General features: G+C 36.9%; 2 protein-coding genes across 2 annotated transcripts; both read right to left on the bottom strand.

Annotated features, from left to right (window-relative positions):
* Positions 1 to 7,506: 7,506 nt before the first annotated feature.
* On the bottom strand, positions 7,507 to 11,475 carry LOC149231125 (wax ester synthase/diacylglycerol acyltransferase 11-like). Its single transcript, XM_089376199.1, has 7 exons — positions 11,212 to 11,475; positions 10,201 to 10,788; positions 10,045 to 10,117; positions 8,714 to 8,853; positions 8,388 to 8,600; positions 8,088 to 8,225; positions 7,507 to 7,961 (listed from the first exon to the last, which is right to left on the bottom strand). Exons 1-7 carry the CDS (start codon positions 11,431 to 11,433, stop codon positions 7,806 to 7,808), a joined length of 1,530 nt encoding a protein of 509 aa, XP_089232325.1. The 5' UTR covers positions 11,434 to 11,475; the 3' UTR covers positions 7,507 to 7,805.
* A 25,054-nt stretch (positions 11,476 to 36,529) lies between these two features.
* Positions 36,530 to 39,301, bottom strand: LOC149231124 (wax ester synthase/diacylglycerol acyltransferase 11-like). Its single transcript, XM_089376198.1, has 7 exons — positions 39,003 to 39,301; positions 38,115 to 38,708; positions 37,958 to 38,030; positions 37,597 to 37,730; positions 37,272 to 37,484; positions 37,047 to 37,184; positions 36,530 to 36,910 (listed from the first exon to the last, which is right to left on the bottom strand). The coding sequence occupies exons 1-7, from the start codon at positions 39,222 to 39,224 to the stop codon at positions 36,755 to 36,757; spliced, it is 1,530 nt and encodes a 509-aa protein (XP_089232324.1). The 5' UTR covers positions 39,225 to 39,301; the 3' UTR covers positions 36,530 to 36,754.
* Between the last annotated feature and the right edge of the window lie 32,788 nt (positions 39,302 to 72,089).

Raw genomic sequence — 72,089 nt, 5'->3', positions numbered from 1 at the left:
ATATAGTTGGAATTCCAACAATAGTGAATGTCCATGATGTTTTCCATCTTTCATTAATTAAGATATATGTGCAGGATGTTGATAATGTGATTTATTGGTTTGTATTACAGAAGGAACCAGAGGGAGAGTTCCATCTAGAGCCTCAATGCATCCTACAGCAGAAACAACTCATGCTTTGGAACCGAGAAATAGAGCAAGTTAAAGTGCAGTGGAAGCACTTTGGGCCCAATAAGGATACATGGGAGATGGATGATCAAATGCGAGCTTTGTATCCTTCATTATTTTTTGGTTGAACAAATGAGTTTTGTTATATATAGCTCTAATAAGTGGTATGTTTATTTATTTTTAGCAGGATGTCATTGTAAATATTGTATTGAACTATGTTATAATTATCCATAGGCAGTATGTTCTGTTTTCAGTGTTTTTCTAGTCATAGTTGTCATAAAACACCGACTGAATTGTTCCCCTAAGGGGGAGGGGTTTGTAACATCCCCAGGTTAAAGTTTCATGTAATAAATGATAATAAAAGAAAAATAAGACCAAGGTCACGTGACACGTATTCCAAAATGAATGGTGGGAAAACATTGTAGTGGGCATCTAAGAGAGGACACATCTAAGAGGAAAAGACCTGAAAATGTTGAAAACCCTAAAGGTTGGCTTGAAAGCCAACTGAATATGAAGTAAGACTTGAAATTTTCAATTGAACTTGAGAAATTTGCGATGAAACCAATGAAAAATATATTTTCCTTGAAACTAGAGCACTGAATTTCTACGTGTCCAAACCTTGAACCAAAAGAATTGAAACCGCAAAATTCCACTCATAATCCACATGCTCAAATTGTGCATAATAATAAGGACATCACTACCAAAGGAGGCCTTTCTAGTTGAGTCCCTATACTACTAGTGTAACCCCTTATTATTATTAGTACAACCCTCTTATTTTATTGTTGTGCCCATGTACTCCTGTATTGTTATTATTGTGCCCAATAGAAACCCACTATTGTTATTATTGTTCTCTTACATTATTATTGTTATGTCAGCTCTGATTATATTATGACCCCTTAGACTCTTATATATAGAAAGGAGGTCTTGTCATTTGTATCATCCAAGAATTGTTTATTTGTGTAATGTAAAAGAGGTTGCCCCCTCGAAGAGGCTTATTTCTAAGGTGTTGATCTATCTTTTCTATCTTTTTGTGAGCTAGTTTCATAACATTTGGTACCAGAGCTTTGGATTCTAGGGTTTCGCTGCTCCAAACAGGTCATCGTGGAAGTTTCTCTATAACGTTTTTTTCTGTGACGTTTCAGAAGCTATAAAAAAAACCCATTTGAGAATAATTCTTGCTAAACCTCGGGTCCAAATTTCAGATCTTTTCTCACTATATTTTCGGAGATATGATCTGAGTAATTTAGAGTTTTTGCAAGCTCCAGAATTTCATCTAAAACAGGTCATCGTGGAATTTTCACTATAACATTTTCACTATAAAGTTTGAGAAGCTAAAAATAGAACACATTTTAGAAGAACGCAGTCTGAACCTCAGGTCCAAATTTCAAATCTTGTCTTGCTATATTTTCGGATATATAATTTGAGGAAGTTAGGGTTTTTCAAACTCCCGAATTACATCCTAAGCAGGTGACCTTGAGAAAACCATCATAACTTTCTCTCCGAGCATCAGATTGAAATTTCGTAACAAGTTACAGAAAGAGGACGGACTGTATTTTGTTTGGGTATAATTTTCAGAACCCAAGGTTGAAACAGTTACACGTGGCACATCATACAAGTTCACTCTACTGAACTAGTCTATAATTAGGTCATCACAGGAGATTGGAAATAAATCTTTCTTCGAGAATCAAATTGCGATTAGACTTGCGGAGTTAGAAAGAAGATTCATAGGGATATTACAAGCCAAATTTTCTAAACTTAAAGATCTGAAATTATAGAGTTACAGTCGTTCAGGATCGAACTCCTAAAATCAAGAAAAAGCGAGATAAGGAAGTTTGATGGCAAGGATCCGGTAAATTGGATACTACATATGGAGAAATATTTTGATCTACATGGTGTATCACTGTTACAAAAGGTACGCATTGCATCTAATTATTTAAAACCGAATCAATTTTTATGGTATAGTGGGCTTTGTTCTCGTAAACCACTTGTCACATGGTCAATTTTCACGGAGGAAATGATAACACATTATGAGGATACAAAGAGAAACACCTTCTTTAGCCAATTCATAAATCTCAAACAAAAGGATTCAATGGCAGACCACATTGAGGACTTTCAAAAATTGAATATAAGGGTAAATGATATTCTAGAGAAGCAAAGCATTGATGTCTTCATATTGACTTTAAAGGATGACATTCAACATGAAGTTCGTCTTTGGGAACCTGATTCATTAGAGAAGGCATTCAAGTTGGCAAGAAAAATTGAAAGTGAAATTATGGAAACAAGGAATCCAACCACTCACGACTATAACTATGGAAGTGTTTTTTCTCCTAGACTTCCACAACCTAAAAGGTTTATACGACAACAATTGGAAGAAGAAAGAGAAAAAGGGCTTTGTTACAATGGTGATAGCAAATACACTAAAGGTCATAAGTGTGCTGAGAAGAAATTATTTTATATAGATTATGAAGAGGAGGAAAAAAAGGATCAAGAAACATCAAAAGAATATGATATACACCAAAAACCAACCCCAGAGAAAGAAGAAATAAATCTGACCATCTCTTGTAAAGCATTGGAAAGAATTACCACTCCTCAAACTCGCAAGATAGAAGGACATATCAAGAAGAAAAAGGTTCAAGAATTGAAAGATCACATCGAGAAAGAAGAAATGAATCTGACCATATCTTGTAATGCATTGGTCGGAATTACCACTCCTCAAACTATCAAGATAGAAGGACATATCAAGAAGAAAAAATGTTCAAGAAGTGAAAAATCACATCGAGCATCAAGAAATGAATCCAACCATATCTTGTAATGCATTGGAAGAAATTACGACTCCTCAAACTCTCAAGATAGAAGGACATATCAAGAAGAAAAAGATTCAAGTAGTGAAATATCACATTGAGAATCAACAAGTTCTCCAACTTTTAAAGGATAACGCCACTTTGGTGCAGAATCGAATGAAACAACAGGCATATCAACATCGCAGTGAAAGAAGTTTTGATGTAGGCGATTAGGCATTTTTACGGCTACATCTCAAGCAATCTATTTATGAGAAGGAAATGTTGGCAATACTACATTCACTTAAGAAATGGCGACCTTACCTAATGGGAAGACACTTCAAGGTAAAAATGGATCATAATAGTCTTAAATAATTTTTAGAACAAAGATTATCTTTAGAAGAACAAAAAAAATGGATCACAAATATGTTGGGGTATGACTTTGAAATCATCTACAAAAAAGGGAAGAAAAATGTTGTTGCATATGCACTCTCAAGAAAGGATGAGGATGTGGAAGCATTGTTTTGTATTATTTCTATTATCCAACTAGATTGGATAAACGAATCAAGGGATGAATGGAAGAAGGACAAAGAAATGTGACCACTCATTCAAAAGTTGCAGAACATCCCAGTTCAAACAATATTGCCAGAACTTGACGAGGAAGGAAAAATCATATTGGAACCTTTAGCACTCACAGAAACAAGAACCCGACAGCTACGAAATCGATCAATTTCAGAGTATCTCATCAAGTAGAAGAACTTACCCACTAAAGATTCCACATGGGAGGACAAGAATTTTATACAGAAGCATCAAGAACTACTCAAGCGTTAAGAACAACACTTTTTGAAGGAGGGGCATGTTAGGTCCCTATACTACTAGTGTAATCCCTTATTGTTATTAATACAATCCCCTTATTATTTCTTTGTGCCCATGTAATCCCCATATTGTTATTATTGTGTCGCATAGAAGCCCACTATTGTTATTATTATGCCCTTACATTATTATTGTTATGTCTGCTCTGATTATATTGACCCCTTAGACTCCTATATATAGAAAGGAGATATTTTCATTTGTATCATCCAAAAATTGTTCATTTGTGTAATGTAAAGGAGGTTTCCCCCTTGAAGAGGTTTATTTCTAAGGCGTTTATCTATCTTTTTGTGAACTGGTTTCATAACATCCTAGAGCACAACGACCACCCAAACCAATTTCCAAATGTAACAACATAACAAGAAGTAAGAAGATAGAGTGAACATAACACAATATAATAAATTTTTTATAGGGAGCCTTCCATGTCATAGCTTCCACCAAACAAGAGACCAATTTAAACCAAATTTTTTCATCCATGGCATCTGATGTGATTTATTTCCATAATTCTATTGTTTTCTTGTTTATTCCAAGATAATCATGCTTGAAGTAGGTTTGAATTCCATCTCTATATATGGTCATACTTCTAGAGCATCTAACCAAAGTCAAATAATCATAAAACTAACTTCACATGACCTAACCTCTTCCACTACCCATACATGCTTCCAACTACATGTATTACTCCATTCGGGTGGCATACAATGCCCTCACTAATTTCCTTGGCTCTCATTTCTATGTCGGTGTTGATATTTTGCATCAAGACACCCTCCTTAGCAACATATTACAATATATTATACGAAATTTCACAAAAAACATATTATCTTAGTCATTTTATTGGTTATATTATACTATATCTTTATTTATTTTTTTGACAATAATTTACATGTACTGCATAATATTAAATTTTGATCGTCACTTTTGTTCATTTTGAATGCAAACATTAAAAATTTTATGATTATTTTCAAATTTAATGTAATATAGCGAATTGAGTTTATTTAGGATGGTTGGGAGGGATGATTGTTATTCTCCTCACCTATGTTACGTTTCCATAAATGATATGATGAGATAATATTGATTATATTCAAATTCTAATGACTTCAAGGCTTGTTATAAAACAACCTTGAATTGGTGAGTGCAACATGTAGAATAATTAGTGATAAAGTGTTATGTTAAGGCACTCCTTGTATGAAGATCATCAATTTGAAACCCTGTGGGTACAAAATATCCAATGATGTTAAATATTGGTGTAAACCAAGCCTAGTATGATTCCTGAGTAATTTTCACTATTTGAATACCTTTGGGTTCCAATTTCTTAGCCAAAAGTTAGTCTCGCAAGTCATGGACAAAATAGCAAACAAAAAGAAAAAAGAATATTGTAGTATCACTTAATAATATGATGGTGGTTGACATCCAATAAGACTAGATTTGGTTTATCAACCCTTAAGAAAGAAAATGAATTACTTGTTTTGCTTTTGACTTGTATATATGTGCTCTAAATGTTTTAAGAAAGCATTTCCAAATCACCATATTTTTTAGGAGTTAAAAATGTTATAAACATTGGTATTGTAACAAATAATTTGAAATTGAGATTTAATGTTGGTGTGTGCAAGGTATCATAAAATAAAGTGCTTCTTAATTTCAACTATCTTAGTGTCTCACAAGGATGAAAATTTCTATTGATTACAATATTTAAGACTTTTCCAAGGAAGCATTCAACTATTGAGCTCATGACAATTTATTTTTATTTTAATAATATGGATTTTCTTCTCTACATTAGTCAAAATAGAATATTACTTTGAATCCTCTAGGTTGGGGTTGAGCATATCCTTGAAATATGTTAATTTTGTTTTTATCTTTTAGCTCTTTATCACACCATAATTTATCCTTAAATTTAGATAAACAATTTTCATTATTATCAATATTTTTCAAATTAATGTATTGCCTTAATTTTGAGATTACAAGTTATAAAATGCTTTTTGATTTTATCTATATTTCCGAGACACTATCACCTCGGACTTCACAACCATATAAGATAACATGAGTGATACTAGCCTCAAAGCAATATTTCTTCTTACCCCATAACCAAAAGTCTATTAACTTACCATTATTTTCAAGTCCATAATAAGCTTTCCAGCTTTCATTTATCCTCTTTTGGATGCCATAGTTTCAATTAAAATTGTGTTTAAGATTGATTATGAAATATTAGTAAGAAGTCATTTCCTCTATGTTGTTGTCATACACGAAATAGTCTTAGTAATATATTGATTTTAATTATTATAACCTTTGTTTCTTTGTTGTTAATAGTCATACCCATACTAGCATAGAAATCACTAGAAATCCTAGAGGATTTTTAGTTACTTATCAAGAGCATAGGGAATCCTCTCAATAAGAACAGTGTCATCAACACAACGCAAGAGGAAGATGATTATAACAATGAGACTAGGCCCAAGACAACATACTTCTTCCAAATAACCCTTTAACTTGTTAATGTATATGCCAAACGAAGGTAGGGGTCAAGGGATAACCTCATTCAACTATTATATTACAATTGATTTCTTCTCACCAATGTTCAATGTTTGTAAACTTGGAAATTACATTCTCATACAACCATATCACCAATGTTCAATGTTTGTAGACTTGGAAATTACATGCTCATACAACCTTATCAACAACTCTCAACTTGAGAGGAACTTTTAGCTCTTCTAATCTATTTCAAAAGTTAGTCCTCGGATTGTGTCAAAATCTTTTCCAAATTCAATGAAATAATATATAAAATTGATTTTATTGTTATTGTACTTATTAGCAATGATTTTAAGCATAAAAGGATGGTTCATAGTTTAATGATAGTTCATAAATCCTGCATGGTCTTTAGCTCTCTTTCTATGACTTACTAAAGATACGTTGATCTTCTTTTACAAAAGAAATCTATACAACTTGGTTAAATGGGTCTAATCATAATGAGCTTATAATTAGATAGATTATTTTTTGTTCCCACTTTTAGAAATAGATACAATGGGGCAAACTAAAGAGTTTGTGAATGTAAAGAATGAAGATAAGCTCTCCAATTTATATAAATTTCTACTTGATAACCTTTAATGTTTTTAAAGGACTCCAAATTATATGTAATTTATTGAAAATTTAGTCCTGTATATAAATGGTTTAAATACTATCCTTATAATGATTTTTAAAATATGAATCTTAATAAAAAATATTCTTTTTTTTATTTGTTTTTTCCAATCAGAATTTACCTCCATTTTTACAAAATTAAAAAACTTACTTCCAAAATTTCTTTATAATTTTAGGTTGACAAAACTAAAATTAAAAGAATTATTTCTATATGGCCCTTATTTTTATAAAAAATAATCATGAATTATTTTTCAGTACACACTAACTTTAGCATTGGTCCAAGTCAAGTATCTAGTTAAGCATTTAGTTATGAGAAATCATTGGGGTCAATTCTCCTTAACACCCCTCTAAAGCTAAGCTGAGAGGTCTCTGATCAGTTCTCCTCAACACCCTTTAGGCTGGCTAGGTTCCTTGGTCCCTGATCAATAAGTCCAGGTCCCCAATAAATCTCCCATCAATATCAATATGATTAAATCAAATTAAATTCCCAAATGGGTTACAACCAGAAGAGACAACACAAACAATGATTCTTCAATGTGATTAAATCAAATTAAATTACCATTATATTAAACGGATAAAAATGGGTTACAACCAGAATAAACAACACAAACAATGGTTCCAAAATAATAATTCGTTACTCCGGAGGAAAAGCATGAAAAAATATATTAGTTGTGAATAGAATGAATTATTTGCTCTTGCTCAATACAAAGTGATCAGACCATTAAGAATGTGGATGATGAAAAACATGCATTCCATTCTTTTTCACAGCGATTTACGATGGGTGGAAGAAGCCTCCTTCATCTCTTCAAAGGACTTTGTGATCAGACCATTAAGAATGTGGATGATGAAAAACATGCATTCCATTCTTTTTCACAGCGATTTACGATGGTTGGAAGAAGCCTCCTTCATCTCTTCAAAGGCCTCCGTGAAGCAGTTACGCAATATGTTGACATCGATAAGATCCTTTGGAGCGATCACTTGGATCGTGATGGTGTCCACATAAGTCAAAATAGACACATAGAGACTCTGCATGAAAATATTTCATGTATCAATAAATAACTAAGCACTTGGATTTTATACAGTTTATATGGCTCTGATTTCAGGCAAATAAATGGAAATAGTGAGAGGAGTTTGAGCAGTCTCTTTACTCACTATAGGTGCGCCAGTCACAAAGAAAGAATAGCTTTTTAATGGATTTCCATCAATTGCTACCTTCTCCATGGGGCCAATCATATTTGATATAACCATCGATGTGTTAAGAATGGTGTTGCAAAAATATTTGGTAATTGCCTGCATCAAGCGTATCAATAGTGAGAATTGAGAATGGATGAAACTATTTTATCAGAATGAGTTTTTGGTAAAACTGGAAGAGAACATACAGTTGTGAGAATTGAGAATGGATGAAACTATTTTATCAGAATGAGTTTTTGGTAAAACTGGAAGAGAACATACGTTTGGTCCCCTCCATCTTCCTAGGCATCTCAGAATTGCTGCATTACAGAAGGCTGCTAAAGACATTTTATGTCTATCTATGATACGTTTTGCCTTTTTCACAAACCCCAGGGGATTCTCCACTTTTCCCATGATAGGTACAGGCACATGCAATAAAGCAAAGTGATTCCCCCAAGGCGCCTGAGATTTTGGTTTCAACATCTCTTCTATGCTCTGCACAAATATACGTTGTTATCAGACCTCTCCAAGGATCTCCTCCAAACAAAAACTTGTACAAAATGAATAAATTAATTTGAGAAGCTGCGGTTAACTGTTGTGTACACAACCTGTATTCCAGCCAAAACTCTCGTGTTCAACAAGCATAGTGCTGTGACCCTCGAATTATTCAGTAGTTTAATAACAGAGGGTTTCAGAGGCTCAAATCTCCTTTCATAAGCATCTCGTAAGCTTTTTTCTCCATTTTCATCTAAATACAAAAATGAAAAAATGAATATTATAAAAAAAATTATGAGTATCTTTAAGGTAGGATTTTATTATTGATTATTATTAATTTAAAATAATCTCTAAAATAATAACATAAAATAAATATTTGTTTTTCAATATTATTAAAAAATTAGTAATTTAAATTTATATTGCAGTTTTTATAAGACATATGGCTAATTGTTTGACATTTTTCCATTGCTATAATATATCATGACTTTTAGAAATTTGTGTAGTGATTTTCATTGTTAAAGTTTTAGATGAAAACCACCCAAAAGTACAATCTTCAAGGTTACTAGTGGTTACTACCCAAAAAAATTTATGCAAATACTTACTGGTTAATAATAAGAATTTATTTTTTCAAATTCATATATCAATTTGCATTTTTTATGAAAATATGAATTATAACTTCATTAGCACAATAAACTACTCTACAACACTGATTAATAACCAGCCTCAATCCATCTTAACTCTTGATCTACCAAGTGTTGAAAGTGATCAAATCTCTTCACTTTAAAAGAAGTTTGCCTATCAAGGTATTTGATCCCTCTACGAGTTTGGTGGATCTAGAGTTAAGATAGATTTGAGCTAATTTAATTGGGCTAAAATAATTTCCCTCTTTAAATAGATTAATACCATGGGTCAATCCATAAATCTCATACCATGGTTCAATACCAGGGAGTTATTTTTTATAATTTTGATGATGTAAAAATATTTTTAAATAATATTATTTTTATATTATTTTCACAAGTAAAAATATTTTATTACATTACCTTACACATTTCTACCATGTTATTTTTATTTTTTATGTAATATAATGAGACGATAAACCCCTCTTAACACAATAAAAAAAATTATTAATATACTACCTTAACTACTGGTTATCTATAACCATAGATAGACTAATTCCACTATTTCTAACCAATTTAATCCAGCATTTATCATCTCGACATCAACATAAGCCTATATAGCAACTAACACAATAACCATAGGTAGACTAATTCAAATATTTCTTACAAATTTAATCCAGCATTTATTATCTCAACATCAACATAAGCCTATATGGCAACTAACACACTATCCATCCGAAGGGGAGCATAGCTGATTTACCCAAAATTTCCAAGGAAAAAAGATAAGATTAATATATATATATATATATATATATGAAAATTACTACCAGCTGACAGATGAATCTGCAAATAACGTTGCATGCCGTAGAAGATTATTCCTGTGGCCGCATCATTCACCGTCTGTAGAGCATAAAACAAAGCCGTAAGTATACATATGAGTCAGCAATATGATTTAGTGTTTCAGATATATGTCAATCACATACCCCTCCTACAGAATTTTTGATCTGTTTAATGTCTTCCAAGTTCAAAGTTGTAGAAGAAAAAGCAACGGGCATGTACTGGACTCCAGGAGGTCCACGGATAGGGAGCTGGCTATCGCCAACCCATCCAGTCGTTATCAGCAAAGAGCTTATCACATCAATAAGCGTGAACCATATTGCAATCATGAAATACCATAGTCTCTGAAAAAAAATGGCTGCAATGGACTGCTTTGAGCTAGTAGTCATGGACCTAGTATAACTACGCTTAACAGTAGGAAAAGTGGGTGGAAGATCGGGATTGTCAACTCTGCGGGCCAAAGAAAACAATGTGGACATGAAAGAAATGCCATCTCCGAGGGAATGATGGAGCTTGATAAGCATGGTGGTTTCGGCCTTGCTGGTTTTATAATTCATGAAGTGGAATTCCCAGAGAGGACGTGACTGATCGAGAGGTTTGATGGCCATTTTGGAGATATAGTCATCCACGCAGGCCTCGTATTCCTGCTCAGGAGGGAACTCTGCGATAAAAATGTGGTCGTCGATGTTCACAGTTGTTTTCTGCCATTGCAAGACTCCACAGCCGTCCTCCTTCTGGCAAACATTTATACAAAAGAGAACTCTAAGATATGAGAAACAACCAACAAGAATAGAACAAAGTATCCGACAAACAACCAACCATAGAACAAAGTAACCAAAATATGTTTCAGTGGACATGAATATCAAATTTCAAATCATATTTCTGTTTTTAGTTTTTAAAGGATAAATCACAATAGATGGTTCGAAAAGTTGATTTAGAGATAAAAATGTGATTAATGATAAATACATTTTGATAACTAATAGTTCTAGAATAAAACAACAAACTAGAATGTTAAGCAACACAACCAGTTAATAAGATTTTTTCATTTAAGATCTATACACCCGCTCCATAAGATTTGATTTACAGGTATTGTACCAGTAACATAAGAAAGTGAATTTCAATCTGCAAAGTTAAGGTAAGAAGAAGAGAGCGATCACCATGATGCAAGAGAAAAGTGGGTTTCTTGGCAAGAAGGCATCGACGATGACTTGCTTGACGCGAGAGATATCTGTTCTGCGTTCTTCAAATTCGATTACAACATTTATGCACAAAGACACGGGCGAGATAGACAGAGAGTGGCTGATGGGATGTACTGGCTGCCCTTGCCCTTCCCATTCGTCAATATCTCCACACAGTCTCTTGAGCAACTTCAACCCCATGATGCAAGAAGTTTAGTCGGCCTGCAAAGAAACATGGGACAACTCATTTATAAGTGTTATCTGCAGCGTTCTGTAGTTATTATCAGAGCATAGTGTTTGGTCAGGGCAGTGTGGAATCATTTAATTATTCACCTGTATTCTGATGCTGCAGCTTCTGACTACGCCATTTGCCATCTAAAGTGGGAAATTCTCTAGAACACTCAAATATTAATGTCTCATAAATACGAATACGAGTATGTGCTGTAAAAAGTAGCGCGTTATATCACTTAACCTATAAATCCATACGTGGTGCTTGAGTCTTAATGCTGTTGGACATATGTAGGTAGGGTTTCGTAGTTAGGGTTTGGTGGGTAAATAAATGATCCTGCCAAAGAATATTAAAGTTCAAATGGGTTATTCGATTAGTGGTGCGGTGGCCATCTGGAATTCAAGTACTCTGTCGGAGAATTAATTATGAGTTGAAAGTCCACTCCCCTATATCTATGGCGTAGTCCGTATGTGAGATTTTTTTGAGGGTTTTCTGGTGTTTTTGTTTTAACTTTTTTCACAAGATTACCATTAAAAACTCTACAAAGTTTGACAAGTACGCAACTGTTTTTTTTTTTCACGAGATTCCCAAAAAACTCCAACGTACGGATTCTCACCAAAAATTCTACAAAGTTTGATAAGTAGACAACTGGTTTTTTTTTTCACTAGCTTCGGACCAAAAACTCCAGTTCGATAAGTAGACAACATTTATATCGGTTTGCTGTCCTTTATAAGTTGATATTTTTTGGGATTTTTTTTTTTTTAATTTTGTTTTATATTTTCTGGTTTAATTTGCTTGGAATATGATATGTTGAAATTATTAGTTTGAGTAATACATTTTCTATTTCTAATGTTTTAGGAGTGTTTCAAACTAATAAATCCATATATAAAATCAAAAATTTATTTTAAACGATAAAAATTAAGATTTGATAAAAAAAAATTGTTAATTCTAACTAAAAACTCTAAAATATGTAATAATTAAAAAACTCCTAACTATTTTACTCATTTTTATATTTGTTTTTTAATTATTTTTTGGCAAAAGAGTGTCATTAAGAAATTCAAAACCAGATAATATTGTTACTATCTTTCACCAAAAAGAGGAAATTCAAAACTAGCAAAAGGAGGAAATTCAAAACTATGTAGAAACTTAGTGCTTCTTTTCACAAAAGGAAGGAAATTTGACGGGCAAATTGGCCATCAAGGGGTGATTTACCCTCAAATACAGCTAAGAAAATTGCCAAATCGTCAATTTTTTTTGTTGAAACTATGAAAACTAGTAAGAATGTATCGAAATCGTCAAATTTGTTGGGTGTGTCTGTTTTGAAATTCCAACCTTGAATAAGATTAAAGTTGATATAAAATTATCCAAATTCCCAATAAAATTAACTACAAAAAATTGAGCTAACCTTTCGGGATTAATTAGTAATGTGCTATTGGTAGGATATATGTATGTGTGTTAAAAAATAAAGTTATTTGATAGGTTATATATATATATATATGATATTACATATAGATAATTAGTTGGGATATGAGTTTGAGCATGTTGCTTGTTTGGATATGTTTATATATATAGTAATTATATATATTAAAAATATTTTAATAAATATTTATTATTAAGTTGAATATATATAATTTTGAAAGTGTTTTTATAACAAATATTATGTAGAAAATTTATTATAACATATTGATGGAGAGATAATATAAATAAATTTCATTATATCATAATTTATTATAACATATTGATGGAGAGATAATATAAATAAATTTCATTATATCATAATCTGTATATAGGAGTAGCTATAAAAATATAGTACTTCCCGTAATTGAATTGAATAATTTATAAAGTGATTTGTTATTTAATTGAGTTGAGAGTGCAAGGTTCTATATAAAAGTTAGAATAAAATATATATGATCAATCTATTTATGTGATGGTCATTTTAGTGTGGTAAAGATGTTGTAATATAATGTTTAACATTTTGATTCAATCAAATTACATAAATAAAATAAAATAAAAATATTAATGTAATGTAATGTAAACCTTTTAACTCATTCAAAATAAATAAATAACAATAAAAATAAAAATGATCTATGGAATTGAGAACTCATGGTATTGACCTATGGTATTCATGTGGAGCATAGCTTATTTAAAGGGGGGAATTAAACCAACCTAGATCCATCTTAACTCCGGACAAGAGCCAAGATTGATCAAATCTCTTGAGATGCAAACCTCTTTTAGAATGAAAAAAAAGATCCAAATCCAGACAAGAGCCAAGAGGGATCAAATCTCTTGAGATGCAAACCTCTTTTAGAGTGAAAAGAGAGATCCAGAGTTAAGATGGACCTAGGTTGGTATAAAATAAATTGTATGTATTATTGGGATTAAGTCTCCACCCATTATTATTTCTGACATTGTTCAAACAAGTTAAACTAAAACATCTTACTCGGACCACTTTGTCCCTCTAAATTTTTGTGTCAATATTGTTACCTAACCCTTATGTTCAAAAATAAAATGTATGTGGGATCACATAGGTCTTCATTATAAAATTCATTGACACTAACAAAAGGGATAAGAAAGGTTTTATATAAAATAAAATTTATGTATTTTTGGGATTAGGTCTCTATAACGTACCCACCCTACCCACCTAGAGTAAGAGGGTCGTCATTAGGCAAGTCTAGCTCCCATTGTACGGTCACAGAACGGAACTATAAAGCATAGACCCCTTGCATTCCCCTTTTTCTCCTACACGTAGGGAACAATGGTGGTCTTCCTCCCCTTACCATGCGGCGGTTTGCTACAGGCTTGCCTGACAATTAGTTAAGTGAAAGGGTCAAGAGCACATAAATTTCCCTCACGCACAACTATCGTCAGACGTCCCGACCCCTGAGCTTCGACTAAGTCAGAGTTGACCTATCTCATGAGCACAAGACTCACCTCCTATATGATGACCCAACACCTGACTTCCGACCAAGTTGGGATCGGCAAGCCACTCCTTGTTGTCACACCCTTTTTTGCATGCACGCTACCCAACTTCTGACCTAGTTAGGGTCTGCATCACTCCTCCCTTACAATCACCGTAATATTGACTCTGACCTATGACCTCCAATTTTTCCTTGGGACTTATGTAATCCTCTTGGTCGGTGCACTTAGTTGCACAATCTCAGTAGTGAATCCAAGGTTGATATGTTTAGGGTTGATGTCCCAGGTTAAGATAAGGTTTAGGCATTATACTCGTTATGAGGTGGAAATGCACTTATTTGCGTCAAGGTAACTTGCTACCCTTGCCATGGCACGACTAAGGGACTCTACCCTTATCTCCTGCAATGCAGCTGAGGAGAGTTCCTCTGATACTTCCTCAAATACATCTCCCCCCGATGTTAATCATCTTGATTCGACTTTCTTAACCAAGGCTCTAGTCCAAAAGTCTCATGGACCTCCAAAACAACTGCAGAGCTTGACTCTGATAGCAAGAAGTCATTAACTATTAATACGGTGCTACCCCTACTGAGCTTGGGTAATAGATTTTGTTATAGGTTTCAGCCCCTCTTGGTTTCCTTGTTTCTAAACAGGGAATTCCAAGCATGGCGGTCGTGACACATTCTCATCCATTAACCACCATGGCCTTGGTGTGAACTCCGAAAAGGGGTTCAACTCTCCTACCACATGCTGATAGTGCCTAGATCTTCACCCAAGGCTGCAAGCGGTTCTGTGTTGCTATGTAGAACCTCCTAGTTCCCCACCAACACCATAAGGATGCTAGCGACAGATAACCAATTTGTTGAGGATGCAAGGGTTGTTAAGTCTTCCTGCGAGACCCTCGAGCCAACCTCATGCTTTAAGGGAGAAATTCCTTTTTTGGTGCTCTCACGACATACTCTAGAAAGATACACAACTTTGAGTCGAATATCAAGGGTAAAAGGGAAGTTCAACCCTTCCCACACAAGCTGGTTACATGTAATCTCTGCATGAATAAAATGGGTCTCTTAGCCCTCTAATTCCCATCAGATTTGTCCCATGGCCCTAATATTTATCCTCTCTGGCCAAAGGCTCATTATTTCTTTTGTACAACTTAAACATTTTATTGAAATATCATTCAGAAATGTACTTACTTCAATCTCGAGTTATTCATTGTTTATTAGTATATCATAGGCCTGGGATCAACTCGAGTGACCCTTTTGCACAGTATTCTGCTTCCTGCTTGGAAGCCCTGATTTACTTTGTTTATCTAACAACATTACTCATTCAATGATTAATACAAATGCATAGATAGGCCTGAGTTTCCATTATTGCTATATTTTCACTAAGATGTTATCATCCACATAAGCCATAATATCATACAATAGAAACAATTCTAGGCAACATCATACAATAATTAATTATCCATAGACAAGGTAACAAGCACAAGTCCAGAACTAAGATAACATCATGCAATATCATTTTTCAACAAGAAGTAACCTCTGAGGATAAGTACTTATCTTAGATTTGCAGGGTAACTAAGTCAGGGATAAGGACTCTCCATCCAAAGACAACTGCAGCCATAGTTATTTGTTATTGTCACCCCCGAGCCAAGTCTGGGATGGATGTTTGCTTAAGGTTGAACATCAGTTGCCAAAAATGCAGGGGCTCTAGAGGTCCTCCTACCTTAATCCCAATCGTTTTATACCATCTTTGTCAACGGAGAGGGTACATAGGTGCTCCACCTCACCGAGAGCGTGCACACAGTGATTCACTCCTTTTAGGAGTCTAGAATCCATTGTACACACAGTCTTCAATCAAGCATTTATGGTGAACCGATCCAGGATGGTCTCTTCCCAAGTTGTTACAGTTCTCCATAGTTAGTTATCTCAAGCCATAGCCTCCAGGGGCCCCAAGTTGTTATAGGGCTCCATAGATTTCATCCCAACCAACAGCCTCCATGGACCCAAGATGTTACAAGGATCCAGAGACCTTTGTCTCAACCCATAGCCTCTAGGGACCCAAGATGTTACAAGGCTCCATGGATCTTATCTCATCCCACAATCTCCATGTACCCTAAGTTGTTACAAGGCTCCAGAGACTAGCAACACAACCCACAGCCTCTAGGGAACCTGAGAACCAATCCCCTTCTCTTATTTTTTGTGCTTTATTGATCGCCTTCACAAGATGTTTGTAGACCTTCTTCCTGGTGTGATCTGCCATTTTCTCTACTCAACTTCACTCTCTCCTCCTCGAATGTATCCCTGCATTCCTAATGAATACCCCCTTTCCATGGTGTCTCTCTTCTTCTTCATGGTAGCTGTTGTCTTGGAATTTGCAGCTCCCTTTCTGCTGCCCTTCATCCTTTTTTTCCTTGTTGCCATTCCTTAAGAACATGGGTTGTGTACTTTGTGTTACAACTTATTTAATTTGGAGAGTTTTCCTCATTAAATTTCTGCACCATCAGCCTTTAATGATTTTGTTAAAACTCATTTTTTCTCTACACAAGAACCATAACTTCCCAAGCAAGCCATCCTCTTCCCCAACTATAGAATCCATGTCCTTGACTCATTTTTCCCTTTTCCTTTTCATATATTTTCATCATATTTACAATTCCTCTTTGAGAGAACCTCAGGTGGGGTTGTCACGGTCGCCTGCCCCGTGCGAGAACACCACCCTCGGCGTTCTTCCACCGATAATCCATATAAAAATTTTAAACTATAAAACATATTGTTCCATGGAGCTATATATTCACAACTCTAGAAAATATTTATAGTTCATACATGCTTGCTTTATCCAGTAAACAAGAAAAGGAAATTTTCTTTCATGGCATCAAGCATTTCCCACGTGGCCTCCTCTGGACCAAAATGATTCCACTGCACCTTGACTTGTTCTATGGATCGATTCTGGAGCTTGATACTCCTCAGGTCTAGAATGCACATTGGTTCTCGGTGTAAATATGCTTTCAGTTACACCTGTAGCACAGACTAATCAATCACATGATTAGAGTTCGACATATATCTTTTAAGTAAGGAAACATGGAAAACATCATGAAATTTAACTGACGGAGGTAAATCCAACCTATATGCTACTGGCCCAATCCTTTCAAGGACTTTGAATGGTCCACAATACTGTGGTGCCAATTTGGCACACATCCCAATTCTCAGGGAGCTCCTTCTAGGTTTGACTCTTAAGTAAACATGTTCTCCAACTTGGAACTCCTTGTGCGTTCTATGTTGATCTGCATAGCTTTTCTATTTATCTTATGCCACCTTCAAGTTTTGCTTTATGTTCTGAACCTGTTGTTCCATGTCCCTGAGCATATCAGGTCCTATACAGATTCTATTAACTGGGTCACTCCAGCTAATTTGAGTGTTACAGCTCTTGCCATACAATGCCTCAAAGGGGCTCATTTTTACGGACTCTTGGTGTCCATTATTGTATGCAAACTCCAAAAGTGGAATATATTCTTCCCATCTATTAAGTTGATGCATCACATACATCCTTAATATGCCCTTAAGGATCTGATTGACCCTCTCCGTTTTCCCATATGTTTATCGATGATAAGTTGTACTAAATGCTAGTTTTGTTCCCAATCCTGTAAATAGTTCCTTCCAAAACCTGGAAGTGTACCTAACAACTCTATCTGACATGATCTTCTTGGGGATGCCATGCAATCTCACAATATCCTTTATAAATATTTGTGTTATGTCACTAACAACATTAGTAGATTTGACTGCCACTAAATGAGCTACATTGATAAGCTTGTCCACTACTACCATTATTGTGTCATGCTACTTAGATGATTTGGGCAATCTAGTAACGAAATCCATAGAAACTACCTCCAACTTCTACTATGGAATGGGGATGGGGTGAAATAATCCAACCAGATGCCTGCACTCAACCTTTACTTATTGGCACTCTATGCACCTTGCCACAAAATCGGCCAATTCCTTTTTCAAATTTAGCCAATAATAGTACCTTTTGATGGTTGTAATGATCTTTTGATAACCTGGATGACCCAAATATGGCTTATCATGAAATCCTTCATTATTATCCCTTTTACCTCGTCATTGTTAGGCACATAAATCATGCCTTTGAACTAGATTAATCCATCCTCAGACAGGCTATACTCTTCGTCCTCATCATGTTGCAACAATTTTTCTCTCACTCGTTGATATTTCTCATCCTGAAGTCCAACACTTTTGACTTTTCTTGCCAAATTTGTTGTACTAGAACTTATTATTGCTAAATGAGTTCCCTAAATTCTTTGGCTAGGAGCATTAGCCACCTTGTTCTCCTTACCTTTTATGCACTGGATTTCAAAGTCGAATTCACTAAGCGTGGCCATCCATATTGCTTGCCAATGCCTAACATTCAACTTTGGTTGTCCAAAAAAATACTTAAGTCCACTATAGTTTGTCATGAGTGTGAATTTCCTGTCGAGGAGGTAATGCCTCCACATCTTCAGAGCATGAATGATGGCATCCAACTCTAAATCATGAGTGACGTAGATCACCTCATGCTCATTTAACTTCCTGAATTTGTAGCATACAATTTTCCCTTATTACGTCAAACTCCACCAAGTTCTTCCTTGCAGGCATTTGTACATACCAAGAAATCCTTGTCAAGATCTGCAATTCTCAGTACCAGGGCATTGGTGAGTAATTTCTTTAGATGTTTGAAGCTTTCTGCACATTGTGAATTCTGCTCAAATTGCTTTCCTTTTCTCTGAAATGTTGTAATGGGATGGCCTACCTTAGAAAAAAATTGAATAAATCTCCTATAGTACCCTGCCAAACCCATGAATGACCTAACTTCATCCACATTCCTTGGATTTGGCCACTCCCTTATAGCTTTAATCTTTTTAGGATCAACTACGATTCCCTCCTTGGAGACGATATGTCCCAAATAGTGTATCTATGACTGGAAGAAGTCACACTTATTGAGCTTCACATATAGCTTGTGTTCTCTCAACAGTTGTAATACTGCAACCAAATGTTTCTCATGTTCTTCTTCTGACTTTGAGTACACTAGTATGTTGTCGAAAAACACAATGACATACTTATCCAAATAAGGACACAACACGATATTCATTAGACACATAAATGTAGCTGGCGTGTTGATAAGTCCAAAGGATACCACTACGAACTCGTAGTTCCCATATCTCATTCTAAACACAGTCTTTTGAATATCTTCCTCCTTGATTCTCATCTAATGGTATCCCAAACTCAGGTCGTTTTTAGAGAAATTTGTTACTCCTCGTAACTGATCAAAGAGATCATCAATCCTTGGAAATGGACATTTGTTCTTAATAGTCACTTTGTTTATATTTTTGTAGTCAATGCACAGTCTAAGAGTTCCATCCTTCTTTTTCACAAATAGTATCGGTGTTCCCCACGGAGACACACTTGGCCTTATATAGCCTTTGTCGAGAATTTCCTTTAATTACAATTGCAGATCAACCCGTTATAGAGTGTTTATTTTGTATGGAACCTTAGACATCGGTGCTGCTCCAGGTACAAACTCGATAGAAAAAATTATTTCTCTCCAAGGAAGTAGTCCAAGAACTTCCGCTAGAAATACATCTGCAAACTGCTGCAAAACGGGGTGTCTTTGCAGCGATTCAACTTCTTCTCATCCTGTGCCCTAGTCGACATTCTCTTCCTTGGTGATCTATACTGCAAATAAAGTGAAACTTTTTCTACCATTGCATTTGGCCTACATAGAAGTAACCAACCTTATCAAAACGGGCTTTTCTTGCCTTGCAACACTCTTTTCCTTCCTTGCTTATACAGTAGCTAAACTGTTTTCTCATAGTAATCCACTTTGATTTGGTGTAGGTATAGCCAATCCATGCCCAAAAATATGTCATACGTTCCCAATGGAAATATATTCAAGTGGGTGGTTTTGGCCATGTTGTTAAGCTTGAATGCATATGAACTCACCCAATGGTTGATCTATTGCCTTGTTCTAGTTGCCAATTGAACTAGCCAAGGTTCTTCATGCAATTATCTGACTAGATTGCATTTCTCAATGAGTTTTAAGCTAACATAGCTATAATTAGAACCTGGATCAATTAAAATGGTGACAAATTATTCTTGCATCTTATCTTCCATCTCAATGATGGATGCTTGATGATCTGCTTCGCGGTTATTCACTGCAGCATAGATTCTAGGCATACTCTGAGCTACATCGCCCATCGTGCTTTCATCTTATGCACTATAAATCATTGGTCCCATGCCCTACTGGTGTGGAAAATCTCTTCTTCTGTGATTCTCACCACAAGTCCAACATTTGAACGACTCATGGCCTTCAAACTTGGGGGGCGTTGTTGATGGTTGATGCACTGTTTTCCTAACAACAACGTTGGCCTTCTGCTGAAACTATTTCGTCTGAGTTGGGGGTTTACCTTCCTTTGTTTCTAAGCCTCTCATGGGCCAATTTCCTTTGTTTCCAACGTTACCCTGGCCTGCCAATTATTTTTGGTGTCTGACCTACGTTGGGCTTGCTCATAGCAGTTTCCCAACTTCTTGATAGCTTCCTTCAGGGTTTGGGGTTCCAGTAACTCAATTTTGTCCTTAAATACCACCGGAAATCCATTAATGAATCTTTGGATTTTGTCTTTCTCATCCTTAATATATGGCACATATCTCAATAATTCTAAGAATTTGGTGATATATTCATCACTGATTAATTGACCCATTATGAGTTCATAAAATTCTATGGCCTTGCCGTCATAATAACATTCGGACAAGTATTGTTCTATGAAGAGCTTCTCAAACTCTTCCCATGTCAATTCTCTTTCAACAATGCCCCTTACATTTTTCAGGTCCTCCCACCATATATTGAATTTTCCTTTCAAGTTGTAGGAAACTACTCTAGCTTTCATGTTCTCAAAATAGTCATGTATCCTGAAGAATTTCTTCATTCCTAGTAGCCATGATTTTGCATCTTCTGATTTTTTCATATCCCCTTCGAATATTGTTGGCTTGGAATTCTTGAATTCCTTAGGCATGTGATCATTTTCCTTGCGCCTTGAACAATGATGATGACAATGAGAATGATGGTACCTGCGAGCAGAGGAGCTAGATGGTTTGTTGTAATGATGTACTTGTGTGCTAATTCCTCCCCTGGGGGTGCTCAAAGGCTCATCCTCGGGCATAGTGTCCTCACTGCCTTGTTGGTGTCTCTTTCTAGGCTTGCTACCATCTACCCCATTGGTATTCTCTTCTCACTCATGAAGGCTTTTCCTTTCTCTCTGACTAGCCCTCCTTTCATATTTCCTTTGCCTCTTCACATCCAAAAGACTTTGCAAGATGACTGCATTGATCTTGGCTTGCCATCCTTGATGACATATTTCTTTGCTTCCTGGGACCATAATTATGTTGAATCACTGATTGGTAAGTCTTTCCTAAAAAAAATATGGGTGAGATTACCAAATACATCTAGTGGAAAATTTGGAGAGCACTTAATAAAACCATCTTTTGGGATGAGAGACTACTCCCCAAATTTGTAGTCACAAATTCTTTATCATTATGCTATGCATTCTAGTGTAACAAACCACTACCTAAATAATATTCTCAAACAATAAATGTTATGGAAAAGGCATGGCTGCGAAAACATTTTCCTTCAGTTCATAGCTCTCATGTGCCATTTCTTCGAACACATTCTCATAAGGATTCCTGGTAGGCATGAATCCTCCAAAAGGAATTTGATCTCTAGCTTAAGGTGCAATCCACTTATATACTATTTTTTAACAGAGCCTCCAAGGTAAACCTAGGGGTGGTAGGGACCTAGTGGGGTGGTTATCGTTTTACCCTGAGGAACTATAGAAATATCATACTCTTGAGGTCTTGGATCAAGATTTAATAATCAAGCAAAAGTGTATACCCTGCTCCAAGGAACTTTATTGGTAAAGGACCATAACATCTCTTCTTTGATAGTAATTCGAGGTTCTAATCTTCTTATTCATCATTTAGTTGTTGGTTCCCTCCCTTAGAACTCCATGATGAGGAATATTATGAAGAGAATTAAACTTATGTTATCCATCCTTCATTCTTTCAAAGAGTTTCACATCCTCTAAATAAACAATCAGGCTACTAATCATGGAAAACAAAGAAGTTACTTTAAATATGGGTGAATTAAGGGTGAATGGGCATGCCTCATATTGCCCAATTCCATGAATCTATTATGAAATTACTATATTCTGAGGCCTATTGTCATCATGGGACATATGGCTCCTCGATTAATTGGAAATGTGGTAGTATATCCCCTTTTGGGGCATGCAATGACATTACTTCATCATGTAATTGGCAAGTGGATGATATGGCTCCATGGTTTATTTGAGTATGGCTTGTTATCCAAACTATGGCAAGTGGAAGTAGATAATGTGAAATTCCATTATCGTGCAACATACTTTAAACATAATGTGATGTTTTGGGTAAGGTTTGATATGTAGATGGGTCAAGAGTGAGGATAGATGATATCTTTGTAATCATTCTCTTGTTTTCTCATGTTAGAATTGTACCTACATAATGAGGAATTACACCAGCGCTCAGATTTAGTCCACTGCACTTATGATGAGTCTATCGATATAGGGTAAAGATGTGAATTTAAGGCTCTAGATGAATTATCTCCTTCATGTGGCAACCATGCTTAGGATTGAGAAGTGTAGGTTATTCAGAAATGAATAAGTTGTATTCTCACAAGTGGCTTCCTTCATGGCAGGTGTCAGGCCAGGCAGTAACTCCACAAAACAAAAACTGATTCGTATATTATTCCATAGGTAGGTCTTTGTTATATACAATAGGGAGTGACTGCTCAGTTCATCTCCCGATGACTGTTCACATTCCTAATTTAATTATTTACATAAAATTCACCCAATCACAAGGATTAGGTGTCAACATTCCCCCCCTTAATCTGAAGGGATGTTGGTGAGTCCAAGCATCATTCTGAATCGTTCAAGCTTTTCCCTTCCAAGCGCTTTGGTGAATATGTCCGCAATTTGCTCATTTGTGGAACAATGACGGAGATGGATTGTTTTGGCCTCAACATGATGTCGAATCAGATGATATTTAGTATTGATGTGCTTTGTTCGATCATGGAACTTTGGGTTCTTGGCCAACTTTATTGCAGAGGTGTTGTCAATCATGAGTGGAGTTGATTGTACTTGTTTTACCTGAAAATATTCAAGAATTTTCCTGAGCCACACAATTTCTTTTGTTGCTTCAGCTGCTGCCACGTATTCTGCTTCTGTTGTGGAATATGTTGGAACTGATTGTTTGCGTGATCTCCAGGAGACAGCTCCTGATCCAAGACTCATAGCATATCCTGAAGTAGATACCCCAGTTTCTTTGTCTCCATCAAAGTCTGAATCAAAGTATCCGATCAAGCTGAAGTCATCCACCTGTGTGTACTTGATTTACTTTAGAACTCTTTTTGCAGCAGACCAATGTCCCTCACAAGGCTTTTGCATAAACCTGGAGAGGATTCCAACAACAAACGAAATGTCCGGTCTAGTTGTAGTTAGGTAGTTGAGACTTCCTACAAGCTGTCTATACTTTGTTGCATCCTCAAATTCTTTTCCTTCAACAGATGTGAGCTTTAAGTTTTGTTCCATTGGAGTAGTGAGAGGATTGCACTCTGTCATGCCAAATCTGTTCAATAGATCTCCAATGTATTTCTTTTGAGAAATAAATATGGACTTTGGATGTTGGGTTACTTCAATTCCAAGATAGTAATGAACATAACCCAAATCAGTCATTTCAAAACTTTTCCCCAATTCCTTCTTTATGGATGCAATATAGCTTTCATTGTTCCCTTTCATTAAAAGATCATCTACATATACCACAAGATATACAATTTTTTTGCCAAATTTCTTAACAAATAAAGTTGCATCATCAAGATCAAAATGATTGAAATTGAGTTTCAGAAGATGCTCAGTTAGTTTTTCATACCAGGCTCGCGGTGCTTGTTTGAGGCCATACAAGGACTTCACAAGTTTGCATACTTTATGTTCATGTCCTTTCATAGCAAAACCTTCAGGCTGGGACATAAAAACATTCTCTTTTAGATATCCATTCAAGAAAGCAGTTTTTACATCCATTTGATGTACTTTCCAACCGTTCTGAGCTGCTAGTGCAAAGAGTGTCCAGATGGTAGCCCATTTTGTTGTGGGGGAAAAAGTCTCCTCATAATCGACCCCTTCCTTCTGTGCAAAACCTTTTGCCACAAGCCTAGCTTTGTGCTTGTCAAGTAAGCCATCAACTTTATTCTTGTTTTTGTAGACCCACTTGCAACCAATTGGTTTGGTTCCTAATGGAGGATCAACTAGCTTCCAAGTGCCGTTCTTTATGAGGGCATCATACTCCTTTTTCATTGCTTCTTTCATTCATCATGAGAAGCAACTTCTTTGAAGGAAGTTGGTTCAAAATCTGTAGACAATTTCAATTCACAATCATAAGAAACATCCATATCAATAGGTGAATTAGAGTCATCTACATCACCTCCATTTTGTCAGTTTGAATTTCTGGTCCCTGTTTTTCCAATTTCATCAAGATGAACACTTTCAAATGTCTTCGTCAGCCACTTTGGGGGACCTTTCTGAGATGGTCCAGGCTGCTCTGTTGATTGAGTTGGGACTGATTCAAGATTGAGTCTCCCAATTCTATTAATTACATCACTTAAAGCATCATATGTTGTTGGAGCTTCATGTGGGGGAGAGTGTTCTTCAAAAGAAGATTCCACATGTTGATCTAGTATAGGAATCCCCCCTTCAAGATGTGGAATCTGATTATCAAATTCTTGAAATGATTTTGTTTTTGCGAATCTATCCAAGCGATCAAGTTGCCGCTCAACAACATTGTTAGTTTTGGATGATTCAAGAAAAATTACATCTTTAGATACAACAAACTTTTTATTTACTTCATCATAGAGGCGGTATGCTTTGGAGGTGTTTGAATACCCCAGGAAGATACACTTACGACTTCTAGCACCAAGTTTGTTTCTATGTACCTTTGGTATCAAATCATAACAGGTGGAACCAAAGACCCTGAGATGTTTTACCGAAGGAACATGTCCATACCACAATTCATAAGGAGTCTTGTTTCTTATAGATTAGATGGACATCTATTCTTTATATATGCAGCACATAGAACAGCATCAACCCAAAACATTATCTTTACATTTTTTAAGAAAAACATGGATCGTACCATATTCAAGATTGTTCTATTCATTCTTTCAGCTACACCATTCTGTTGGGGATTATAAGGCACAGTTGTTTGATATTTGATCCCATGTTGGCGAAGATAGTTTTCAAATTCATTTGATGTGTATTCTTTTCCATTATCAGTGCGAATAGACCCAATATGAGATTGTGCATCATTTTCAATCCATTTATGAAAATTCTTGAATGTTTGAAAGGCATCAGATTTGTTCTTCAATAAATAAACCCAACACATTATGGTGTAGTCATCAATAAATGTCATGATATATTTATTTCCATTTGCAGAAGGAACAGGCATTGGACCACATAAATCTGAATGAATAAGTTCAAGTTTCCTATGTGCTCTTGAATGTGAATCATGAAAAGACTATTTGCTATGCTTTCCTAGAATGCAAGCATCACATTGCTTAAGTTTCATAGGAATTGTAGGCAAACCAGCAACACCATTTTTCTTCAACAAGCGGAGACTGTCATAGTTCAAATGTCCAAATCTAGCATGCCATAATAAACTTGATGGAAGTGTACCTTCTTCATGATGAGAAATGTATGAGAAATGTTGTGCATGAGCAGAGGTTCCTTGCAGTTTGAGAAGCCTTTCTTCTTCTATTCCCCTCATGACAAGTGAGTGGTCAGATGCTTTTCTTACCTCAAGCTTGCCATCAAACATATGAATGGAGTGACCTTGCTGGCGGATGTGGACCAAGGACAACAAGTTTCTCTTGAGCTGTGGGAGATATAGAACATGATCCAGAAGAAAGTCTGGAAGACCAGGCAGTTTAAGCCTGATTGTGCCAAGCCCTGATGGCTTGATTTTTGATTGATCTGCAAAGTATACTGCTCCATCAACATTGTCAGTGAAATCTTCAAAAAAATCTTTTCTATGAGTCATGTGGCAGGTTGCTCTTGAATCAAGCAACCAATCATTTTTCCATGAAGCAAGTGAAGCATTAAACAAATCTTCATTTACTCCAATGTTACATTGTGACTCAACATAGTGAGTAGATTCAGGTGCTTTACCTTTGTCTATATCATCAGCTTTACCTTTCTGTTGGTTTCTTTTCTGCTCAATTTTGTCCCATGGTAGCTTGCATGTAGAGGCATCATGTGATCCATTTCTTTCGCAGCGAATGCAGTGCAGATCTGCCTTTTCTCCTTGAGAATGTCTGCCCCCCCTGCCTCTGAAATATCTTCCTCTTCCTCTTCATCCACCTCTTCCTCTTGTAGAATCTTGAGCAGGATGCCTTTCTTTATGAGCAAGGCACACAGTCTCTTCAGAAGATTCAGGGGTTGTCTTCTTTCCAAAAGCTTTCTCTCTTTCAGCAAACTTTTTCACAAGAGAGTCAAAGGTTATATCTTTGAGATTTCCATTTGCTTTCAAAGACTCAAGATAATTGGAGTAAGTAGGATAAAGTGCCTTGAGAAAAGCAATAAGAGGGATATCCAGCTCAACCTTAGTGGAATTGATATCATGCATCATAGACTTTACTTCAGATGCAAGAGCAAGAGGATCATTATTTTGCAGTTCAAGAGTGAAGAGTTTAATCATGAGTTGAACAACTTCAAGTGTAGAATGTGAGTCATAGAGTTCTTTCAGCTTTTGTAAGGCTTCAAAGACAGTTGAATATGACGAAATATGGTGACTCACTTCTTCATTTACAGATGTTGTGATTAATGCATAGGCTTTGTTGTTCTTGTTTTCCCAAATGACGAGCTTTTTGTCTGAGGTAGGCTGTACTGGGTCATTGTCTCCTTCTCCAACACACACTCCTTTCCACAACTCATTGAAGATGAAGGTGTGTTTTATCATCCGGGACCATTCAAGATAGTTCTCCTTGCCAGTGAGAACTATTCCTACCATGGATATGATTGAATGCATTCTGTAAAAAACTTTTGCTGATAGAAAAAAATATTTCTGCCAATATACAGTAAAAATGTACTCAAAAGGGCATTCTCAGAAGATTTCAAATCCACAATGTGACCCATATAAATCCATCATTATATAAATCCACCTCACATAAACCTCATATAAGTTTCATATATATCCACCATATAAATCTCATAAAACTTCACCATATAAATCTTATATAAATTTCCTATAAACTTCATATATAAATACCATGGTCATGACCATGTAGGTCAACGCATTCTTTGAACTGTAATTTTCAGCGGTTAACCTCGGCAAATACTCCTGTGTAAAAGTTCTTTAACCCCTTGGAAAAAAAAATGGCACCAGAAATCAAATCGGACCCAACTGTAGGGACAGAAGCACAGGCTCTCGCTTGAAAGTGAAAAAAATGTGCACAAAAATTTCACCCAATTTGCAGAGGCATACACACATACGTCAATTAGTTCGATGTAATATTTACAATTTGGAGAAAAATACAAAAGCATAAGTGTGGAACGGATCTTTAAAGCCTGAAAAATTATCAGCTTTCATTCGATTGCATTCTTCAAAACACCAAAATCCCCAATGTCTTCTCTTTTCTTGTCATCTCCACGCATGAAAAGGTCAGCACATCTCCACGCATCTCAGGTATTATCACCACAATAGCCACGCATATCAGATTCATTAACAAAACATGAGCAGGCATATCATGTTGTCTCAAATATTCACACGCAGTGTTAATATCTGTGTTAATATCTCTCAGGCCTATTAACAACAACAGTGTTTTCATTGAAAAAGAAACTATATGCGTATAACAACGTTCAAATATATGAAACTTCCATCGTTCAAACATATGAAAGTGATACTAGGTCAGATACCATGTTCAACGTTCAAACAAAGTTCAATTATTACCATGATCAGCGTTCAAACACCGTTCAATTATTACAATAGCGTTCAATGACCAACGTTCAATTATTACCATGCGCATCGCCTTAATACCATGTCCAGGCAGAGATACCATGTCAGGCAGAGAGTGCAGGTACAACGACAGCGCAAACGTTCTCATGTCAGATGAATGTCAGACAGAGAGCGCAGGTACAGAGAGAGTAGGGATGGCAAACAGAAGCAGGTAATCAGTTACTGAATTATATGGGGAGCAGTGGAGCGGACCGGGAGTTACAAGGACATAAAGGCTAAAAAAAGGAGCTGGCTCTGATACCATGTTAGGCCAGGCAGTAACTCCACAAAACAAAAACTGATTCGTATATCATTCCAAAGGTAGGTCTTTGTTATATACAATAGGGAGTGACTGCTCAGTTCATCTCCTGATGACTGTTCACATTCCTAATTTAATTATTTACATAAAATTCACCCAATCACAAGGATTAGGTGTCAACAGCAAGCTACTATGTGCCTTCCATGGTGTGTGAAGATTATAATTAATGCTATTGGTTTGTATCACTTCTTCTTACTAGTTTGTGATGGAACAAGCATAGGAAGCTACATGTTGAGTAGTGTGGCCCCACGTCACACCTAAGCCTGGAGGATATTCCCTAGAAGTATGAGCAGGAGCACATAATATAACAAGCAGGATGTAAAACCAGGTTTCCATGACAGAAATGCGAGTCTGGCAACCTAGTTATTGGCATAGAGGTGTGGGCCCCAAACAGGTCAACCCTGGACAATTTGCAAGAGTGCAAAGTAGAGAGGAGTTGGGTAACAGAGCCTAGGAGACAATAATATTGGCATCAAATAACGGTCGTCACATTATATATATATATATATATATATATATATATATATATGGTCGCATATGATTGCATAACTGAGGGTGTGGAACCCAAACCCATGAATAGGTCGACAACAATAAATAAATGTTAAGTTGTGCTAGGATATTAGCTAAGTGGGTATGGTCATGTGGTTGCCACATTGTCAAAATAATGATATATCACTTTCTAATTCATGAGAATTTCAAATGGTCACATCTCTTGATCCAATGGTTGGATTGAGGTAAAGTTTTATATCACCATAATCGTCTTGATGAAACAAATGCAATGGTGAGATCAAACTTAGGCTTTAAGTGAGTTGAAAAAATCGAAATTTGTATACCCCATTTCCATAACAACACCTTTGATCATGAGTCAACATGATAACGACTTCTTTCTAACCTTAACTTAAGCTAGATTTAATAAAAAATATATTACATTAAAAAACATTAAATATGAAAAACACTTTTTCCTAATATGATATACACATACATACATTAACTTTCAATTTCAAATATATTAATTTTAATACTGATTTTCCTAATATTTTAAATGACCAAATTCTTAACTTTTTTAATAACCAAAATTTTAAAGTTTTCATAATGCTTCTCTTCCCAAAAAACAAACATTATCAAACAAATCAAGTAAATCCTTCCTTCTTCTTTACTGTTAAACTTCTATACGCGAAAATCGACCTCAATTAATGTAATTATAATTAGCAAACTCCCACATTCTTGATGCTATTTTATTGACATTCAAAGATATTACGAAAATCTTCAAAACAAAATTATTGTGTTAATCTTTTTATTGGCTATAGTATATTATATCTTTATCTTTTCTGGTTGAAAATAGTTTACATATAATGTTAAATATTGATTTTTATAATGGTTTTTTCTTATATTAGATCTGAAGGTTAATAAATTAATTATTGTTTTCACTTTAATTTAATGTAATATAGTTAATTAGATTTATTTGAGATGATCATAGAAATTATTTTTATCTTTTTTATCTCGATTTTACTTTTTTATCTTTTCTATCTAGATTTTAGGTCATAAATGATATTACTCGATTTTACTTTTTTATCTTTTCTATCTAGATTTTAGGTCATAAATGATATTACTCGATTTTACTTTTTATCTTTCTTATCTAGATTTTACGTGATAAATGATATGATGAATTAATCTTTCTTATCTAGATTTTACGTGATAAATGATATGATGAATTAATATTGAGTATAAGGCTTCTAACCTTGTTATAAAAAAAATTTAATTAGAGAGGGAATGTTTTATAACATGATGTAGATTAATTAATGAGAGGGTATTATATTAATGTGTTCTTTATGTGAAGGTCATCAATTTGAAACTTTGTGAGTAGAGAAAATCCATTTATGTTAATAATCGATATGTCTAAATGTCTTAGATACCTCTAAATCATAGGTTTTTAGTGAAAAATTAATCCAAATCATAGATAAAGTATCGAACCCGAAGAAAAAAAAAGTATATATATATATATATATATATATATATATATTAATTATATTTCTTCTCATAAATGGTTAAAAAGGTTATAAAGGTTGGTTACCCTTACACTATGAAGAAAATACCTCTAGATCATAGTTTTTTTAGTGAAAAACTAATCCAAATCATGGGAAAAGTAGTAAACTTAAAGAAAAAAAAAGTAGTAAGTATATGTATATATATATATATATATATATATATATATATATATTTGTGTGTGAGAAAAATATTATTTCTTCTCATAAATGATTAAAAAGGTTATGAAGGTTGGTTACTCTTATAGTATGAAGAAAATGTGTAATTCCTTTCCTCACATGCATTCCTTTTAAAATGAAAATAGAATATTCTCTAAATAAAAAAGAAAATGTTCACTATGATTATCAATTAGTTGTTGATAGTACATCCGAGTATGAAGCAACCCTTGATATTACAACCTAGTATGAAGGAGATGTGGTAATGTAGTAAAATTATTTCACTTTCAATATCAACTATAACTAAAATATTTCTATATCCATGTGAAGTAACATCATTTTATATTAACTTTTAAAAGAGATAAAATAATTAGGAGTTAAAAAATTCTTATATTTTTATTTTTAAGTATGAAGAAAATGTATAATTTTTATGCTTTTAAAAATCATTTCAATCAATTTAAATTATATATATAACAAAATATTTCATATATATATATATATATATATATAAAGATTACTTCATAACAAAATATTTTAATGTCCAGAGAAAAAGTATTTGAAAGTAAAATTAATAGATTACTTCTTAATAAGAGAAAATTAATATGTGATATAAAATAAATATCAATGTAGTTTATAATTAAAATATTTCAATATATATTGTTAGGTAATATTTACTTGTATTAAGAAAAAAAAAAATTAATGTGGACAATATTGTTTATAAATAATATTATCCATCAATTCCAAGTTTAAGTTGAAGTAGTCTACACAATCTACATGTCTAAAAATATTTTCAAGGCATTAAATTTATTTATGCATTCAAAAATGCAATTTAAATAATGAAACATTACATGTGGTGTATATGTAGAACTAGTGTAAATACATCTTAACCACAGGCCTATTAAGCTAGAGGACCAAATCAACTAAAAATATATTTTGTAAAATGTTGAGTAAAAAAAATATTCTCTCAAAAAAAAAAAAACAAAAAACAATGTGCATTATAATTTAAAAAATGAGATACATATTTGATTAGTTTTAATTAAAAGTATTATAAAAGATCGCAAAGCTCATTGTGTTTATTGTTGATATCGCAACCCAGTCAGAAGGTGTGGTTGATATTACAACCTAACATAGAGATATGGTAATGTGGAGAAACTATTTCACTTTCAATATTAACCATAAATAAAATATTTCTATATTTTCACTTTCAAATATGGGGAAGTTGTTTAATTTTTATACTTTTTAAAAATATTTCAATACAAAACTAAAATAAATTATTTAAATATCCATGTGTATATATATTCCCACCGCATAAAGAGTAAAAGCAATTGAAAGTAAAAAATAAATAAATTACTTCATAATAAGAGTAATATAAAATCAATATGTAACATAAGATTAATATTAATGTGGCTCATAAATATAATATTTCAATATGCTCAAAATTGAAAGTGTGTGATAGAGCTTGAAACTTGAATGATTGGATAAACCTTGGAGATATGAATCTAACGCAATTCGGGTGGGGTGGGCGGGGTGGGCGGGTGGGCTGTGGGCGGGTGGGATGGGCGGGGCGGGCGGGGTGGTCTCTCAAATCTGACATGAGATGCTCCCAGAAACGTTCTGAGAGATGCTCCCAGAAACATTCTGAGATTTTTAATTATCACTGGTTTTTTTGTGGTCAATGGTGGAAGGCCACGTGGGCCAACCCAGAGTGGCCACATGGCCTCCAAGTGGCACATTAAAATTTGTTTGGAGACCGAACAACACCCCCGGAGTCGAACCCAAGACCTCGCGCATATCAACCAAGGCCAACACCATCACGACATCGCTATGTCACTTGACATATGAAGAATGCGAATTATATTTGAAGTTTAGAATATGCGCATGTAGGGGAGGGGAAGGGCTAAGCCGTAACCCCTGGCCACCCCTGCACCACAGGACCGCGAGCATGGGGCCAAGGGCCACAGCCTAGCCCAACCCTCACAGGGATTTACATAGTCATATGCCAAGTCCAAAGACCAGGAGCGCAAATGAAACAGGGGCCAGCCCCGGGTCGTATGACCCCTCAAGTGACCAACAACGCAACGGACTTAAGAGGGGCTAGGGGGTCGAACCATGGTCACATGTGGGATGATAGAATCAAGGGTGCGCGGAGACAAGGTCTAGACAGAGCCCCCAAATGTCGGTTCTTTTCATGGTCATATGGTTGCCATGTGACCAGGAATTTTGGGATTGGGGGCTTAATGACACCCTTAATGGTCCTTCAAATTCGTCCGTCGAGCGGCAATTGTTCCCGGTTTAGTGCATCGGTTTCGCGTTTGGGGCGCTCAAGCCAAGTTGAGGCTGAATTGTAGGATGGTTAGCTGCAAAATATGGGAAAATGAAAAAACAAGCATAACTTTATCACTGTTTGGCCAAATGAAGTGCAGAAAGAACCAAAATAGAGGTTTTTTTTACAGTGTTGGATCCATTGGAGACATCAGTGTTGTTATTTGAGTTGTGTAAATCATATAAACACAATTTTGAATTTTTTTAATGAAAGAGGCCCTGCATTGGAAGCTAGACCACGAGAAATATCCCAAGGGAGGGGTGAACTCCTTTATCATGCTTGTATTATGTGTTTCAGATATGTTGGATTTGTCTCTGTATGGTTGTAAAATGTGGCTAAAATTCACTTGTTTATGTGTTTAGTACACTGATCCTCTACCCAAAACACATATAATTATAGCTTGCAAATTGCTAAAAGAACTTCAAGTTTACACATTCATTCTCTGTATGGTTGTAAAATGTGGCTAAAATTCACTTGTTTATGTGTTCAGTACACTGATCCTCTACCCAAAACACATATAATTATAACTTGCAAATTGTTAAAAGAACTTCAAGTTTACACATTCATATGAGCAGTATTAAGTAATATTATTTGTATTTAAAAAAACATTTTAATGTGGACAATGTAGTTAATAATTAAAATGTTTTAATGTCTATGTTAAGTAAAATATTTTAACCTCAATTATGTAAACATTTCTACCTTTTGACCCAAGTATTATTTTGGATCAATTTTGTTTTGAATCCAACAAGTCCAAGTTTAAGTTGTGTAGCCTACACAATCTACTTGCCAAAAGGGATTTTCAAGGCATTGATTCTATTTATGCATTTAAAAATGCAATTTAAATAATGAAAAAATTACATATAGTGTATATATAAAACTAGGGTAGATCCATCTTAACAACGAATCTAGCAAGAAGATCAAATATCTCCACGTGCAAACCTTTCTTTAATTTTTGAACTCTAGAATAGATTTGCATCTCAATGGATTTGATCTCTTTGGGCACTTAATTTTAGATCCATGGTTAAGATTGATCTATACTAGTATTGTAACAAATATTTGGAAATTGGTATTTAACATGAGTGTAAGGTATCATAAGAGAAGATGATTCTCATCTTCAACTCTCTTACTATCACAAATATGGCAAACTCTATTGACCCACAACATTTTAAAACTTTTCCAAGCCCCCATTTGGCTATGGAGCTCATGAGAATTTAGTTATATTTTAATAATGTGGATTTTCTTCTTTACATTAGTCAAAATAGAAAGTAGTTACTTTTAATTTTCTAGATTGGGGTTGATCACCTCCTTGTAATATATATTTTTTCTAATAACTCTTTATCACACCATAATTTATCCTTAATTTTAGATAAATAATACTTTTAATATTATATTATTCCATGATGATTTGGCCAAGACCCAGCATATTTATTTCACCCTCACTTAAGTTGCAAGTGGTCTTCACAAGAGTTCGTAACAATATTAAAAAAAACACATCCTCCTTGTTGTTCATCTTATTTTTATACATTGGGTAACTAGTCATAGACATTGTTTCAATGGAGAAAAGACTCAATTTTAAGAGGAGAATAAGATATGGTGTTTTGCCTTTAATTTTGAAATTGAAATTTTTATTTTTTTTGGATTTGCTCTATATTTCTATATAGTTCTCTAGGGACATTGTTGTCCTAGACTTCACAACCATATAAGATAACACAAATGAGAAGAGTTTCAAAGTAATTTTTCTTTTTATCCCATAGCCAAAGTTCTATTATCTTATCATTGTTTTCAAGTCCATAATAAGATTTCCACCCTCCATTTATCATCTTCTCAACGCTATAGTTTCAAATAAACTCATGTTGAATATCAATTCTAAGATATTTGTATGAAATCACTTCCTCCAAGTTGTTGTTGTCATACATGAAATTAGTCCAAGTGATCTTTAAAATTTAATTACCATAACCTTTCATTTTGTTAAAACTAATAGTCATACCCATACTCAAACATAAATCCTTGAACATTTTTAGTTACTTATCAAGATCATAAGGACCCCTCCTTAAGATAAATATCTTGAACACAAAGGAAGAAGGTGGTTAATATAGTAGTGGGAGTACAACCTCTTTTTTACAAACAACTCAAGTTAACTTGTTAAATATATGCCAAATAGAGTAGGGGACAAGGGATAACCTCCCTTACTCGTGTATTACAATTAATTCTTCTAACTAATGCTCAATGTTCCTAAATTAGCACCTACATTCTCATACAACCTAATAGTAACAACTATCAACTCTAGAGGAACTTTTAGCCCTTTTAACTTATTCAAAAGGTTAGCCTTGGACATTTTGTCAAACTCTTTTCTAAAGTCAATGAAATAATATAAGAGATTGATTTTACTATTGTAACACACATTCATAATGATTCACAATGGTTCTCCTCTTAAAATGATGAATCACAATGATCTTAAATCTAACATGACATTTAACTCTTTTCTAATGACTTTCTAACCATATGCAAATGTGTTTTTACAAAATATTCTATATTATTTGATTAAAAAAAGTTTAATTAAAATGATCTTATAATTGAAGATATTATTTTTATCTTTATTTTTAAAAATAAATATAATAAGATTTTAAGTTTAAAATGATCATATAATTAAATATATTATTTTTATCCCCACTTTTAAAAATAAATATGAATATAATAACACTTTTAATTTTAAAATTTAGAAACTCGCTATTTTAAAATTTGAAAGCTTATAGCTAAGGGGAATGAGGATAAGCCTCTTAATTTATAACTTTTACCGAGTAACCTTCAATGTTCTTATCATTTTCTTTTAATAAACCAATCAACTTTAAATTCTACATTCTAGGTCATTTATTAAAAATTTGTTCCATTCCATTAAAAAAATTGATAGTAAGAATTCTAAACAAAAACAAAAAATCCCTTTTTACCGATCAAATTCTACTTCCAAAGTTTCTTTATAATTTTAGGAAAAAGAACATAAAAATAGATTCATAGATTGAAGGGAAAATTCCAATATGTATGAACTCTTACGGTTAAATTTATGAAAAACTCATCCTGAATTCCTTTTCAATATTGACTGTAACTCTTAAATTTATAAAAATTAATTAAAAATGTCGCAATTGAATTTCGAAAATGCCGAGTGTGATAATTCCCAATAATGGTTTATAACAAGAATAGACTATTGTCCAATGATTTCCAAAATAATAATTCGTTTAGCATAAAAAAGCGAGTTATTTCACTGGTTAAGGTCTCGCTGAAACCATTGAGAATATGAATGATGAAAAAATGCATTCCATTCCCTTTCACAAATTTACGATGGGTGGAAGAAGCCTCCTTCATCTTATTTCACTGGTTAAGGTCTCGCTCAGACCATTGAGTATATGAATGGTGAAAACATATGCATTTCATTCCCTTTCACAAAGATTTACGATGGGTGGAAGAAGCCTCCTTCATCTCTTCAAAGGCCTCTGTGAAGCAGTTACGCAATATGTTGACATCGATAACATCCTTTGGAGCTATCACTTGGATCGTGATGGTGTCCATATACGTCAAAATAGACACATACAGACTCTGCATCAAGAAATTCCTTGTTATGTATCAATAAATAACTTTCAAAAGAGTTAGATTTCAACCAGTTTATATTGCTCTGATTTCGTGCAAATAAGTAGAAAATAGTGAGAGGAGTCTGAGCAGTCTGTTTACTCACTAGAGGTGCCCCAGTCACAAAGAAAGAAAAGTTTTTTAATGGATTCCCATCAATTGCTACCATCTCCATCGGGCCAATCATATTTGATATAATCATCGATGAATTGACAATGGTGTTGCATAAAGATTTGGTAATTGCCTGCATCAAGCGTATCATTAGTGAGAATTGAGAATGGATGAAAGTATTTCATCAGAACGAGTTTCTGCTAAAAATGGAAGGACATACATGTGGGCCCTTTAATCTTGCAAGGCATCTCAGAATTGCTGCATTGCAGAAGACTGTTAAAGACATTTTATGTCTATCTATGATACGTTTTGCCCTTTCTACAAACTCCAGGGGATTCCCCACTTTTCCCATGATAGGGACAGGCACATGCAAGAAAGCAAAGTGATTTCCCCAAGGCGCTTGAGTTTTGGGTTTCAACATCTCTTCTATTTTCTGCAAAAAATTACGTTGCTATCAGATCTATCCAAGAATCTCCTCCAATCAAAAACTCGTACAGAATGAATAAATGAATCTGAAAAACTGCGATTAACTGTTAGTACACAACCTGTATTCCAGCCAAAACTCTCGTGTTCAACAAGCATAGTGCTGTGACTCTGGAATTTTTCAGTTGTTTAATAACAGAGGCTTTCAGAGGCTCAAATCTCTTTTCATAAGCATCTTGTAAGCTTTTTTCTCCAGCTTCATCCAAAGAGAAACATTATTATGTTCAAGAGATTAGTTCAAGTTCAACTAGCCGTTCACAATATGATTAAGCATTTATTATTTCAATATCAACAGAGACCCAATTGAAATCTAGTATATGGCAACCAATACACTAACTACCGATCCATATCGAAAGGAGCATACTGATTTACGCAATTTTTTCCAGAAATTAAAAATATTAAAAAACTTATGAAAATTAGTACCAGCTGACAGGTGAATCTGCAAGTAACGTTGCATGCCGTAGAAAATTATTCCTGTTGCAGCATCATTCACGGTCTGTAGAGCATATAACAACGCTGTGAGTATACATGTCAGTTAGGCAATATGAATTAGGGTTTCAAGTATATGGCAATCACATACCCCTCCTACTGAATTCTTGATCTGTTTTATGTCTTCCATGTTCAAAGTAGTAGAAGAAAAAGCAATTGGCATGTATTGGACTTCCGGAGGTCCACGGATAGGGAGCTGGCTATCGGCCATCCATCCAGTCGTTCTCAGCAAAGAGCTTGTCACATCAATAAGCGTGTACCATACTGCAATCATGAGATACCATAGTCTCTGAAAAAAAGTGGCTGCAATGGACTGCTTTGAGCTGGTAGTCATGGATCTAGTATAACTATTACGCTTTGCAGTAGGAAAAGTGGGTGGAAGATCAGGATTGTCAACTCTCTTGGCGAGAGAAAACAATGTTGACATGAAAGAAATGCCATCTCCGAGGGAATGATGGAGCTTAATAAGTATGGTTCTTTCGGCCTTGCTAGTTTTATAATTCATGAGGTGGAATTCCCAGAGAGGACGTGAGTGATCGAGAGGTTTGAGGGCCATTTTGGAGATATAGTCATCCACGCAGGCATCGTATGATTCCTGCTCAGGAGGGAACTCTGCTATAAGAATGTGGTCGTCTATGTTCACTGTTGTTTTCTGCCATCGCAAGACTCCACAGTCGTCCTCCTTCTGGCAAACATTTATACAACACAGACCTCCAAGATATGAGAAACAACAACAGAGCAAAGAATCCAAAAGACATGAATACAAAGACTCCAAACCTTATGTTTAATGGATATGCTTCTTAAATAAAACTCCAAACCAGAATGTTGGGCAACATACCCAATTAATAAGATTTTTCATTTAAGATCTATACAACCACTACACAGGATTTTTAATTTAAGATCTACAGATATTTTACCAGTAACAAAAGAACTTGAATTTCAATTTGCAAAGTTGAAGTATGAACAAGAGAGAGATCACCATGATGCAAGAGAAAAGTGGGTTCCTTGGCAAGAAAGCATCGACGATGACTTGTTTGTCGCGAGCGATATCTGTTCTACGTTCTTCAAATTCGATTACAACATTGATGCAGACCGAGAATGGCGAGATAGTAAGAGACTGACTGATGGGATGTACTGGCTGCCCTTGCCCTTCCCATTCGTCACTATCTCCACACAGTCTCTTGGGCAGCTGCAACTCCATGCTGCAAAATTTAGTCGGCCTGTGAAAAGAAATGAGGACAGATCATTCTTATAAATTGTTTTCTTCGGCGTGCTGTAGTTGCGAGCGATTGAATTACGGGCCGAGAGGAGCGTTTGTTCGGTAAGGAATCATTTAATTATCCATCTGCTTTCCTCGTAGATGCAGCCATCTGACTGCGGCATTTATCGTCGTAAAGTGGGAAAACAGCGAGGCTACGGAAATATTAATGTCTATGATAAATACGAGTACCCTGTTAAAAGTTAAATACTTCAGTTGTTGAGTCTAGAAATCCATACTTCAGTTGTTGAGCATTGTAAATCCTGCTGGATATGTAGGGTTAAATAAATGATCCCCGGCAAATAATATTGATGTTCAAAGTTCCGTGGGACCTGAAGCGATGGTTCGATGAGTCGTCGTACTCAGTTGGAGATTTAATTCTAGTAAGTCCACTTCCCCATTAATATTTTACTCATTCCTACCTTTTTCTTCCTTCCAAGGTGGTTCAGAGTAAATGTCCAGGCAAAAATTTAGTGTCTCATTAGGGAATTCAAAACTAAGTCAGTTTGTTATTGAAAAGTAGTGCTTTATTGAATATACGCAGGTTTGTTATGAAATATTTTTATACGATAGTTTATATATATTTTATTAGTCGTCAAGGGAGGATTTTATTATTGACATTTTTTTGGTGGATTAGTAATTAGTTTAGTAATGATTAATATCATTTATAAGGGTTAATTTTGAAAAAAAAATATTTATTATTTAATATTATTGTAAAAATATATATTTATTATTTAATATTATTGTAAAAAATATTTGTTAAATATTTGATTAGATTATAAATTTGAAAGTTTTATCATAGACTTTGCATGAAACATGGATAGTAACAAGATGTAAATAAATATACTTACCAAGAGTTATTGCACACCATTATTTATGTATTGTTTAACACTTTCATAAGTAGGAGTAAAAAGGTAAATGTTAATACCTACTAGTGGTTAGTACTCACCAAAATTTATGCAACTCCTTGTCCTTTAGTTGGCAATTAATTTTTCCATTTCATATGTCAATTTGCATTTTTTATGAAAGCATAATTTCCAGATAAGTGGCAGCTTGGTAAGGACTAAGCTGCATGACCATTTGATACATTTCCCTCCGTTAAAATAGAAATTTATTTTTTTAGCACATTCTATTGGATTTCCCATAATTGACCTAAGTACATAGGAATAACTACAAGTTAGAGTACATTTGTTCTTATCCATTAGGCCAAGAACATACACGTTGAGCATTGCTTTTAAGTTTTGTGCTTCTTGAATCAAAAAATTTCACATTGCAAAAATTATTGGCATATTAGATAATGCTAAAGGGAACATTAGATTTTTTGTTGTGATATTATATGATGAACTACAAATATATAGTTTACATTCATATTTTTGATACAAAGAGTGGAACATTAGATTTCTTTTTGCTAGATTATATGAAGAATTACAAATATATAGTTTACATTCATAATCTTGATATAATTTATCTAAAATATACCTCAACTTCCTAGTTATTCAATGATGAAATATGTAATTGCATTGACAAGTATACAAATGCACTTGGAATATGGAAGAAGGAGTGGGTGAAAGCCTTAAAGCCCATTGTCAATGTCGTATATGAGAAAGGAGGTGTTTTCTTCTATCAAATTTGGCATATGAGAAGGGCTTCCCATATGAGTAAGGACATATGCATTGTTATATGTACATTCCTTCCATATTGGTAATATGTATTGGATTAAAATTAATTTTATATTAAAAATATTTTATTTCTTAGAATGGAAACCATTTGAACTCTTTTTTTAAGGAAACCATTTTTTCACCATTTTCTATTAATTAGATTAAACTAATATATATATGTGTATAAAAGTTGATAAAAAAGTATTTGCATTCAGATTCTTTGAATAGAGATGGCTAACCAGGTTTATGGAATGCATAATATCAACCAACTAGCAGTCTCCCATTTCATCATCAGATCGAAAAATATAGGGAAAGATTTTGTTGAGCAATGACATGGATTTTGCAGATTATCCTACTCCTAGAGCTCTTAAAATTGAGGACATTCCACATATTGTTAATGATTTTCATGTTGTTGTCATAAATGTTATCAGTGTAGCTCATTGTCATTCATAATTTGGCTTTTACTCATTTACTAAGTTGTAGTCACATAGAGTGAAGTTTTACAAAGTAATTTTATTTATTTATTTTAATTAATATTATAGAAATAATTTTGGATTTAAAATATTATCAGTGGAATTGGTTAGTTGTTATTAGCCTTTCTTAATAATGTGTATTGAATAGTATTTATAACTTTCCATTTTAATATGTTATTATGATCTTGGATACAATTTGTTTTAATATTTCTTGGTAATATATGGATATTTTGTTGTTAATTAATAATGGAGTAGTGTTTAAGTGCAACTTTTTAGAGTTTCCGTTTGATTTCTAGCCGGAATCCGCGAAAAATATGTGGTGAAATCTTGATTTGTGTTGTTTAAACTAGTTTTTTGGTTGCATATATGGATTCAACACCCTCAAAAACCTCTAGGGCACTTTGATTGTGAAGAGTTCACCCATCAAACTTGTGATTTCAATGAATCCCTGCTGGATTCTAGACAAATTAGATTGGAAAATAAATCGGAAAGCTTTTTAAAAAAACATACTTAAAGACTATTCTATTTATAATTAATATTACTAATTGTGATATATTATTTTGTTATCAATTAATATTATTAATGTTGTTATTTAATATATACTAATTTTTTATTAAATAATAATTATTATATTAAGTAGTCTTGAATATATATATATAAACAATTTTATTATATAATAAGTTTATAGATATCTCAAATCATTACCATACATTTGAGCAGTTTTATATTCAAAATTTTTAAGCCGGGACTACGCTACATGTAGCTCTCCTTACATATCATTGTTATAATTAATCAATTGGAATGTGATTATAAGTATGTTTGTGGCTTGGTCTTTTTTTCTCTTTATTTAAACATAATTTATATATATATATATTATTAGAAACATTTTATAATATCTCTTTTATATAATTGGTTAAAAATTATTTATTATTAAATTGAATATATATATATATATATAATTAATTTGGAATTCTTTATATGAGATAAACACCTTTATGTAGAAAAACTATTATACCACATTGATTGAGGATGTAGTTCACATCTTCACATAATCTCCATTATACCATAACTTTTATACTAATGAAAGTAGCCACAAAAATGTGTTGCCTTTTTATAAGTAACTACTTAATTGGGATTTATGACATATTATTAGGATGGGGAAATAAGTGTTTTCTCATAAAGGTTTTCATTCTTATGGAAGCATAAAGGATGTGTGAAGTTAGGGATACATTTGTTGGACCGCTTTCTCTTCCAGAATTTTTGTGTCACCCCTCATGAAATTCCTCTCCTATTTCTTTAGGATGGTGCTCCCACTCCACATCATATAAGCAGCTCCTTTAACCAATGTTGTTAAATTTGTCCAATATGTATGTTTGTTTAACACCTTTATGTGACATGAATTCCCATAAAGTAAAATAAAGTGTATTGGGATTAGGGAGGTCTTCATTCTAAAATTCATTAACAAAAGGACTATTAACCTAGGGATAAGCAAGGTTTTATATAAAATAAAAAAAGGTTTTATATAAAATAAAATGGATGTATTATTGGGATTAAGGGAAATAAGTTTCACTAACAAAAGGACCCCTAAGCTAGGGATAAAAAAAGTTTAATATAAAATAAAATTTATGTATTATTACTATTAGGGAAATATGTTTTCTCATAAAGGTATTTGTTCTAAAGAAGACTTGTTAGTGATGGAAGTAGGAAAGGATGGGTGAAGCTAGCATGAAGCGAGTTCCAATTCCTTTAGATATTTCTTCACCATTATTATTTTATACATTGTTCAAATAAGTTATAATAAAACATATTTGTTGGATCACTTTGGCTTTCTATATTTTTTTTTCATTATCAAAATCTCACCTTTATGTTCAATCAATGAGCTCTTAATTAAAAGGCTTCTATGGGTAGCCTTAGCATGCTTGCATTAAGACCTCACCTTTATCATATCATGCTAGAACAAGTTATCACTAATGAAATTCCTCTCTTATTTTTTTTGGATGGTGCTCTCACTCCACATCACACTAGGATCTCCCCTAACCAATGGTGCTAGGCTTTTACAACACATATGTTCGCTTAGCACCTCTAGCATGTGACATGAATTCCCATACTAATCTCTATCATATCTCATTTCCCTTTCCATCTCTATCATGATCCCCATTACCCTTCCACCGCTTCCCTCTCGTCATCCTCAAAATATAGTGGTAGAAAGTGGACTTTGCCTTTCGAACAAATGAGGACAACAAACAGTGGATTTTATCACAAGGGAAACTAATTCATGTTTATTTTTCATCTTGAAATATTAAAATGGGTGTTACTTTGAGAAATACTTAGAAAACCAAAAGTAGATAAATACATAAGGGTTAAAGGAGCCAATGACTAGTGGGTGGGTTACACTAGAGTTGAATGGGCACACAAAATCAAGAGGGATCTTGTTAAGTAGTGTTGATCTATCATGGCCAATTGTATAAAAAGTTCCTTTGGATTTGGTGGCTCCCATTGTGGTAAACCAAATTATTTAGGCTCAGTTTCTATAACCTTCCCAATTGAAAATATAGTGGATCGGATTCAATATAGATAATAAAATAGGAATCATTGTTTGTTGAAAGATTCACTCTTATTTTGATATCGATCTAGTGTACCCATTAGTAGTCATGTAAGGTCTAGTGCACCTCTACCCCTCTCTCTATTCCCTATATCAGATGTGAATTGCAATGATGAAAGATGAAAATATTTCAATGATTACTTTAATATTTAATATTTTATTATTCATTACTCCTCAAATTTTTCTTATTCAATTCTTCATTAATTACATGGTTAAAGAGTCCAGATCTTCCTCATTTCAAGGATCCTAGTCACTTTGTCAAGATAGAGCATTATCAAGGCTTTTATTAAATGTACACTTCCCCTAACATAATAAATGTGTATATGGTGTTATTGATCCCCTTAATATGTCCTTAGTGGATATTCAAACATTATTTATTATTACATCATTATAGTGAGGTACATATATTCTATGAATGATAAATCTTGATTTAAAAGTGAACCAAGTAATTAAATTGTAGATAAATAAAGTAGTTGTCCTCAAACTTGAATTATGTTACCTTAAAGAGAAGTGGTTACATCTTAACATTAGTTAAAGGGATGACCTAAGAAAAAGGTTATTTCCCATAGTTAGAAAAGTGTTATATATCTAGAAGTAATGAAAGTAACTATAGATATATAAAGGACCATTAATTATCATTACTTTATAATTATGTATAATAAATTGGAGAGATGTTATAAATGGAAGAATAGAAGAAATCAACGAGAAGGAACAATACTCATTAGCTTTATACTTCTCTTGCAAGGTCTTACTTACTAAAAAACATGGATCTATATCTTTCATAGAAAATAAATACATCATTGTATATTAATTGTGCATAACAAAATTTGTAATGTAAAGTAGGGATAATCTTTAGATTTTTTTTCCCTTTTCTAATGAATGTATCCCTTTATTGTTTGTAGGTAAGCAAGGTGTAATTACCTTCTTATGATCATGCGGACCAAGGAAAAGAGTAGGGGATATGGGCTTGTCCTAGAAGGAAGGGCTTTGGTATGGTTAGGAGGATCTAGACATGTGATGTTTGGTTTCTCTTCTCACTTACCTTCAATCACCTACCCTACACCTTACTTAACTAAATAACCTATGTCACCGACCTAACATAGTGCTTCTAACCAAATACTTACCTAATGCAATGATATACCTATCTCACCCATTTCACCAAGGGTTTTCTAGCGCGACGAAGCCATATTCCAGGTGGAAGATCCTTCATCTACAAGAGTGTGGCACACATCTCGACTAAAACATGTACCAACATCTAGAAAGTGTCTTGAGGGGATAATCTAAAATTGTTGGAGTTATTGTAATGATGCCTCCCCTCATATCTACCCACTTTCACAGGCTTACATGGGGTAAACATGAGATGGGGGGATACTATGATAAGATTCGACGTCTTAGGTGACCTTAAAGAAGTGGAATCAATGGAAACCCACAACACGGACCTTCTATACCTATTACAAGACTCCCAAAAGCCTCCCCAATTATTCCCATGACTAGTACCTGGGTCCCACTGAGTTTTAGACCATTAAACCCCTGGACGCTCCTTTGATATAGACAAGGGTGCGTATGAAAACCTCCAGACACATGCACAACATGGGTATGCATGCGATTGGGGACTTTTCTCCTTAGACTTGTGCCTGTGACTCCGAGATTTGTGCCACTTTTCAAGCCCCTAATCTAGGTCACTACCTAGAAACTCATGTAGCTTTCAGAATCCATAATTTACATGACAACAAGACTTATAGCTCAAAAAATGACTCCAAGACTAGGCTCGACCATCCCCAACCGGGACTGACATGAATACAAGAAAGACTATAAATGGTTGATAACTCATATGAGACTTGACAAGAAGGATCACCACCCTCTTCCCTTAATTGTTTTGACATCAATTAGGTCTTGCATCCATTATCCTTTAAGTTACAAGTAAATACATTAAATAGCCATGACTATCACTGGTCATATAACCATGCTAATAACCAGCATTAAACCATGTAAATAACAATGAGATAACAACCATTAAGGCCAGAAAATAACAAGTACAAAAGAAACAGAACTTAGTTTTTATTAAACATAGGCAAGAGCAGACTAGGTTCGAGACTTCCACGTACCACTAGATCATAGACATGGCTGAACCAAATCCTTCTTTCTACCAGTCACCCCCTTGCCATATTCCAATAATGAATGTTGGATCTCATGGATAAACTAATCCAAAACAACCAAGGGAATCAAGAGATTAAACCACCTCCACCCTCACCAAACCGTGACCTCACCAAAACCGGCACTAGGATCACAAAACCAAACCAAGCTTGGAATGCCTCTGAACTCCATCACTATCCTTGAGGAATTTTTTTTTCCTTGTCTCTCAAGCTTTACCATAATCCACACCGGATCACTAGGCCCTAAACTGAGACTCCACCCTCAGTCTCTACCGTGTATCTCACCAAAACAGGTTAAGGGATTCCTAGGCCTTTGGGAATTTTCTTAATACCACCTCCGCCCGAGATTCTGAAACCATCCGGAAATTCCAAATCTCAAAACCGAGAAACAATCCCATCACAACATGGCTATCTGGAAAAAGGCAAGGCAAGGCTGAAAACCATTGTCATAACCCGACAAAACCATGCCACCGACAGCTAGAGAACTAAATACCAACGTGCAAATCCATGCATGTCAAAACCAGCTAGGAATTCACACATGCTATATGTTACCTGCAAGTATTCTTGTTGAAGCTGCTTGATCCTTCTCTTCCTTGCTTGCTCTTTGCTTTCCTTTCTTTTCCTTGTCATTCCTTTGCTTGCTTTTCCATTCCTTGCTCCAAAGCTAGAATGCTCCAAAACTGAACTGACAAAAGGTTACACTGACCAAACCTAAGCAAAGGCTTCCTAATCGATCCTCAGAAGCCTTTTTATCAATGGCGCCTCCATTTTCTTCATTTTCCTGTGACCTTTCACCTTCCTTTTCTCCTATATTCCTTTATTTTCATAAATAAATGTGCCAAAATACCTTTTTGCCTTTTTAATGCCTTTTCCAATTTTCCTAGCCATTATAACCGAAATGAAACCCGCACTAGGATTTTTTTCCCAACATTCAACTTGGAATACGTGTCCCATGACCATGGTCTTATTTTTCCTTTATTAACATTTATTAAATGAACTTTTAACCAAGGGTTGTTACAGACCTCCCCCTTGGGGAACACCATCATCGGTGTTAAACCACACCAAGCCCTTAGCAAATCCATTGAAAAGCAAACATACTGCCCATGGATCTTTATCTTAGCTCGTTGTAGTATTTACAATGAACCATTGCTGAAAAATGACAAGATACCGTTTAATAGAGGTTTATAACATAAATCATTACGGTATTTACAAGAACCACATATACACTTATGCAAATTTTCTAAACCAAAAATAAAAGGATACGATGCCGGTATCAATCAACAAGGGAATCCAGAGGCTTACACCTCCACCCTCAAAAGTAATGCTAGGATTCAATTCCTTCACAAGAAGTCTGGAATCCACTACCAAAGACAAAGTTGCATCCAATGTCCAACGCTACAATTCTGTGCCACTTGTCCTCTCAACGAACAAGTACCATCTCATTGTTCCAGGGCTCACTCCTAATGTGCATTTGATGCCATATGGAAATGCTAATGACCAAAACAAATATGTCCTCGACCTTCCCTTCTTTGCTACACAGTCCCTTAGGAAATCCAGTCACCCTTCTGTGCAGTCACTCACCTTCCAAGTTCCCCGACATCCCCTATCCTAGGTGATCCATCCCTTGGAAAGTATTCCTCCCATCGGAAGGTCAAACAACCAAGGCATATACCTACCTTAGAACCATCATACCGGTCATAGCATGCTCATGGCAATCAATGGACATTATTGGCTACTAGTGTCCCACAATGGGCCTACTCCTGAATGCTTTACCAACATATTGCTACATGTTCTAATTTCTTTTTGTTGTTGTTGCTAATGTTTGTCGTCAGTTTCGACCACCCAACCGGGCATTTCATGCTTTCCTGTACCAAGAACATAGTTTCCATTAGATTCAAAATAAATAGAATAACTTCAAATCATACCTCATTGATGGCCCATCAATAAGGTACACTTACAATTTTGTTCACTTCATGTCACAACAAGTCAAATTAGCATCTTTGACCAGATTATCATGTATAAACATATCACATCAAGTTAGCTCAAAACAAAACCATCATATATCAAAATAATAAATCACATGTAACCATTATAAAATGAAATCATAGATCACATGTAATCATCATAGAATAGAATCACAAATCATTTTCATAATAAAACTGAAATAAAATACTGATACTTATCCTTTAATCAATCCTTAGCTTCTACCTTTGTCTTTATTCCGTACGCACAACGGATCGGTTTCCATAACCGACAAACACTTGGTGCCTTCCCCTTAACCATGTGCACATACACATAGTGTGCGTCAGACACATACAACCAAACACGACATACAACACCATGCAATACATGCACCTTCACCTGACATACAACACATGCACCTACACCCAATGTACAACACAACACAATACATACACCTACATCCGGTGTACACCACCACATAATACATACATACACCTACACCCGGTGTATGAAACAACACATATACGTACACAGAGTACAAAACCATGAATACACATGTCATTATACCATGACTACACAATTCACATACGTAGTACCGCATGCCCGTAACACAACATGTACGACATGCACACAATACCACATGTACATCAGTACTATGTGTACAACATGTACCAGTACCACTAGTACACAACACCACCTGCACAAAGTGTGCACAACATCAAATGTACACGACACCACCTGCACAATGTGTACACAACACCACATGTTGTTGGGCATGGAATCCCCCCACAGCATGTTTTGGGGCTCAAAGCCCAAGTTTTGGTCAAATAATGTTGTAAGACTCCGCGAATTGCGGGCGCGGAGCGCGAAATGTACATTGAGTCATAGGGTTGTCTGCCCTAAGTTTTGTAATGTAATGTAATGTCATGTCGGCCTACCCATGGTCTGCGGACCATGGGATTGTATAAATAGAGCGAGGCTCTAAGTTGTAAAGAAAATTAGAGAGAGAGTAATGGATGGATTGATGTAATGATATAATAGCAGATAAAGAAGAAGTCTAAGTGTCTTGGGTCATAGTAGTAGGAAGAGGCTCTATAGCTGAGTGCGTAGAGGCCTAGTAGAGTCCGCAGCTGAGTGCGCGGACCCCTGCAGCTGAGTGCACAGGGCGAAGTTGAATCTGTAACCAAAGAAGAAGAATAATAAAGAGAAGTTTGATTCTAAATACTGTGTATCTATTTTTGTATGATTTTCTATGCATTTATACTGTTTTGTTTATCATGCGCACTTATATGAATACTGAACACTATTAAGGATAATTGGGCTCATACAGATAAGTTAAGTAATCGGACAATATCAGGTTAATAGTAAGGAACTTGGGTAATAACACGGATCATGCCTCGAACAGAGCTGTGCGAAGGCAGCATTGTAGGCTACGAGGTACAGATAGGTGTGCATAGCAACTCGCGCGCAGGGTCAAACTGCGAACCACCCAAAAACCATCAGACATCTCTAGGGTGTGGAAACCTGGTTCTAGCACCCTCCCATACTACCTCGGGTGATACCTCAGTCCACGCTCCGCAGACTGTTGCCGAAAGGGCCAGTAGTACCGGGATTTGTTTGGCTAAATCATCTTTGAACTTGGGTCAGGCCCCTATAAGCCAACAAATGGTTCCGTTGCTAGGACCGGGATCTGCATAAGGGATGTCCGATGTCGTGTCACTGGAATCCAACAAAGAAAGAAATTGAAGGGTGGTTGGACAAGAAGATTCACGAGTTCGCGGCATAGGAAAACAGGAATGCGAGAGTATCTAAGGAACAGTGGTTGGAGTGCTACTTATATATGGAAATCCATGAAAATTTCTTTACATCCTTTCCTTATGAGCTGTATGAGTGGATCGCGAAGCTATCAGATAGTCAGGGAAGGTGTAGGCTCGACAAACCAATCGTGTGGACTTCGGAATTAGTGCGTAGACTAGAAGCGTCAGGAGATATGATCACGCGAACCGTGGACCATTGGCTCGATCGAATTATAGGAGGATTTATCACTGAGTTCAAGGTAGATACGACCGTCAGCTACAGTGAGGTGGAGCGACGCTTCCTCAAAGGACCGCAAGGTAAGTATATTAAATCTTTGAACACTTGGATTAAAATGCTATTGTGTGAAAAGTGGGTTATGTGAATAAATTAGTGTTTGTGACTACGTGAAGTGGGAAGACCTACAGAAGCGGAGGTAGTGAAGAATTAGAAACTAGTCCCTTGATTTCACCCTCGCAGGAAAGCGAGGAAGAGCTCGCGAAAGTTTCTCCGAGAAGCGCGGTTAGTCTGATAAGGCAGCGAATTCTGCGCTTACCACCTCCACCTACACCGCCACCCATCTCACCCTCCTCACCTTCATCTCCACCCACCCCACATCCACCACCACCGCAGTTCAGTATGATGAGTGCGATCAAACTACCAGTATTCAGAGGAGTAGGGAATGAAGATCCGGACCAATTCTGGTTCGTGGTAAGGGTGGTATGGGAAGCACAAGGAGTCGTGGATGACAATATCAAGAAGGCTACGCTAGTGAGCACATTGCAGGATCGTGTATTAACATGGTACATCAAGCATTCTAATGACCATCCAAATGCAGGAATTGCAGAAATCCAAACCGCACTGAACAAGGAATTTAGCAGGCCAAAGTCGGAGACACAATCAATTATTGGGTTTAAGGAGATCGCGATGCTCCCGGGCGAGACCCCCTGGGATCTGGACCAAAGACTGAAGAGTATGATTCACGAGGCCAACATGACTTTGACGGATGGACAACACCGCGCATGGTTTGTAGCGTCACTAACACCGCATTTAAGGACGGCGCTGTCACAACAAAAGATTTCCACCCAGGCTGAAGCTTTGGAGATGGCAATGAGATTGCATGAGACCCCTATACAAGACCCTGGTATGGGAGTCCAACAAATCCATGCGCAACTGCAAAATCTATGTCTGGAGATGTAGAGTTTGAAACAGGATAGGACACCTCGGCCAGAGACGCGCGGGGAAGTATGGTGCATCAAATGCAAAGGCTAGGGGCATGACAAGGACCACTGTCCAGTGTTCGCATATTACTTGGCGGGAGGAGGGCCGATATCATTAAGACCTGAGTAACAAGCAGGACCAAGCGTGGCACCTGCACTATGGTGTGCGAACTGTCAGATAGGAGGAAAACACACTACGGATAATTGTCATCTATTATAGAAGTATACACAGACGTCCCAACAATTGTTTTGTAATTTCTGCAGATCGGTAGGCCATGATGAACGCACTTGAAAAAGCTACGAAATAATGATGGATCGAACTCTTGCCTAAAGGGTGCAGACTGAAACACGAGCCCTCGACCCAAATGCAGGAATAGCGCGCACTAGATTTCAAGGGCGCGGACGAGGTTGAGGTGGAATGGGACTAGGAAGGGGTTGCAAACAACTAATTTATTATAATTGCAAAGGGCCAGGGCAATATGCCCGCTGTTGTACAAACCCGACAAGGACATCATGTTTGTACTGTACTCAGTTTGATCATGAGGCAGAAGACTACCCTACATTGATATTGAGGCTGTGCGAAAAAGGGTTACTCCAGCTTGCTCCGACTCAGAATTTGCAGATGATGAGGTATGAGCTGCGCGAAGAAGACCCGAATGTAAACATGATGCTCAGGAGCAGTATGACCACTGGCGATGATAAAGGTAAGCAGTCAGAAGAAAGTGCGTGGGTTCGCAAGGCTCCTACAAAGGAACCCGAATTTGATTTAGAATGCGCGAAGGAGACATTCATGGAAGCTAAGAAGAGCTTCACGGAGGCCTCCACTTTAGGTAGTAAGGATCAACTAGAACCAGGGATGGATCCTTCAATGCTCACTACCTTTCTGGAGACATGCATGAAACTGATACGTGACAGCAAGGCAGTAAAAGGACTACAAGAACTTATCACTAGGTGCGTGGGGTCAGGAGAACCGCGCATGGTCTGGAAACTTGGAAAGCATGCATTGCGCATAAGAAGGGAAATGAGGTTGACTGCGCAAATCAGGGAGTATGAAATGGATCAAGTAATCCTGGATCTCAGATCGGACATGAATGTACTACTAAAACAAACATGGGAACTCATCGGTAGACCCACTCTACAATGGTATCCTATTCAGTTGCGAATGGCAAACCAACAGAAGATCTTGCCCATGGGAAGATTGTAAATGGTAACGGTGGATATTGAAGGTGCGAGTGTGCAGGCGGATTTTCAAGTGATAGAGATTGTTGATGACAACAATCCCTATCCCACACTAATAGGAATAGACTGGGCCACTGATATAAATAGAGTCATAAATCTGAAGAAGCGCAAAATGATTTTTGAGAAAAAGTCACTACGGTAGTAGTACCGTTAGATCCAGCCGAAGGAGCGCGACACAGTGAACTGGTGTGCGACGATGATAGTGATGATGATATCGATTGCATATACAAGATAACTGCACGAGAACAGGATTGGGTGAATCCGACTGTAGATGGAAGGGTTTCATGCGAGCGCAAAAGCTCCTACACTTTGGATTCAGATGAAGAAGTAGGGTGCTGGCAGAATCGGCTGCATGAAGTAACAATGCTTAATTGCAACATGATGGTTAGATCACTGCGTCGCGTGACAACAGAGGTAAGGGATTTGCCTACATATGATGGGTTGATAGCGGTGGATGAATTCCTGAACAAATTTGAAAGTGCAGTACCAGAACAACAGCGGTTCGATGCTCTAAAATGGGCACTGCGCGCGACACCCGCAAGATGGTGGGGTACACATTAGAGAAGTTTTTAGGACTGGCGCAGATTTAGGAGGATGATGCGCCTACAATTTGGAAAACCCCAACTAAGGATGAGAGTTGGTTACCGGGGGTAGAACAACTTGCATGCCCACCTTTCCCGATGGGTACAGACATATGACATGCAGCCCGCACAAGCGCACAACACTCCTAGAATAGAGAATCGGAACAAAACGCAGCAGCAGAAAAGGCAAAACGCGCCAAGGACTATCCACGGAGAAGAATTCGATAGGGTGTGCGAAGTGTTGAATAGGGTTCACAAGGTGAAACGCACTGACGGGGACCTGTGCGTACTAGCGGTTCGATGGGCCTATCAGACCATGTGCAAAACCATGACCACAGAAACAATTCTAAGGTTGCGGAATAGAGTAAGGACCATAATTTTTGAAGAACATGAAAAGAGGAATCCACACGTAATAACACCTGCAAGTGTGACAGTACGTGAAGTCCAGGATGAAGAAATCACACAGCTACATGACGTAGAACACATAAGGCTTTAGGAAGCCATTCGGCAAGGGAACCTTAGACTGCACAAACTCGAAAAAGACTGGGTACGACTAAGGAAAAAAAGCATTTTGATGGATGTAGAAGTCAAGAGGCTGGAAAACGAGATCAGGTAAGCACGTCTTGTCGATAAACCAAGGATGGCAAGGCACAGTGCGTATGATCCTACCAACAAATTAGAAGATTATCATCGAGAATTGATTAGTTTGCTGCCACGGCTAGGACCACATATCACTGAACACAGTAACCAGGGGAACACACTGCATATAGTAGAGTGCGCGGCACCAACTGTCACGAGGGAAATTGAGGATTTTTCGCGGACTATACTGGAAGGTGAGATGGAGCATCGCACAGGTGGTGTGACCACTTGACTAGTTGTAGGAAGCATAGTCTCAACGCTCAAGGCAGTTGAAAGGGAGCACGAGACTATAAAAGAGTCTGCTTGGGAGGTGCGTGATAAGGGAGGTGTGTGCAGAGTCAGCATGTCACAAGGTTCGCGCCCACGCATGGAGGGTTGTGCTACTGTGCAGGGAGGCTAAGAAGTGAGCATTGGTGTCAGTGTTCATGACGAGATGTCCGGTTTGAGGCCAAATGGAGCGGGCAACAGACATTTAAGACAGCAGTTATGGGCAAGATTTTGGAAAATCTGCCGCCAAGAAAGCATTGATGGCCTGGAATTGGGGGGAATGGTCGAATTTGAATTCAAAAGGCGCTATAAAACTCCAAGGGCTAACCATGAGACAACACTTGTTCACTTGAGACTTGATCAGTTGAATAGAGCACAATGTTGAGCGTCGAGCGATATTCGAGCCCTTAGTTCGCAAAAGACTGCATACAGTATAGACAACATGATAGATACCAGGGCAGGTTTAGGCTTTGAAGAAGGAACTGTTGGCGAGGCCGCACCGACCCACATGGTACACGATGTTCATGAAGATATTGGGGTTGCGCCAGAAATCCCGAAATCCCCTCAGATGCTGAGATCGAAAAAAGATAAGAAGACAATGGGACCAGTCCACATGTCCCCGAGGAATCCGCGGTTCGATAAGCTATCAATGGAGGAAAAGGGCAAGGCTGTCAACATTGAGACAGATGAAGAGGAGGAGGACTTATAGGCTCTGATTGCCGAGGTGGAGGAAGAAGAAGATGTGGAGGCGGACATCCAACCGATGCGCTCTACAACAAAATTTCGGGAGTATGTCCCTCTGTGAAAGGGGAAAGCTAAGGTACCAAAGGATTTGGATGCAACGAAGAGTGCACTCCAGACCCCGCTCCTCCCCGATGGAATTACCTTTGAGGGTTCTCTCCTAGGACGCGTGCCTACCCTAAAATTTGAAGATTGGGATCTTGCAGATAGCGAGAAGTTCCAACACTTATAGATGGAGAGCCTAATGAAACATAATATGAAGGGGCCAGTGATCACATTACAACCATAAAAAATGGCTGCGCGGTGTGGAGAAGGCCGGGTTGATTCATTTGTTGTGGATACCACACTTTCACCACGTGCCCATTGTCATTTTCATCATCAGGCAGTTGCTTTGCCTGGTGCACGATGGGTACTTATGGCTGGAGGAGCCTATTCCCATCACGATGGATCTCATCCACAGAATTTCTCGGCTTCCTTGTAAGGGAAAGGACCCCGCGACGATAGTAGGAAAAAGCAGTGATTTGGCTCTCGTGGAAGCCATGAAGAAAAAATATAAGCTCGAGAAGAAAAAGAGGGGTTATGCCATCAGCAGTATCAAGGATAAAGGGGTGCACGTAGCCACCCAACTCCTGGCCAGTAAAGTAATGAGAAAATGTCGCGGCGATGAAGTACCAACGCTGGTAGTTGCGTTGGCCGAACAATGCGCAAAGGGGGTCCAGTTCAACTAGGCTGAGTTCCTCTGCGAAGAATTTTTGCTCAACTGCAAGGAGGCCCAGGAGCAGGGTAAGACCTTCCACTACGCGTGGTTTCTCTTGTCCATCTTGCTGGTAGCGGGAGAACTGTCGGAGGACAGTTAGTTCCCGATCATTGAGCGTGACTTACTAGAGGCCGCAAAGTACGCTTCGCTCTGGGATACCAAGGACGCGAAGCAGATTCACGATACAAATATTTTCTGGGTGCTCATGGAGGCAAGCATCTGGATGTGGATTAATAGGAGGTCGTGCCTATCCCCCATAGTGCACAACAGTCTGCGGAGTTTTGTAGACTTCAAAGTGGAAATGCACAATATTTACATCAGGGCGTGAAAGGATCCGACGCAGCAGTGGACAAAGCTCCCATTCATAGCCACTGACAACGCAATGTTTACAGTGTTAGAGACATGGCCTCTTGAGTGGTGCACCCCAGATTTAGTGGAATTGGAGAAGACAGAAGTGTATAAAAGGAAGGAGGATGCCAAGCTGTGCATAACCTAGTTGGCCTAGAAAAGCCGCAACGAAAAAGTGGTAGCCGAGGTCAGAGTAGCCCGCGAAGCGACACAGGTAGTTGCGGAGCAAAAGAAGGCCGCCGAAGCAGTGAAGACAACAGAGGCTGCAACAATGCAGGCAGAGGAGGGTCAAGAAGTGTCTGCAGGACAGGAGGCACAGGACACAAACTTTGCAGAAGAGGGCGCGGATCCAGGAACCACTTCGACCCAACTCAAATGCTCGCGCGTCCCAGAAAGATCAGGTCCACGGAAAAAGGTCAAGGCCTCGAAGCTGGCCATCGACCTGATCACATTGACTGAAGGAGACCTTTACGACATCGACAAGACAGTTTGCGATGCCACCAAGGAAGCGCTCCAAGAAGTTATGATGGAGTAGAAAACTGTGTTAGGGGCCCTAAGGGCACAACTGTAGGAACTACAGGTGCGGCCCCCGTAGGAAGGAACTTTGTCCACCTACGTCACAGTAGGTGCATCAACAACAGAATAGATGCTATGCGCAAGGATGGCCAATACCATAGTGTTATCGGAAGGAGTGCTAGCAACAAGAAATGAGATCGGTAGAGCTGTAGTTGGTAGGATCAAAGGACTTGGCCTCAATTTGGCTGCCCTTCCACGAGAAACATTGTACCAAATGCAGGATGGAATAACATCAAAACTCCGCACCAGGGAGGGCAGCGCGATACAGGTTTTGAGTGAGCAAAATATAAACATCAAATAGCTCAACCTGCAGTGTGATGAATTGGTATCATAGACTCAACAATTGGAGCAGGTGGTAGATGATGCTTGAAAAGGCATCCCGGAGCTGGCCATCCCAGCAGATCTACTAGCAACAAAGCGGATCCACAGGTTGGCGACTGGCATCCGCGAAGCCAGAGCAGAAACGACAAAGGTTAAGCTAGAGCTTAACCTTCAAATAGCTGAGTTGCGGTTGAAGGTGCAGCCTTCCACTCCCCCTGAAGTCAGAGAATAGTGTGCTAGCGCTATCCAAACAGGGTTGGAAGAAATTGGACGTGCAGTACAAGACTGTACTGGTATGTTGCAACAAGCATTTGCGGTCCTCACATCTTTACAGGAGGACCCCAACATACAGTGCCTGGAAACAGAGGCACGTGAACTTCAGGTGCAGTACGACAGTGTCCGAGGAACTGCGCAGACAGTAGTCCTCACTCAACTACTTGCGAAGATGTAGCAAGCTAAGGCACTGAAGGAGCAGGTGGATGCGACGCGACAGAAAGAGGAAGTTCTCAAAGCGAGCATCCAACCATGGATTGATGAGGCCTTCACCATCATGACAGATATCAAATTCAAGGTCGCACATATGTAGGGGATGTACGCGCTAAGGCAGGGATTTCCCCTGACAAAGAGACTTCAGAAGAGCGCATGCAACAGGTCCAACATACCGCAGAGTAGTGCATTGCAGACCTCCGAGCATTCGGGACTAGTTGGAGGGACTCCGTGCCAAGATCGCCGCACCGACAGAGTGACTCGAGGGTGAGTCACGATGTTTGTGCTGGGGGCCTGTTGGGCATGGAATCACCCCATAGCATGTTTTGGGGCTCAAAGCCCAATTTTTGGTCAAATAATGTTGTAAGACTCTGCGAATTGCGGGCGCAGAGCGTGAAATGTACATTGAGTCATAGGGTTGTTCGCCCTAAGTTTTGTAATGTCATGTCGGCCTACCCATGGTCAATAGACCATGGGATTGTATAAATAGAGTGAGGCTCTAAGTTGTAAAGAAAGTTAGAGAGAGAGTAATGGATGGATTGATGTGATGATCTAGTAGCGGATAGAGAAGAAGTCTAAGTGTCTTGGGTCGTAGTAGTAGGAAGAGGCTCTGCAGCTGAGTGTGCAGAGGCCTAGTAGAGTCTGCAGCTGAGTGCGCGGACCCCTGCAGCTGAGTGCGCAGGGCGAAGTTGAGTCTGTAACCCAAGAAGAAGAATAATAAAGAGAAGTTTGATTCTAAATACTGTGTATCTATTTTTGTATGATTTTCTATGCATTTATATTGTTTTGTTTATCGCACGCACTTATATGAATATTGAACACTATTAAGGATAATTGGGCTCATACAAATAAGTTAAGTAATCGGATAATATCATGTTAATAGTAAGGAACTTTGGTAATAACACGGATCACACCTCGAACATAGTTGCGTGAAGGCAGCATTGCAAGCTGCGAGGTACAGATAGGTGCGCGTAGGGTCAAACCACGAACCACCCAAAAACCATCAGACATCTCTAGAGTGCGGAAACCTGGTTCTAGCACCCTCCCATACTACTTCGGGTGAGACCTCAGTCCGCGCTCCGCGGACTGTTGCTGAAAGGGCCAGTAGTACCAGGATTTGTTTGGCTAAATCATCGCTGAACTTGGGTCTGGCCCCTATAAGCCAACACATGTACACCGCACCACTTGCATAATGTGTACACAATACCATATGTACACAACACCACATGCACGACATGTACAAGTCACCACATGTACATAGCGCCACATGCACGACATGTACACAGCACCACCGGCACGCAACACCACATGTACAACGTGTACACAACACCACATGCACACAAAAACAAATGTACAATCACGCACACAACACCATGTGTACATAGCATCACATGCACACAACATCCTCTCTACATAGCACTGCATTTAAAACATATACATAGCACCATATGTACACAGCACCGCATATCCAACATGTGCACAATGCCATATGCACACAACACTGCATATCCATCATGCACGTAGTACAATATGTACACAACACCACATATCCAACATGTACATAACACCATCTATACCCAACACTGCATATGAATTATTCACACAACATTATCTGTACCACCATGTACATAACATTGCTTAAACAACATGTACACACTCTATATATACACAACATCGCATTCGCACAACATTATAGAGGAAACATATACAACATATGCACAACAATAGTACCAAACATCTAAAACCACACTATCTCTACCAAGAAACCTTTCTTCCAGTGTCTTATCCATGTTTGTCCCAGCATGTCGCAGACCACACTGGTTTCATTTCATTGATGTATCCCTCAGCATAATATATCATAGCATAAATATAGACATAGTATAACCACATAATATCAAATCATATCCACATAAATACTGACCTCATAGATCTTTTAGGGCTACTCTTCCGACTTGACTCCTCATAAACCATGAACCTCTTCATGCCATGTACCTACATAAACAATCATTCCTCCATAATAATGATCCCTGGTTACTTTGTCAGAGAATAACATACATACATACATGTATACATATAAACATCAACATAAAACAATCATGATCATAGCATAATTACTAGATGTCATAAGGCCAAGTTTAAAAGAACTTCCTTTATTCATGCACAACATGCACAATATTGAGAAAAATATCTCCCAACATAGCCAAGGCATCTGAAAACTCAAATCCATTTACTTTACCATTTTTGTTACCTTTCTCATGATTGTCCTATCACCATCCATTTACCTCAATGGACCTAAACAATCCAACTAGATGTCATATGCTTGCCTTCAACTTCCCTTATACATGAACCAACTTCATCTGAGTCTTTCAATACCTGTTGGGTTCCACATATCTCTCTTAGATTTCCACCAACTTTCCTCTTTCCCAACCAATTCCTAAGACCCTCAAACATAAAACGCAAGTAGAAGAAACAAACAAGAATAAGACCATGAAAAATAATAACAACACGACACCACAACAAAGTGGAAAGACCTTGCACCATACATAACAAAGATGCAATCAAGCACAACCAAATCACAAATACCAAAATAAAAAAACTAGAAATACACACCATGACTCAATCTCCATGGTTCCCAGTGCCTCCAAGTGAAATCTCCTTACTAGAGTGATCTACTGGCATAGGTCACAAAGGAGGAAAAATCAACATATACCGAAGTGTTACTAGAGTGTTTAGTCATAGTTCTCTTTGTGATAACCCATATTTACAGGTACAATGGACAGTGAGTGTTGGTGAGGGGAGGACTACAGATAATGACTATGGAAGTGCATGACTATGTACATACTATTATTGGTATAATACAAACTTAAATAGATTTTACCTCACCATCTCATTTCGTCATGTTATTCTCTTTCAATTACATGTTGATTATGGATATGGTTTTATGCTACTTTTAACAAATCTTGTAAGGTATATAGTTTGTTTGTTTGTCTTTTGAGTGAAGGAATTTAGGAGTAAGGAATTGAGAAAATATTTCTAAAGTTGCCCCCAAGATGGTTGCACCAACTTGTGAACTTTTCTCTATAAGAGGTATAGTTTCTTAACCTTCTCTGTAATTTTTACATAGACATGCATGCATTTGGATCCTCGAGGCCCAAAATGGGTTCTTATATATCAGTAGGTTGTTCATTCATATCCAATGTTGGGTTTACTTATGGTTGAAATCATTTTACTTAGTCCATTTTATTCCCTAGCATAACTGGGGGCACTTTCATTTCTAGTGAGTTCACTAATCCTTGGGGAAATCAATCATCAAGGGGATCTACATTCTAGGGAACCATGCCCTTTCAATGGAATGTCTAAGGGGTGGGGAACACTTTCCCTAAAAACATGTTTAATCCTTGGGGTATTAATCCCTTTGGTCAACCTTTGGGAACATCCTTTGGCTCAAGAGGTCAACAACCTTTTGGGAATCCTTTTTCCATTGGGGGAATTAACCATCATGATGTTTATATGGGTGTTGGAATTAATAGCTCTAGCCAAACCACTTCCTTGATTCATACCAACACTGAAAACCAAGCTATGGGTGGAGAACCTCCTCCACTTGGGTCACAGTGGGAACCAACCCCCCCCCCCCCCCCACCCCCAAGGCACCATTCAACTCACCCTTCTGGGAAACCCTTGCATTTCCTAATATTTCTTAGTTGATGAACAATCCCATAACACACAATCCTACATAGCCAATGGTCCCACATAAGCTGCCAACAGAAATACCTAAGTTCAATGGTAAGCTTGGAGAAGACCATGTAGCCCACATTACCACTTATCATTTGTGGTGCTCATCCAACTCTTTTATGGATGATAACATTAGGTTGCATCTTTTCCAATGAACTCTTTCTGGTGGTGTCATCAACTATTACATTAATTTAGAGAGTGTTACTTATGATACCTTCATGTATTTAGCACAAGCCTTTGTGGACCTCTATCAACTGCCTATTAGGTATGAGATCGGAACCATCATTCTTACTAACTTTCATCAAGATATTTTCACACACATTTTTTATCATATTCATGAGTGGAAAAGAAGATGAGGTCTCTTCAAAACCAAGTTCCCTAATGAGTTTTTATGTCAGTGGTCCACCAATTCCCTATTAATTAGAATTGTTGAAGATGTGGCAAAGGTAGGAGCCCAAACCAAGGAACAAGACATCATGAATTCCCATCAACTGGAGTTTATATATTCTTAAGTGGGAACTTTATATGAAATCATTCCTAACACTGCTCAGTCATCAACTTATCCAATGAATCACAAGCCCATAACCCATGCCGATGGTGTAGTGGGATTCGTACCTTTAGGAAACATGGGATGGCTAACGTCAGATATGGGCCAAATGAATATCTCTTTTAGTGGCTCAGTTGATAAGCCTTCCCAAGTCAAATTCTTGGTGCTCTTTTTCCAATTTTCAAGGTGAAATTTGTCTAGTACACATTTGTAAAGAACCCTCAACAACTAGGAGCTAAGAAGAAAAATAACAAGTTTAACAAAAAATCTAATGATGAAAAAGGAGCATCCAAAACCCAAGAGATTAATGGGGGTGGCACAAAACAAAAGAAGAAGATTTTTTTTGTTCCTTGCAATATTTTTGGGGAAAAACATCTCACTCATGAGTGCTCCCAAATGGATGAGATTTGTCAATACTTCTTGTAGAAACTTGTTGCTCATCAACTTGCTATTTTGATTACTCATTTTCTAGCCTAGAAACAACACATGGTTTCAAATCCTCCACCACCTCAACAAGGGGGAAGTGGGGGAAATTCTTCCAATACTACCTCATCATCCATGAAAGGTATCTTTACGGTGGAACAAATTCTTCATGTCACGACCAAAGCACATAATTATGAGAATCATGAGAGTGGTATTTCTACCTAGGAGCCTGTGAATCCACCTCCAGCTAATGGTCTTCTTCATTTGGATAAATCATAATTGTATACTATGTTGTGCCCCCATTAAAGGCACAATTTAGATGACTACACATAACCCCAATGTGTCGTCTACTCACAACTATACTATTGTTGAGGATCTAGCCCAAGTTCTAGTTGCAATGTCTACACTTGAAGTATTACAAGGTTTACCAATGCAACACAAGGCACTTTTATATTCTATTGGTGGAGTGGATCCCTCAAATTTGAATATCATCACCTTTGATCCCTATTCATTGACACCCTATATTCTACATTAATTGGGCTTCTAGAAAATGGTCCATGTGTTTGGAAAATTTGTTCATATTATAGTTTTGGATGAGGGGGAATCTACATGTATTATGTTTTTGAAGTGTTGGAAAGCTATAATTCCCCGATTTTGTTTCCACCTAGATTGGCATTAAATGCTTTTAATGGTCATACCTTGTAGCCTCAAGGAGTTCTATCTTCTTTACCTATAGATATTTGGGGGAAATGATCTCATTTGAGGTAAAGGTCATTGATGCATCGCTAGATTATAACCACTTTCTCGGGTGAAGTTGGTTTATATGCCATGATTGCCATTATGTCATCAATATTTTGTGTTGAGATATTACCCCATTAGTGTAAGATAGTCACTATCAACCAATTGACCTTCTTCAATCCAGACATGTGATTTCATGATAGTCAGTTGGTTCCCTTCGTAGGTGATTCCACTTCCTCTATTGAAAGCATTCGAGAGGGGATGTTTAAAGACTCTCCGCTAATGGACACCTTCCTCCTTCTCAATCGAACCCATGTACATCTACTTCCACCATTAACATGACCTATTCTATCACCAATGAATTCCATGGGCCACTTGATCATCGAGTATTTCCTACAGAAGTGGAATCTCATGGGGGCACAATGCCACCTTTTGTGGAAGTGATCTCCTCTTCAGTGGTCCCACCACCACTTGATCGCACTGGTCCCACCACCACTTGAGGTATAAAGTTGAAACTAACATATAGGATTAATATTGATCAATCTTCCCACTGCATTATTGACCTTTTCCATCACCATTTAACTATTCCTTAGGGCCCACCCCCATCATGTCGCAACATTAACCATGTTTTTTTTCACGTCGTAACTTGTGTCGTAGAGCTTACCCTTTATGGGTGCCCTAGAATAACACCCAATTGTTGTTTTTGTGCCCATTTTTTGTTCATTTGTAGGTTTCAGGATCCTCTTTAGTACCCACTGTGACATTGTAATTGAGCCTCATGTCTCTTTTTGTCTCTTATTTTTGCCCATTATCACCCACTTATCACCCTATAGGGGCTCCCCACCCTTGTATTTGTCGTCTTATGGTCGCCCATGTTCATAGTCACCTATGTCTTGCTCAATGTTTTCATAACAATGCTTTCCTTCATTCTACTCTCCAACCTTGGAATTTTGCTTGATCTCTTGCCTTTAGATCTTCCTTACCTACATATTGCAACCCATCCCACCCTTTTAGAGAGACAACTATGATGAGTGGATTCCCATTGTTAAACCATTTGCCACTGCCTCCTATTTTTCTTAGGCCAGTTCTGTCAGCCTCAGAAAAAATGCATATCATTATACCACTTGTCTCTTTGGAACAAGCTCCCTTTCGGACTTATTTTCATGCTCTTTAAAAACTAGAAACCATAAGATTCATTTGATATATTTTCACGCTCGTTTAACCTACTTTAAAATGTTAAGTTATTTTTGTTCTTTCCTACTCGTTAGTCAAGATGAAATCCAACGAGAAATCAATTTTCCATTCTCAATCTCGCTAAACCATGAGAATGACATGAGTGTAATTTTGTATCTTTTTTGGCCTCGCTATAAAACTCATGAAAAGGAAACCATTCAAAGTATTATTTTACCTCTTTTTCAGGCTCATGAAAACTGAATTAAAAATACACCTATCGAGCTCACTTATCTTCTCTTTCATGCTTGATAAACTATGAAGGGGATTCATTATAAAAAGGAAGGGGGGAAATACTTTTTGTTCTTTGTTGTATCATGGTAGTTGCATGTCACCCTTGAACATGAAACTTGTTTGAGGCATAATATTACAGTTGGTCTTTGTCGTGCTTTAGAGCCACACCATCAGCTTGAGTCAAGCCACTCTATTATTGAGTCAATATCTCACCTGATTGGATAACCTTCTAGTCTATGGCCTTTGGCAATTCATCCTATGTTGCCATTGTCTTTGTTTGGTATCCTTCAATCTATGCTACCAAGTTCACATTTGTGTCATGTTGTTATATATTCAAGGGAGGTCCTAGTTAGCGTCAAACATATGCAAGTATCATCATACATTTTGTGTTAGCCATCCCCGTGTCAGTTGTGCATCAATTATTCAATTGCTATCATCAGAGACCTTATCTTGGTGTCAAATTCGTGTCAAATGATGGTGGATATATCAAGGCCCTCTTTTGATGGATGTATTCCCATTAACATCAACATCTATCTAGGATATAGATCTAAAGACATTCTAGCACCTTCGACCTTGCAATCATGAATGGAAGTTTTCTTAGTTGTTGATAGTGGATTTTCCTCATTGGCCCATATTGATCGATTCTACGAAGTGCTGAACCTTAGGTGATCCATTCACACTCATATTTTTCTAGGTAACTTGGGATCTATTTCCATCATTGGTGGTTTGTCTCATGTTTTTTAATGAGATCTCTTAATTCCTAGTAATCAGACAATCTCTTTTCATGCTCGATATTAGCTCATCCATTTTCATGTAGTAGAGTAGTACCATCAGGATGAGTCGAATACCTTGGGGCATGGGGCTACCTCACTCATGACCATTTCCTCCTGCAAGTTGCATTGGATAATGTATTATGCAATTTTAGGGTCATCATTAGAGGCATTTACATTAGTGTCCAACATTATTGATAACTACTATGTAAGAGATCTACATTATATCAAGACTAGTCCTTCATGATATGAGTATGTAATATGTAGTGTAGACATCCATGGTATATTCTCTTAGTGCCGAGTATGGGTATGCCTACCTCGATGATGTACTTTATATGTATATGACTACTATTTTTGTAGCCTCTGCAAGTATTTTTTCCATATTCTCCCCCTCTGCCTCATTCACTAGTCTTATTATTATAATGTATTCCAACCAACAACTTCTCTTCTGACCTTATACATTAGAAGGCATTTGTTATAGATAAAAAATCCACCCCTCGGGTCTACTAGAAGGAAATGCTATTTGCAAAGTTAAGATGCCAAAAATGATCTGTAGAAAGCTACAAAAACCATGAATTGGTGCCTTTAATGATCCCCTGCAATTGTAGCCAAGCAACACTAGGCCAAACAATTCTCTGTGTACACCAACTTCAAGCAACATAGAGCCAACAATTCCCTAGTTACACTATAATGGAGAAACAATGTGAGAAATTGCATGGAAAAGGTTGAATTAGTTTAAAATTGATCACTTGGAATAGATAAGTATTAAAGGACCATACATGGTCGAAAATATGTCTACATTCAATGTGATCACCACCTAAGAAAATCTATAAAATCAATATCTTCGTAGGTCACAAAGGAGGAAAAATCAACATATACCGAAGTGTTACTAGAGTGTTTAGTCATAGTTCTCTTTGTGATAGCCCATATTTACAGGTACAATGGGTAGTGAGTGTTGATGAGGGGAGGACTATAGATAATGACTACGGAAGTGCATGACTATGTACATACTTTTATTGGTATAATACAAACTTAAATAGCTTTTACCTCGCCATCTCATTTCTTCGCGTTATTCTATTTTATTTACATGTTGATTATGGATATGGTTTTATGCTAATTTTAACAAATCTTGCAAGGTATATAGTTTGGTTGTTTTTCCTTTGAGTGAAGGTATTTAGGAGTAAGGACTTGAGCAAATATTTATGAAGTTGTCCCCAAGATGGTTGCACCAACTTGTGAAATTTTCTCTATAAGGGGTATAGTTTCTTAACCCTCTCTGTAGTTTCTTACATAGACATGCATGCATTTGGATCTACTTGTATTATGCTTTGAGAATGACACCCTATGTTTGGGAACGTCTTAGGTAGGTTTGCTGGGTCTAAAATAGCCTGTTATTGAAAGTGAAATTCTCCCTTAAAAATTAATGCCACTTGGTTAGGATCAATTTTGTTAGGATAAAATTTTCTTCGTAAAATTCCATCTCACATTAATCCTACTTTTCACATACACAAAAATCACCATACTCACTCAATGGTGGCTACAACTACCAATTTGTCATTTGTAGCATCATTGAATCTTCCAGATTTAATGAAACTTATAAATGACCCATCACTCATGATATTGCATGTCCTACCATTCCAACTAAACTCTTTTTTGATATACCAAAATTTGAAGGGAAACCAAGAGAAGACACATCCAACCACATTATGACATTAATATTTGGTGTACATTGTTGATGACTCAATTCATCTAAGAATTTTTCAAAGAACCTTAGCTATCCCCTCTACCAAATGGTACATAAATGAATAAGCTAGGGGATCTTAATGACTTCACATAGCTAATTAATGTCTCTCTCAACTTATTCTAATTTCAAGTACATCATGACACAAAAATGGAGATTGTTACCAAGTTAATTAGGAAAAATTCATCAACTCATATCATGAATCACATCCATCAATAGTGTAGACATTACAACATCTACAAAATTGAAGTCATCGAAGAACTTATTTTAGAATTCTTCCTCAAGAAAACATAGCCACCACCATGCCACAAACTAAAGAAGAAGAAAATATAAAAGATGAACATATTGAGTATATATATGCTTAGTTGGGATACCTCTAGATAGTCATTCTTGATGCCCCCAACCTGGAACCCTTCAATCAAACCAAACTAGGAACATTTAATGCCCATGTTTCAATTCAACCAATATGGAGGAAACCCTCCCCCATATAATATAATCCCTTATGAAAATTATTATGGGACACATACATAATTTGTGAACATGGTAGGCTCATCATCTCCCTCCATGCTCGTCACTTTGGGGAACTATGCTAACTAAATTGTTACTCAAATACCTTCTTATGGCATGCAATTTATCACTCATATGCAAGGGCCCTTGTACAACACTCACTGAACTAACAAAAAAATTTCTATGTCCTATAATGCATATAGGAACCCCCTGTAGGGGAACCCCTACTATATTTTCTCAAGTACCCCTCCCAATAACACAAGACTGTAACACCCTCCTCCCACATTTACCCAAGCTACCCGGTCCACTGGGGTAAACATGTGACGAGAGGCTACTATGATGTGATTCAACTCCCCATGTATAGTTAAGGAAGTAGAACTGACGGAACTAAACCAAATTGACCTTCCAAACATGCCAGAGAACCTTTAGGAGCCAACCAACCCTTCCAAGTGCTTAACCCCTTAAGCAACTCAAATTTTCATTGATTTAACACCCTAGTCACTCCCATGACAAGGAAACAATGCAACTGTAGGCCTCCAATCACTCCCACAGCAAGGCATGCCAACGACTGTGGACTTTTTCATTTACTTCTTTGCTAAAGACCTTGGATTTTGTGCCACTTTTTCAGGGCCAGGACTTAGGCCACTACCCATAACTTCATGAAATTCTCAGAGAATAAATAACGCTGAAAAGAGGTTACTAATGCAAAAATTTTATCAATGAATTGACTGGACCCCTACTAGCCATGATAGGTATTTTTTCAAACTTGTCACAAATATGTAATCTACAGGTCATAATAACATATTTGAGCATAGGAGTCTCATACTTTTTTGAAAATCACCAAGATGGTCCAGCACCTTCTAATAATAGCTGCGTTAACATATATTAGGTCATACATTCATCATTCATTAATTCATTAATCAAAACATGATAAGGGACATGAATAAGATCTATCATAAAACCATGCTTATAACCAGCATATAACAAACATAAATAACAAGGATACAACAATCATAAATACCACATATGAACCAATACATTTACACATTAAATACGAAGGAGAAGAAATTCTTATTAATGAATGCATAAGCCAACTACGTTTGGGACTTCCACGAACCACCCTACCATAGATTGGCTGAACCAAATCTTTCTTTCATCCAATCACCCCTCTACCATATTCCAAGCATGAATGTGGAACTCATAACAAAAATCAACTAGGGCTTCCCAAGGCTAAACCACCTCACCCTCATCAATAGAAATAGTATTTACCACAATCTCCACTGAATCACTAGGCCTTAAAAAAGCATGGATGCCACCAAATTTCTCCACCTACACCGTGAGGAATTTTCCTATCTCCTAGTCTCTAGGCTTTACCGTACATCCCGCCATACAATGGTCGAGGATCCCTAGGCCTAATCAAGACTCCACCCTCCAGGACTTACCATACATCCTGCCATTCATAGGCCATGGATTCCTAGGCCTGATCGAGGGAACACACCTCTAGGATTTATCGTATATCCCGCCATTCACTAGTCGAGGATTCCTACACTCACCAAGGCACACATTATCTAGCTTTACTGGAATCCAATCCGATTTATGGATCACTAGGCCATGTGTTCTTTCTCTGAGAGACCACCTCAATCAATTTCAAAACCATCCGGAAATCCAGTTCAACCAAATACAAGTGAACCCATCACACCATGGCTATCCAGAAATGGAAAGGCAAGGCTGAAGAACATTGTCACACTTGGAAAAAACCATGCCCATGACAACAAGAGAACTAGGAACACACATGGATAACGATGCATGCTAAAACTAGAAAGGAAATCATACATGAAACTTGATACCTGCAAAGAATTCCATTGTATCCGCTTTATCCTTCTCTTCCTTGCTTGATCTTTGCTTCCCTTTTCCTTCTTTGCTTTCCTTGATCCAATGTTGAAATTTTCCAAGAAAACACTAAGTGTCCAAGAGTGTGAGAGATAAAATAGAGAGAGAGATACAAAATTGAACTAATAGAAGTCTATGAATTGATCCTCAAAAGCCTTTTTATCAATGAGGCCTCTATTTTCTTCAATTTCCATTATTTTCCTTCATTTTCCTCCTCACATGAAAAGTGTGACCTTTCACCTTCCTTTTCTCATAATTTCCATTATTTTCATAAATAAATGCCAAAGAATGCCTCTTTTCCTTTTCAAAGCCTTTTCCATTGCCTTTGGCAATTTCCTTTAGCCATAATAACCAAAATGAACACCCACTAGGATGTTTTGGCAAAAATTTAGCTTGGAATAAGTGTCCGATGACCTTGGTCTTATTATTTTTCCTTTATTACCTTTATTACATGGCTTTTTGACCAGGGATGTTATAGAACCCCCCCTGGGGAACATCGTCTTCGGTGTTCAATGACACTTACAACCAACAAGACTGCTGAAAAGAAAAACATATTTCCCTTGGATCTTTATAACATCACTCATTGCAGTATTTACAATGACAGAAAACTTGACAATCATACGACTTACTGGAGCTTTATAACACATCTCATTATGGTATTTACAATAACAACCACATATACTTATGCACATCTGCTTCAACTAGAAAATAACCATATTGTTCATGGAGCTTTATAAATCCAGCTCGATACAATAATATACACATATACAGATATGCACATTTGATCAACCAACAAATAAAAGGATACGATGCTTTCATATGTAAAAAAGAAATCCATAGGCTCACACTTCCACCCTCAAAGTAATATCAGGATTCACCTCCATCCTAGGAAGTCCAGAGTCCACTGCCAAAGTCAAAACTGCATCCAATGCCCAACGATAAAATCATGCGACACTTGTCCTCTCATTGAGCAGTTACCGACTCATTGTTCTAAGGAACACTCCCAATGTGCATCTGATTCCATCTAGAAATTCTAATGACCAAAAAAAATCCATCCCCGACATTCCCTTCTCTGCTACACAGTCCCTCGGGAAATCTGGTCATCCCCTTCCATGTAGTCACTCACCTTCCAAGTTCCCTAACATCCCCTGTCTCGGACAATCCATCCCTTGGCAAGGCTTCCTCGCATCAAAAGTTCAAAAAACCAGGGCATATCCATGCCTCAATAGCATCATACTGGTCATAGCATGCTCATGGAAATCAATGGACACTATTGGTAAAAAGTGTCCCATAATGGACCTGCTCCAGAAGTGCTTTACCAACATATTACTGCCTATTCTAATTCCTTTTGTTGATATTGATTCTAACATTCGTGTAATCATTTCCAACCACCCAAATAGGCATTTTCATGCTTTCCTGTACCATACACATAATTTCCATTAGTTTCAAAATGAATTGAAATAAATTCAAATCATACCTATTTGGTAGCTCGTCAATAAGGTACACCTGCAATCCTGTTTACTTCCTGTCACAAGAAGTCAAATTAAATCTTGACCAAATCATCATGTGTAAACATATCACATCAGTTTAGCTCAAAACAAAAACATCATAGATCAAAATCATGAATCGTATGCAATCATCATAAACTAGAATCATTGATCACATGTAACCATCATAAATCAGAATCATAGATAACATGCATAATGAAATAAAATATTGATACTTATCCTTTAATCAGTCCTTTTCTTCCACCTTTGTCCTTTTTCCTTTTTGTACAAGCACTAGATTGGTTTCCACACATGAAAAACACCTAGTTCCTTTGCTTCTCTTCAATGATGTACACTTACACACAATGTACATCACAACACATACATCTACACATGGCATACGAAACCACAAATTACATACACCCACATATGTCACACAACACAACACATACACCTACACTCAGTGTACAACACAACACATACACCTACATCCGGTGTAAAACACAATACATATACGTACATATGGCACAAAAAAACAAATACACATGTCACGATACCATGACTACACAATGCACATATGTAGTACCACATGCCCGCAACACAATATGTACGACATGTACACAATACCACCTATACACTAATACCATATGTACAATGTGTATGTAACAACCGCAATTAAAAATTCATGTAAATAAATATAAGACCAAGGTCATGGGACACTAATTCCAAGTTGAATAGTGGGTAAAAACATCCTATTGGGTGTTGATAGTTTATTATGGCTAAAGGAAATTGGAAAATGCAATCTCAAAGGATTTGGAAAGGCAGAGGCAATAATTGGCATTTTATTTATGAAAATAATGGAAATAAGGAGAAAAGGAAGGTGAAAGGTCACATATTTGCATGTGAGGAGGAAATTGAAGTAAAATAATGGAAAATGAAGAAAATAGAGGCCTCATTGATAAAAAGGCTTCCGAGGATCAGTTGGAAAGCTTTTCTGCTCATACTTTTGTTAATTCACTTATGGCTCTAATTATATTCTCCGTCTCATACTCTTGGACACACAAAGTTTTCTTTGATCACTCTTGGAGGAGTGTGGCATACATTGGATTTGGAGAAAGAAGGAAAATGAAAGAAGGGAAGTGTAAGGAGAAAATAGGATCAACAACTACAATTGGATTGCTTTGCAAGTATCGAGTTGCATGTATGGTTTCCTTTCTAGTTTTGGCATGCATGGCACATGCATGTGGTTTCATGGTTGTGATCTATCATTGGCATGGAGAATTGCCTAGATTGACAGTGGTTTTGCATAGCCTTTCCATTTCTTGGATAGTCATGGTGTTGTGGGTTTTCCCTTTTTGTTTTCTGATTGGTGCTCATGTTCCTTATGGTTGTGGGTTAAGTTACTAGTTCCTGGATCCTTGGTTGGACAAACGCTCTGGAAGACCTGGAACAACTTGGGTTGAGTTACTAGTCCTAGAGCCTTGCTTGAAGAAACACTCTAGAGGCCTTGGTGGGTTGAGTTACTAGTCTTGGAGCCTTGGTTGGACAAATTCTCTGGAGCCCTACAACAACAATGGGTTGAGTTACTAGTCCTAGAGTCGGGTTAAAACAAACACTCTGGAGCCTTGGACAAATTGGGTAGAGACTAACCTGTTGATGTTAGTGATGTCCGACTGTGAGGTAGAATCACTG

The sequence above is a fragment of the Pinus tabuliformis genome, chromosome J (genome assembly GCF_031772625.1).
Source record: "Pinus tabuliformis cultivar Carrire ecotype Pingquan chromosome J, CPIR1, whole genome shotgun sequence".
In the NCBI taxonomy this organism is placed as follows: Eukaryota; Viridiplantae; Streptophyta; class Pinopsida; order Pinales; family Pinaceae; genus Pinus; species Pinus tabuliformis.
This window is presented reverse-complemented; position numbering and strand designations above follow the sequence as displayed.

Excerpts from the sequence above, each read along its gene's own strand:
- LOC149231125 (XM_089376199.1), bottom strand. The coding sequence starts at position 11,433 with ATGGGGTTGAAGTTGCTCAAGAGACTGTGTGGAGATATTGACGAATGG. Across the intron at positions 8,854-10,044 it reads GCAGATTCATCTGTCAGCTG|ATGAAAATGGAGAAAAAAGC; the intron begins GTAGTAATTTTC and ends TTTTGTATTTAG. Across the intron at positions 7,962-8,087 it reads TTGTGACTGGCGCACCTATA|AGTCTCTATGTGTCTATTTT; the intron begins GTGAGTAAAGAG and ends ATTTTCATGCAG.
- LOC149231124 (XM_089376198.1), bottom strand. The coding sequence starts at position 39,224 with ATGGAGTTGCAGCTGCCCAAGAGACTGTGTGGAGATAGTGACGAATGG. Across the intron at positions 37,485-37,596 it reads GAGTTTTGGCTGGAATACAG|AAAATAGAAGAGATGTTGAA; the intron begins GTTGTGTACTAA and ends AATTTTTTGCAG. Across the intron at positions 37,185-37,271 it reads CAAGATTAAAGGGCCCACAT|GCAATTACCAAATCTTTATG; the intron begins GTATGTCCTTCC and ends CGCTTGATGCAG.